The 71734-nt window shown below is 40.4% G+C and overlaps 4 protein-coding genes and 1 pseudogene across 8 annotated transcripts; 2 read left to right on the top strand and 3 right to left on the bottom strand.

Annotated features, from left to right (window-relative positions):
- Positions 1-408: 408 nt before the first annotated feature.
- On the bottom strand, positions 409-10034 carry LOC120429489 (uncharacterized). 4 transcript variants are annotated; one of them, XR_005607415.2, is made up of 4 exons: positions 9064-10033; positions 6410-6920; positions 1633-1937; positions 409-1373 (listed from the first exon to the last, which is right to left on the bottom strand). XR_005607415.2 is itself a non-coding variant. In XM_039594562.2 (2 exons), exons 1-2 carry the CDS (start codon positions 9665-9667, stop codon positions 6478-6480), a joined length of 1047 nt encoding a protein of 348 aa, XP_039450496.1. In that variant the 5' UTR covers positions 9668-10034; the 3' UTR covers positions 6011-6477. The 4 variants fall into 4 exon arrangements, 1 of the variants encoding a protein (XP_039450496.1); XR_005607417.2 differs by having other exon boundaries at positions 1801-1937; XR_005607416.2 differs by lacking the exon at positions 409-1373 and having other exon boundaries at positions 1396-1937.
- Positions 10035-17021: 6987 nt separating this feature from the next.
- LOC120429491 (uncharacterized) lies at positions 17022-19991 on the top strand (annotated as a pseudogene).
- Positions 19992-23979: 3988 nt separating this feature from the next.
- On the bottom strand, positions 23980-29124 carry LOC120429496 (glycine dehydrogenase (decarboxylating), mitochondrial). Its single transcript, XM_039594566.2, has 6 exons — positions 28729-29124; positions 28438-28516; positions 25102-26972; positions 24789-25043; positions 24261-24725; positions 23980-24144 (listed from the first exon to the last, which is right to left on the bottom strand). Exons 1-6 carry the CDS (start codon positions 28945-28947, stop codon positions 24031-24033), a joined length of 3003 nt encoding a protein of 1000 aa, XP_039450500.1. The 5' UTR covers positions 28948-29124; the 3' UTR covers positions 23980-24030.
- Positions 29125-39348: 10224 nt separating this feature from the next.
- Positions 39349-40299, top strand: LOC128092351 (uncharacterized). Its single transcript, XM_052705998.1, has one exon. It carries the CDS (start codon positions 39469-39471, stop codon positions 40297-40299), a length of 831 nt encoding a protein of 276 aa, XP_052561958.1. The 5' UTR covers positions 39349-39468.
- Positions 40300-48437: 8138 nt separating this feature from the next.
- LOC120429498 (serine-rich adhesin for platelets) lies at positions 48438-63312 on the bottom strand. 2 transcript variants are annotated; one of them, XM_039594569.2, is made up of 7 exons: positions 61266-63312; positions 59975-60165; positions 57519-57644; positions 56833-57341; positions 56572-56772; positions 55972-56514; positions 48438-55907 (listed from the first exon to the last, which is right to left on the bottom strand). In XM_039594569.2, exons 1-7 carry the CDS (start codon positions 61558-61560, stop codon positions 52097-52099), a joined length of 5676 nt encoding a protein of 1891 aa, XP_039450503.1. In that variant the 5' UTR covers positions 61561-63312; the 3' UTR covers positions 48438-52096. The 2 variants fall into 2 exon arrangements, with proteins under 2 accessions (XP_039450503.1, XP_039450504.1); XM_039594570.2 differs by having other exon boundaries at positions 62027-63312.
- Positions 63313-71734: the final 8422 nt, after the last annotated feature.

The raw sequence follows: 71734 nt of genomic DNA, 5'->3' as shown, positions 1-71734 counted from the left end.
GCATTGTTGTTGTTGTTGCTCTTCTCCGCTAGCGGGCTGAACTTGTTGTTGCTGAGCAGTTTCTCCACTTCCTGGCCATCGCCGACGTTGATCTCCTCGTTAGCCTTCCTGCGCCGAACCTTGATCACGGGACGAAATTCGCCCCCGTCCTCTCCTCCTCCTTCGGAGTCTTCCACCTCCATGCCCGTCGCCGCCTGCGTTTTGGGTTGGAACCCGTCCGGTTTCTCCCACACACTTTTCTTCATGGCCGCGTTCCAGTAGAACGGCCTTCCATCCTCGGTTCTATGCTCCGTCCACCCACTCTCCGCCGTCGCGGCCGCCGCTATGGCCGTCGGCGAAAGTTAAAAAAAAAACACCGTCAAAAACGCGCAAAAAAACACACGTCTGCTCTGGGCAAGCTGTCAAACTGGAATGATTAATGAAATATTGTAGCTTTCACTATTCAGTGAAAGTGTTGAATTATCCAACTAACGACGTGTTGCATGATGGATTTGGACATCATTTTCATCGAACCGGTCTCTAAAAAGTGTATAAATTATACTTAAGTGCTAATAATTGTTGTTAGGTTTATCAGATCATCGATGTTTTAGGCTCATTGGGAAGGTCTTTTGAATACCGTTAACCGGGGTGACTTTGATAGGATTTCAATTAGTTTTAGGAATATTTTCCAACAGGTAAGGTTTTTCTCAACATTATTATTTTTAAAACATGTACTGGGCTAGGCCAAACAATGCCCATGCATTATTATGGGAAAAAAAATTTACGACTATAGCTGGAATTCAATGATTTATTTCTGGTTTATAGATGACGGCGATGAAAAAACAAAGTAATAACGGCAAATAAAGCAATTCAAAGTCGGAAAAAAACAATTCAAAGTAGGAAAATGTGCAATTTTGCCTTCACTCGTCTTTCACGTCACTGGTCAGCTCAACTAGAACCTCGTTGAAAAGCTGTACATTGAGCTTTAGGATCAAAATAATCTCGAATGTTTCTTCGCCAAGGGAGGTGCGTTGATCAGCCAACACAAGGCGCAGCGCACTGAAGGCACGCTCAACTGAGACCTGATTGGATGGAACACTAAAAATTAGAGAGGCCACCTGGTACAGCTCGGGATGGGAGGATTTCCGCGATTGCCAGAATTCCCAAACATCAAGTGTGTGAGGCTGCTGGAGGGTAGCATCTAAGGATAAGATCTACTCGTCCAGACTGAGTTTTCCGCCAGCCTTGGAGGTGGTGGGTTGACCTCCGAACATCCCGCACAAATAAGCTTGAAATCCGTCGCGCGGATTGGGTTTCGGTTCGGCGGATTGTGGCGTTTTATCAGCGACCGACGACAGAGCAGCAATTCGCGTGGAGGTATCTCTGATGAATTTCTTTAATAAAAAATATGTTAGGGCTCTGAAAGGCATCATTCCCGATCGGACATTTTGCGGCCATGTTTGTTTTAGTAAAACATTCGAATCTAGATTTAGAATTTACCAATCAAAAAACGGGTTTATTTGTGTTGTTTATAGAAGCGTTTCACAAAAGTGTCAAACGAGCAGGTGTTCAGTGTATCAGGGTGACTTGGGTAATCAATTGATCATGCAAACGTTTCTTTTAAAGTTTTATACACATTATTAACAAACTTACCCGAAGCTCAGCCTTTTCGTCGTCTTTGAACAGAGTCGAATCAAGGTAATGGAATCTGGGGTCCAAGAACAGAGCCGCCTTGAGAGGCAGGCATTTTTTCAGCATTTGCAATCGGCTATCCAGAGCTTGGGACAGCTCTTTCGCGAGGCTGCTCTCAACCATGCTCACCTTATAAGCCGCGTCCAACCAGGCCATCACTAAGTCTGACAGACCGACGTGATGCATCTGCATGTTTTTCGTGCAGTAGTATACCGGTTCAAATGTTTCCAGGTAATCGTGAATGAAACTCCAGCTGTCCGTCAAATCTGAAATAAATATAAAAAGGTAATAATAAAATAACCATATTATTTGAAAAAAAAAAAAAGATATGTGCACATCATTCCAGTTGGCGCGGTATCCAACAGGTTGAATACCGGGTAGCAAAGTGAAATCCCGAAGTACTGAGTGCAAATTTGCTACCGCGACAGGTACCGCGGTTTGCTTGCCTTTGGGTACAAATTAGATTTGCATCGATGATTGCCCCCCGCGTTGGAGATGCACTTAGCAGTCCCTGTCGACAGGTACGTTGCTCTACGGTATTTTGCATGTTTGCTACCGCGTCAAATAGAATTATGCACAAAAATCGTATCAAGCCCGAAAAAAATAAAAAAAATATGACTAATTATCCGCAGTTGCACCGACTCCTCTTCGATTTGCGTAAATCTTTGTCCTAAGGGGAAACTTTTGGCCCTGATCACGAATCCGAGGTCCGTTTTTTGATATCTCGTGACGAATGCAAAAAATACATGTTTTTCAATAATTTGCAACCTAAAACGGTGATGACATGGAAATTTGATGTCAAAGTAATTTTAATATTAAATTGGACGCCCAACTTGAAGGTGTAGTCAAAATTCAAAAAAAAAACTTATTTTAATCGAAAAATCACAAAACAAGTTTTAAAAACTCAGTTATTTTCCGTTACTCACCTTTATTTTTTTGGAACATGTAATTTAAAGGGAAATTTAATGTACCTAGAAGGGTAATGTTTTCATTTAGAACAGATTTTTTTCATTTTAAAATTTCGTGTTTTTTTTCTATCTTAGCAGGGTTATTATTAGGAGTGCAACATTGTTCTACAAAGTTGTGGTGCAGTTACCAAAAAAATGATACATAAACAGAAGAGGTTTGCTTGTAAACATCACAACATCACGAAAAAAAAATTGATAAAGTTAGTCGTCGTTGAGCATGGCCGTTAATGGTCACCCGCGAAAGACACGGACGACAGAACAAAGAAGAACGCAAAAAGTACCTTTTTTACAACTTTTTGCCTTCCTCAATGAGGAAAGGCTATAAAATCACTCGAAAAATGAACTTCTTTATTTGACCTCGTAGACCCACCTTCAAGTATACCTATCGACTCAGAATCAAATTCTGAACAAATGTCTGTGCGTGTGTCTGGATGTGAGTCCGTGCACCAAAAAATATGCACACGATTATCTCCGAACTGGCTGGATCGATTTGGACCGTTTTGGTCTCATTCGATTCGTCTTGGGGTCCCACAAGACCCTACACGGAAACTAATATCATGATTTATTCTATATGGCAATTGCACATAACTTTATTTTGAACTAGCGTAATAAAATATATAGATGGTCGATTTAAACATTATATGTTCCACATATAATTCAGATAACAAATCATCATAGATTTTATATGCGCGTTGCACATAACTGAGTTTGTTTCCTACTTATTAAACGATATTATTCTCGCAAATAAACTTTGTGAGCACCGCTTATAAGTTGTATGTTCACGATAGTATGGATTTTTGCAGTATGCTTTTACACATACAACTTATATGCAATGCTCACAAAATTTATGAGTGCACGCTCGGCATGCTCGAAGGTGTGCATAACCACTCATAAATACAACATGGCGAAGAATTGAACAAAATCGGTTTGCTCGTGGTTTTGCTGCAAAATAATTTTTAATTTTCTTTAAGAAAGAGAAGTTTTCAATAGTAAAAAAGGTGTAGGTAAGTTATTTATACATTTAACCATCCAGCAAAAGGTTGTAGACATTTAGGTATTGTTTCGAACGGTGAGATTTTATAATCCTTTTTTCTTCCAGCTCAAACGCCCATTTCCGGCGTCGAAAAGCGCCGATCGTGGTCCCACAAATGCATTCACCTGGACAGAAAATTCTGCGAGCAGCGATATCCCAACTACGGCGACCGTGACATGGAAAACCGCGCCCGGTACAGGAGTCCTCCGCTGTCGAGGGGAGATCGCGGGTAGGTCGAGGAATGCTAGCGGGACGAAAAGGCAAAGAGAGTGGTGTGCAAGCCACAGGTAGATCTGGAAGATGAGAAGGGCAGACGAAGTGGACGCCGCGAACCTGCTACGCGCAATCATCCTCCGTTTCGGTCCACTCTTACGCTTCCGGCTCGACTGCGAGCGTTAATCGGGCCGTAGCCAACACAGCTCGAAATCGACCAAGAAAATCAACATACATTCCGTTACGCCAACCTGGGAGTCAGCTCGTCAACCCCCTGATACACCCACGCCGAGGAGGTCCATGTAACGCAAACAAGCTACCAGAAGAGATTACTTGGCCGAATTTGGACCGACGTCTGAACCCACGCCAGTTGCAGCAGCTACTTTGAATGATTTGTGCTTTAGAATCTGCTCGGAAGTATGTCACAGCCGACGCCTACGCCAGCGCCGGCGGCCAAAGACATTCTATCGGACCTGAGCAGACTTCAAAGGTGAGTTTTGGTGTAGATGTTGAATCCCCTTCAAAGGGTTCACTTTAGTGCGGATGAGAAACGTGCTTGTGTTATTTCAGCTGGTGCCGAGTTGACCCGATTAACACAGCATCAGTTGCTGCAGGAAACGCCAAAGATTCGTTCCGGGGAGAAGTTGGCCCTGATTCAAAAAGGACTGATTGCTTGCTGAAGTGCTTGCCGGGACCGAAGACTCCGAGGGAGCTGTTTGGGGATAATCGAAAGAACGACGGAGACGTCGATTGAGACCGGTTTTCGATGGAGCCAGTTTTGCATCCACATCTTCCATCGATCTGCATGACCTCCTCCGTGAACTCCTCATTGGGCATTGGTGCTACCTCCTAACCCACCTTCCCCGTCCCGGACCACATTCGGCCTTCTCGTTGAACTCAGAAAGTGCACCCTGGCGGCGAGGCGCATTTTAGCAACGAATCAATGCCACCAAGATCTGGCCACGTACCAACGGCCTGCCAAAAGAGGTTACCGCTATCGAACGGGATTGCTTGTAAAAGTATTTAGAATGTAAATAAAAAACACACACACTCAAATAAAAAACCCTCCCCAAAAACAAAAACACTTACAAATAAAAAAAACGTAAATTACCTAGTAGCATCATAAAAACATAGTAATAAATATTGAAAGAAAATTTAAACTGAAATTTAACATTAGCAATATCAAACAAAAATAAAGCGCGTTTCTATTAAAAATCAAATGAAAAACATATTAAAAACTATGAATTTTCAACATACATATTATAAATGGGTGCATATTAAAATCTGTGAGCATTGCATATACTGTTCATGTGCTTTGAACATACATTTTATATATTTAGCATTTTTTAAATTCGTGTCCATGTATATGCAATGCTGATAGAGTTTATATGCAGGGCTCACACCGTTTATGTACAGAAGCATTTTGCAAAAATCTATATGCAAAGCTAATAGCAACAATCATGATATTTATTTCAGTGTAGTTAATATTATGAAGTTTAGAAAAGTACTTCAAAAATTATGCTAAAAAAACGATTTGGCTATAGTTTGAAATATTATAAAAAAGGGTGGTTTTTGTAAGAAAACCCGTCATGCTATATATTGTTAGAAAGGTATTTGAAAGACCTTTCCAACGCGTTCAAAAGATTGAAGATCTGACCCCATCAAAAGTTATGAGCATTTAAGTGTTATTTATACACTTTTTTGAGGCCGAATCTCAAATATTTTGATGAAAAAGTTGTCCGGATCTATCATGCAACCCATCGTTGGATAGGTAATCAAAAGACCTTTCCAACAAGCCCAGATTGAAGATTTGACAACCCTATCAAAAGTTATAAGTACTTAAGTGTTTTTAATAAACTTTTTTTGAGGTCGGATCTCAGATATTTTGATAAAAATATGCGAGGAAGGCACCAACCACCTTAAGGTGGATTAAGTAACGTTTTTTTTCCGTAAAATCGCGATAACTGATTATGGTTATTAGCAAACCCCTTGAAGATTTTTTTTGTTTTAAATGAAAAATGATCCTTCTGAGGTAATGTAGATTCGAAAAGTACATTCAATTTCCCTTTAAAAGACGTGTTCCAAAAAAATACAGTAACGGAAATTAAAATTGAGTAACGGAAAATGCCAGGGTTTTTAAAACAGGGTTTTTAAAAATTTAGTTTTTTCAAAATGTTGAGCACATCATCAAGTTGGGCGTCCAATTTTACATAAAAGTCCCTTTGACACCAAATTTCCTTCTCATCATCTTTTTAAGGCTGCAAATTATTGAAAACATGTCTTTTTTGCATGTTCAAGAATTGAAGGGGTTGTTCCGCCCCTCCGTCACGAGATATCGAAAAACGGACCTCGGATTCCTCGGATGCCTTGCGTTACGCGTTCTAGGAATAGGAAAAGGATTGCGATTTTGATGCGTGATGCGGTTTGTTAAGAAAAAGGGAGAGTTGGGGGAGGGAGGGTCGTCTAAATTCCCAAATTATACTTTACGTAATCAAAGAATTATCCCTTTCGCCGTACTACTTACCAAGTTCTTCGAATCTCGAGCCCATATCCACGTAGAAATCTTTATCCTTTGCAAAGTTTGACAGCATGTCATAGATTCCGAGGGGGGAGTGGCGGAAGTGGTCGCTGCTCGAAGTTGTGGGCGTAAACGACCTTACGGCAATGTTTCGCCACCTCCGAAATGCGCCGAATATGCTGATCATGACGCTTTGTGACGTCGTTCACTGCCAGTTGGAGTGTGTGTACTCCACATCGGACGAGATTCACCGACTCTTGAAATTCAGGCAAAACGCTTCGTAGAATTGTCCACGCGGCTTGTTCATCTGCTTCGTCGTCTTCGTTGTCGCTGGCCTCTCCGTTGAGGATTATTTCGAACTCCTTCCTCAGCTCGCGAACGGTGGCCAACATATTGGCCCCGTTATCACACGTCACACAAAAAATGCGTTCGACGCCGATCTCGTACTTGGCTAGTATTTCGAGGATTTTACTCTTCAAAAACTTGCCGGTTTGCTTCTCCCGTACCTCCACCATGCCTGTAATAAAATGGGTATTTTGTTCTTATCATTGCATCCAATTACGCAACTTGGGGATCAACCACTTTGAAGGTTTGAGATTTCCCAAAAAGTGTTCACGTGGTTTATGAATAGTCCCTTGCTTGACATTTTTCAGTTATTTTTGTTTGCTATCCAGGTTTTTCAGCGAAGATGGCGTTCGAATGTTGAACGTCCGAAATGTCAAAATCGCGCAAGAGCACCAACATTAGAAAAAAATGCGGCTGTCATGCCATGACACACTTTTTTCGTAATGTTGGTACCACTGCGTGTATTTGACATTTCGGGCGTTCACCATTCGAACGCCATTTTCGCTTAAAAAGCTGGATTGATTTCAAGTACTGTTTCAAAATTGACAAATTTACATATATATCCTGTAATCTACATAACAAATTTCTATTACCTTTATTTTTTGATTTCATTCTGAGCAAGCAAGTGTCTCCAAGAAATCTTTCCAAGATTGAATGAGACGCTTGGTTGGACAGAATGAAAACTTAAAAAATAGACCTGAACGTACACACTTAGATTTTTATGCCGAACTTCGGCAAAATTCTGCCAAAATCAGAACAACTTATCGCTCGGCAGAAATATATGCCGAATCTCGGCAAAATGGAAGTCATTCTACCGAATTCTCGGCGAAAAATGACAGTTGATATGCCGAAGTTCGGCATTTTTCTGCCGAAAAAATCAGTTGTTCTGTTTTCGGCAGAATTCTGCCGAGCTCGAAAATTAAAAATGACTGTGTACATTACAAAAAAATAAATTTTAATTATGTTTTGTCGATTGGAGAGTGTTACGGGAGCTCAATTTTATCAATAGTAAAAGATTTTACTTTTGAAAATATAATTTTGTGATAATCTTAAATATAAAAATGGCCGCAGCAAAAAATAGCATAATAGCACTGACGAACTGACATATTTTTGAGAAAATCAAGCGTTTTGATATTTTTGAGAAAATCAAGCTAAACAATGTAATTGGGCCAATGTCGAAAAGTAAACAATGAGTCTATCTTACTCGTTCCTAACGTAAACATCAACTGACGTAAGCAAGATAGACTCTTTGTTTACACTTCGACGCTATGATGCTATGGAGTACTTAACACATATGCACCCGATGTCGAGCCCTCCGAGCTATTACGGGAAGGTCTTTTTCAACACAAAAGCACTCGCGCAACGTATTTGCTGAATCAAAATAATTTTGTAACGCGACACATCCGCCGAACTCAAAGTCTTTATGTTTTCCAGCTGCCTCCCGAGCTACGATGCTATGGGGAGAAGTTTCATAAAAGTCCCGTCAGCGAGCCTTCCGAGCAACGATGCTATGGGAAGGTTTTTCTGGTTAACCCAGAAGAAAATTCACAAACGGTTGTTACATAATAAATTAAAATTTTGCTCCACTATTAACTTTCGATAAATAATTCTATATATCGTCATTCTTCGAAGCTTTGCGCCATCTGTGGGAATTTTTGAGCTTTTAATCGCAAATTCGCACTAATCACTAAAAATTACGCTCGAAACAAGAATAATCCTGCAAGGCGTGCGCGTAGTTTTTCGCATAAACCACAATTTTTATAAGTTGTTATCACTAAATATTTCAAGGTATCGCAGTGTTAGTAAAAAAAAGGCGAATTTTCCCATTTTCGTCATTTTTTTTTTGTTTTCCCGTATGGCGCTTTGCAAACCCCAGGTTTTATTTTTCAAAGATTATATCCTGTTAATGTTGATGTTGGTGTTATTTTTCAAAGTCTATGTCGCCCCCTCCTTCAAAACTGGTCCGACAAATCAGGGGGCCAACAAAAATTTAAAAAAAATCAAAATTTTAGTGAGAATAGAAGTTAAACCAACTGAAACCAATCTTAAATGTATTTTTCTGCATTGATTATCATATTTAGCATGTTTGGGCTGGATTAAAAATATTTTGAATTTTTTTTATGAAACTCCACTACAAAAACTTTTTTTTCGCAAAAAAATAAAAATTTTGTCAATTCTTACATATTTTGGAAAATAATGATTGCAAAACAACTGGACAGGTGTATAACGCATTTTAAAACACTTTTTGTATTCAAATGTTGAAACCATGGCTCGTAAATTAAATTTTTAAACTGTTTATTTTTTTTTCAACTTACCAAGCGTTCGGATAACGATGTCCCCGCCTTCTCGAGGCCGGAATTGAGCGTTGATACCAATTATGTGACGTCCATGTCGAGATGCGCCATCGATTTTTATGCAGATCAATTTTCCGCGCATCTCATCTGCCATTTTTCCGCGGATCCTTTCCGCAGCGCTGTTCAACAGACATCTCGTGTTATGTGTGGAAAAGGACTCTGCATGCATCGCGTCCGCAAGCGGCTTGAGTATATCCTGCATTGCCGGCCAGTCAATGGCCGACAGAGGCAGGTTGTTGACTGTTACAAGGCGGGCACATGCCGATGACACAATCTGCCGATTGATTGCAACCTGGATTTTCTTAGGGGGCCTTGGAGGTCTCTCCTCAGGCGCTTCCGCGTCTTCCCGGAAGAAGCCTTTTTCCTTGGCGATCTGCACATGTCGAGAGCGGAAATGCCGCACCATGTTTCCGGGCTCATACTTTTCTTGATAGTACCTACATCTTTTTACTTGGCCGCCGCCGCCGATGTTGCAGCAAGCTTTACCGTCCACAAACTCGACGTTCTCCTTGGTGAGGTCCCGGAACGACCGTTTCTTTTCCGCTGAACTTGGCGTCGCGGACATTTTTGGGCAGAAAAAGATACAAACTCAAAACCGAGCTTAAAACTAAAAAAAAAAACTACTTTCGGCTATCCGCAGCGTACACGACCAGCAACAACAGTCAGTGACATGGCTTTCTACCTGATACCTTGATAAACAGCCTTGAGTCAGTGATAGAGAAAAAGAGCGATCGAATGATAGCTGTCATTGCAAATTTGATCGAATTCCGATCAAATGTCAAACAAGCTAGTGATACTCGAATGAATTTCGGGAGAGTGTCAATTGAGCATGTGAGTGACTTTTTGTGGCGCTCATTCATTCGTGTGCGCTTGAGCGAAAGCAGAAACTCTACACCCTTACCAAAAATCATGATTTTTTGAGTTCCAAATCCCACTTTTCATACGATTTTTTGAGTTCAGGTACTACAACCATAAAAATGGTTATATGGGTTGAACTGTAAAATTCGTATGAAAAGTGGGATTTGGAACTCAAAAAATCATGATTTTTGGTAAGGGTGTGATTTTTGGTAAGGGTGTAGGTTAAAGTGCCTAATAGAAAGTGAGGACAAGGCACTCAAAATGCAATGCCACTCACAGTTGGTCACTCAAAATTTACCAAGCGTTTAAATGGAAGGTGTTCATTTTTTGACAAAACCTATGGAAGAAGTAGAGATTGTAAGCACCTTATCTGTAAGATCTTGGAGGTGCTCAATTTTTTGACAGAAAATCGCTGGGTTCACAGTTTTCCGTGTCCCCACTTTCTATTAGGCACTTTAGTGTAGGTCAGGCAGAGGTAGCGAAAATGAGAGAAGAACTCAATCAACTGTCAGAAAAAATGTCGATCCATCACAACCCCTGCTCGTCACTCTTCGTGCATCCATATTTACCTCGATATTTACTGTATTTACGTAAATTTACCGGAGTTGCTCCAAATGCGCTACGGATGAAGCATGTGCCCAACCCCGTGATGCTGAACCTGCTGGCGTCCATCGAGTACGAGGTGCCCCATCCGGTCACCGTCTACGAGGACAATCAGCCTTGCATCTCTGTCACGGCTGATCCACGCAAGCTGAAGAGGATGAAGCACATCGACGTCCAGTATCGGTTCGTGAAAGAGCTGATCGACAACGGTAAGCTGCGTCTGCAGTACCTATCAACGGACACGGAGAAAAAAGCGTTCCGAAAATCGTGAACAAATGTGCATGTTTTTGCGTAAAATATTTGTTCATGTAATCATGAACTCGTGCACGATTGTATGAACAAAAAACTACGTTTTCATGAACAGAAGTGATAAAAATCATGAACTAAAGTTCACGATTTTAAAGAAGCGTTACGTTACGTTTTTAAACATAATAATCTCATTATTGTGCAGGTTGTACAGCCATTTAAATATAGGGTTCTGTAAAATAAAAATAAAGACAAATCCCTAAGCCGCCGTCACAGTGAGTAACGGCTTCTTACCAAAATTATTAGATAAAAACTGCATTTTGCCCGCTACGGCTGTTCGATATGCTTAAAACTTTTAACATACAATCCAGAAAACTTAACATTTTTTATTAGCTCCAAACTCTTTTTTCACATTTAAAAAGTGTTCTTTAAATCGTGAACACAATCCCACGTTGTTCCCTGAAATCTTGAACAGTGTTCATGATTTCGATAACAAGCTAAGCGTTATGCTGCTGGCGTTACGATTTTTCGTGAACACCTGTTCATGATTTGCTTTTTGTTCATGGAAATTGTTCATGGTACGTTTTCGTACCGTGGAATATCACCTTGTTCCAGATTTCGTGGCACTTTGTTCATGATTTTCGGAACGCTTTTTTCTCCGTGGAGGAGCAAGTCGCCGATCTCATGACAAAGGGATTAGCGGCACCACGATTCAGGAAGCTGAGGGAGATGCTAGGGATAGCAAATTGAGGCGGGATGTTGAGTGTAGAATATAAGTGCAATTTGCCTAACCCGAATTCACCGTGTACCGGAACTGCCACACCTTACACTCCAAAACCTTGTCTCACACAAACGTCAAAATAAACATTCCAATCCGAACTACCAAAGAGCAACCACGCGTTTTATTGCTACTGCTAAGAGCAACCTTACCAGCGTGAGTATTAGGCCGGTTTTAGCGTTTTGTAACGCGTGTTAGTAACTTTGCTCCCACACCGGTCGTTGCTAAATGGGTTGCTAAACTAAAACGTAACGCGTCGGTTGGGAGCGAGTTACCAAATCTAGCAACGCGCTAGCAACGCAACTAAAACTTGGAACTGTCAAAGTTCAAAACAAAGTTTGTTCAGTTTTTATGTTCGAATGTTGTTTATGTGTTTTTTTTTCGTCTTTTGTCGGTCGAAGTGACCAAACCGCGCAAAAATTAAGAAGGAGTTGAATTGCGGCAATAGAAAATCCGGTAAGTATCGTGAAAAATGGCCTGGATTCCGGGTTTACTGGCCACGGAACCGGCTACTGAAGGATTGACTGTTCATGAGAATGGTTTTCCCAGTTTTCTGAAAACAGCATCCTTCGTCTAGCGCAGGGAACTCCTTTTTTTTTTTCATAAAATTATTTTTATTAGGTCCTTTTCGGTACTGGGACCTGGTTAGGACCGAGTCGGCTTTTGTAATTACAAAAAACTTAATAATTACAGAGGATGTTGTGTGTAAATGTTAGTGGGAGGGGAGCCGATTACCCGCGGCCTACTCGGGGTACAGGGAACTCCTTCCGGATGGTCACGGAGCTGGCAAAAAAAATCCGGCAGCATCATCTCATGCGCAGGGAACTCCTTCCGGATGATGTTTGCTGGTTTCGTAACCATCCGGAACGAGTTCCCTGCGCAAGTGGGAGGATGCTGTTTGGACTTCCGATAGCCAGAGCCGGCAAAAACATCCGGAAGGAGTTCCCTTCACATCAGGGAGGATGCTTCTTTTTTTTTTTGCTTGTTCCCACATAAGGTATTGGGGTCCTTTTCGACCCCAAACTTTAAAAAATCGTCATAAATCCAGTTTTTGACCAGTTCCGGTTCTTTTGGTCACAAATGAAAGCTTAGGACATCCCCTTTTCGAAACCGACATGGAAAACCGGATTTGGACACCGGTGGCCACGGGAATCGGCTACAACCGAAAAAAGACCTTTTTGAGACCCCAACTTTGACGACCTGTATCTCCGGTAAATTTCAACCAATCAGGATGCTCCGGGTTGCATTAGACAGGTATTTACCTATATTTTGACCACAAATATTAATATCAGGGCCAGGTGACCTACCGGTTCCGGAAATCCGGAACATCCGAAAAGTTCATGTTTTAATGTTTTACACATATCGACGGTAACATTTCAAAAGGCATCATGTACATTTTGACACTTTCTGGGTTATTGCATATTCTGAAAGTACTCCTAACAATTTGCCTCTCCACCAAAAACGAGCAAAAGTTAGTTCAGTAAAGTCTGTTTAATCATGATTTTAAATAAAGTAACATAAACAAAATCTCTGCCATCAGCAGTCCCTGTTTATATAGCCCTGTCAACCTGTCAAACATAAGACTACATGAACCTCGTGACGGAAAAAAAGCTACATGAACAAAGCGCCATGTACATTCGGCGAAGAAAAACGAATCATAACAAAGCGCCCCCCTCAATGACAGCAGGGTGATATCGACGTTGATGATTTCAAAAGGAGTTATGTTTGTTTTTCTCAAATATAATGACGGAAATAATGTTTTATTGAATATGGATGATCAAGTATCAATAAAAGCATGGTTTTTCACCGTTTGTTATCATTAGAACATCTTATTTTGCTTTTATATTAAAATGGGAATTGAAAATGGATGCTCAACATTCAAATGCGTTTTTCTCAAAACGCATGGTTAGTACATGATGCTTTTTGAAATGTTGGCGTCGATATATGTGATACAAATACTCTCACAATGGTTGAAATTGATCCATAAAACTTACTAAAAATACAATACACGATTGCCAGAACCACTCTGGAGTGTTAGTGGCCACTTCCGGGTATCCTGGAACCGGTTCCCGGGTACCCGAAGAACGGCCAACTTGACTTTTTTGGTGAAAACCCATGTTGCACTTCAAACTCCATGAAATTGAAAGATGTCCATCTTTGGTAATGCCGTTATTAGCTGAGCCATCCTGGCCAATCTGGAACCGGTTGCCGGTGGCCCCTTGGGGACACTTCCGGAATATGAGAGAAACCCTATCATCCGATATATCAAACTTCATAAAATTGAAAGATATGTCAATCTACGGTCATGCCGTTGTTCACTGACCCATTCTGGCCAATCTGGAACAGGTTACCGGTGGCCCCTTGGGGACCCTTCCGGAATATGAGAGAAATCCTATCATCCGACATATCAAACTTCATGAAATTGATAGATATGTCAATGTACGGTCTTGCCGTTGTTCGCTGACCCATTTAGGCCATTTTGGAACCGGTTCCCGGTGGCCCCTTTGGGATACTTCCGGAATATGAGAGAAACCCTATCATCTGACATATCAATCTTCATGAAATTGATAGATATGTCAATAAACATCGACATATCAAACTTTATGAAATTGAAAGATATGTCAATTTACGGTCATGCCGTTGTTCGCTGACCCACTCTGGCCATTCTGTAACCGGTTACCGGTGGCCCCTTGGGTACACTCCTGGAATATGAAAGTAACCCTACCATCCGACATATCATGAAATTGAAAGATTTGTCAATCTACGGTCTTGCCGATGTTCGCCGTTGTGACCCATTCTTGCCAATCTGGAACAGGTTACCGGTGGCCCCTAGGGGACACTCTCGGAATATGAGAGAAACCCCATTATCCGACATATCAAACTTCATGAAATTGATAGATATGCCAATCTTTGGTCATGCCGTTGATCGTTGACCAATCTTCACGGAAACTAAAATCATGATTGATTCTATATGCCAATCGCACATAACTGTATCTCAAATCAGCATAATAATTACCAACAGCTTTTATATTGAACATCATATGCTCCACATATAAATTTGAATAAATATCTTTATAGATTTTATATGCGTACTGCACATACCCGAGTTTGCATACTGTTAGCTAAAAAATATTGTTTACGCAAATACCGCTTGTGAGCATCGCATATAAGTTTTATATGCGCAATACTGTAGATTTTTGCAGTATGCTTTTTCTCATGAAACTTATATGCAAGGTTCACAACATTTATGAATGTGTGCCCAAATGTGTTCAAAATTGTTTGCGCGTTTGTGTCAGTGTGTCGGTCAGCAACAACAGCCGCGGTTCATTTTTGTAAAACTTCGCTCAAATGGTGGAAATCCAATTTTATCACGCGCACAGAGTTGATAGTTCCGGCTAGAAGGTGGTCCAAATCACCACCAGACCAGATGCAGAGTTTGTTTGGCCACATTGGTAAGATTCCGGCTGTATTCGACGATCCGTGCCGTGTCCTGTTTGGTTTTGTACCGGGTTTTCTACGGCATTTACTTTGGGAGCAACAGGTGGAGAAAACCGTTAACGGAACGCTGGTTCGGGGCCTGCAGAACAGCGAAGGGCCATGCATCCGGAGGTGGGAACCACATCGTCGGAATGGTCCTTTCGCCACTCTCGGTTACAAAGGTTCCGAATCAGGTTTGTAGATATGTGTGTGGTGTGGTGAGAACGATGCTAAATATTCTTTCTTTTACAGGTCGTAAAAACCATCGATCTAACACTGGACCAGAACGAGGACCAAAATAATCTTCCGGTGTATCCGCCGCTCACGGTCAACCTTGACCTTGACTCAACCTTGAAAGATCGAGAAGACGTGTCGAACTTTGCTCAAGCTGGACGTCAAGTTGAGCATGTGCTTAGAGAATCTGATGGACCACTTTAGGCAGCCAGCGAGGTCATGGATGGTGTGGCGAAAACCGGGCTCAAGATGCAGGGCTTGGAGATCCGCGGGAACCGGTCGGAAACAAAGAGCAACGAGGCAGCCGCTCGATGCGATCTTCTCAAAGAACCAAACGGAGGCGCCCCCGTTTCAGAAACCACCCAAAGTGCACCATGCAGTTCTGCAATCGTAACTTATTGAAATTATTTAAATAATTAAATTTATTAAAATGAAAAAATAAATAAAAAAACTAGTTTTTATAAAAAAGGAAAATAAAACGTTAGTTGAACATAAGAAGTAATCCATAATAATAAAATGCATGACTATTAAAAAACAATTGAAAATTCATTAAAAATCATGAGTGTTTCACTTACATGCTATATGCGGGTGCATATCCCCAAATAATTCAATCTGTGAGCATTGCATATACTTTTCATGTGCCGTGAGCATAAATTTTATATGCGGTAGCATATTTCTATTCCTTATCCACTTATATGCAGTGCTCACACAACTTATGTGCAGCGCATATACGGGTCAAATGGAGAGGCATTCTGCAAAAATCTATATGCGGAAGTAATAGCATACCAAGGGGTTGGAAACTCTTAGAGCTATAATTATTATGTCAACCAGTATATCAAAATATTTGTTAGTATACTTATTATTTCCTTTACATATCGCCAGTATACTTACCAATATAAGGAGAGTATCTTAATATACTAACTGTTCGAGCCTGAACCTGTCAGCTCGAAGAAAATTTTGGTTTGGTTTGGGCAGCACTGCGCTTGCTGTGATGACAACTGCCACGAAGGTGGCAACCCAGCCTGCGTCGTTGCCAACAGCGAAAAGACGCGCGCAACGACGTGTGCTCGGCAGCAAGCGAGACAGAGCTGGCAACAGCGCGTCGACGACGACGCCGTGAAGAGAGGAAGGGATCGCGCGAAACGACTAGCGCGGCAACAACGCGCCGTTGACGACGGCATGAGCGAGAGAGCGAAAGGGAGAACGAACGACGCACGACGACGATCGTGAGAGAAGATTTTGGCGCGCAACGAAGAGCAGCGAGCAGAAGTGAGCGCGTCGAGACAAGTTTGTCGCAAGCAGCCGAACCGGTCGGACGTAAAGTCACCTCGTCGCGATCGTCGGAAGAGACGCTAGTTTTTACCACTAAAATTAAGTTATGTTTAGTAAATAGATTAGTGAAGAAAAATTCTAGTGTTTTTGCTTGTTTGCGATACTTCTGACCCTCCCAGAACCGGTTCCCCAAGCCCGCCGGCAGTGAAGTGCAAGTCTACAGTCCGCTCCGAACATGGTCCGAACGACCCGGATTAATTGAACCAGAAGTGCCGGGATTTGCGGGGACAGTGAAGGACAAAAGGCGGAGGGTCGATTCTATCGCGGCAAGTGGGCACAAGGCCCACTGAGTGAAAAAAGACGCCGCGGAAAAAAGTGAAAAAAGACGCCATCTTGGCTCAAAAAAGTGCTCAGAGTGAAAAAAGGCGACGCCATTTTGGAATCGGCCAGAATGCGTCCGAAGAGCAAGTGAAAAAAGTGCTAAGCGACGCCATCTTGGATGCGTCCAGAACCTTCTGAAGCCGGAAAAAGGTTCCGGAAAGAAGGCTCAAGTGAAGTGAAGTTCCGGCCAAGAGGACACAAAGTTCCCCCAAGTACCGTGATTTCAGACTTGGCTGATTTCCGTGCTTGGTTCGGACACTGGGTCCGATCGTTGGTGTCCCTCTTGTGCCGGAAACTGCCATAAAGTGCCTGCAATAACTCCCGGGAGCGGCGCTGAGCAAGGACGCGTCGACTCCAGAGAAGAAGAAGCGGAAGTTGCAGGCAGAGTCGGAAGAAGCTTTCGGGAATTGGTCCTGTAAGTGAACACCGAGAAGAGGAGCGAAAACCTTCTGCGAACTTGGTCCGGAAGTGAAGACGCTCGAAGTGAGAAGACTTCCGCGAAAGTGGTTCCGGAAGAAACGCGAAGAACGTTCGGGAAAGTGGTTCCGGAAGTTCGACGCAAAGTGAAACCCAAGCGAACGGTTCCAGCAGCCGTTCCGAAACAGTGCCCTGCCACTGAAGCCACGGTGGCCAAAAGCTTCGCCCGAGGAAGTCACCGGAGAGGCTGGTGAACTCGGAGAAGGCGGCCACACCGAAAAAGAAGACCGGCGGCAAGTCCGGTCACTAAGTGCACTGAGTGTTCCCTTGCGGAGCGAGCAGTGTAAAGAAGCTGGCGGAGATGCAGTGGTTCAACGAAGTCGTCCACCAGCGTGAGCTGGCTCAAGGTAAGCTCGTTACAATTCTCGCAAGTTTGGAAAACAATTCGGAGCTTACTTGGGCCACGTTGAAGACGTGCCAGAAGGACGTAGAAGCCGCGTACGATGCGTACCACACAGCGTACGGTCAAATCCTCGGCATGGTCTCGGCAACCTTACGGGACGAGCAGGATGCTCTCTACGACGCCTTCGATGACTTGCACACGGAGGTCCTAACGGTCATCGAATCAGGGTTGCTTGAAGTGAGCCAGCCCACACGAAGAAGAAACGCGTACACGCTTGGTGTAACACAACGACTGGACGAGAAAACGAATCCAACAACCGCTAAGATCGTCGGATGCGCCAACGAGACGGCCATCGACGAAACCCCGAAGAGTTCCTGGAAGCAGCTGAAAGAACTGCTGGACAGTGATCAACCGGAGTTTACCATCCAGCATGGTGAACGGTCCGAGAACGCCAAGACTGAGCAGCCCAAGGTCATCGAGACGAACAAGATAGCTGACGTGGAGGACACGTCACAACCTGCCAAGGAGCCACCCGGACAAACCGTAACGGACAACCCGGGTCAGCAGCAAATGGCCATGACCGCCGGAAGAGAGCCGGCACAGACGTGCGACGTGTGCGGACTAGGCCAGCACAAGAGCTGGAAGTGTCCGCAGTTCCTAGCGATGACAGCCCCCCAGCGGCTGATCAAGACAAAGGAGAAGCAACTCTGCTTCAATTGCCTCCGGACGGGACATACCTCGGCGCAGTGTGTGTCCACCGGAGCGTGCGCGACGTGCGAGGAGCGGCACCACACCCTGCTGCACGCCGAGTACCGGAGAAATCCCAAGCAATCGACAACACAAACAAGGGTGGAGCAACCTGGTGCTTCACAACAAGCCGAAACGAGTTCAGTGACACCAGAGGCCAGCTCCTCTGGACATGGACAACTAGTGCCCGACGCGCTTTCAGCCGTCGCGGACTTTCGGAATAAACCCTGCAGCCTACACCCCTGCCGTGGTTTATTAATAGCAGCACATTTGACGAAGGACACTCTGGACAGACACAACGCGAACGAGTTGGCTGGCGTCGAGCAGATGCAGCCACGTTCCGACACATCGATGATTCCTGCTGGAGTCCAACTCGCCGTCAGAGTCAACTTGGTGGCTCTGCGCGAGACGAGCTTCAGCCAGGTCTTCGACGGCACGATTGGAAGTGGCGCAGCACACGAAGAAACGGTCCTGATTCAAGGCACGGGGTTGGAGGATCGACCCAAGCTGGAGCAGCACACCGAAGCCTGTGCACGAGAAGTTCGAACCTACAAGGATTCAAGTGAGGTGTGTGATCCAATGGATTTGAAGCAAGTTTACCTGCCGTTCCACGTGATGCTGCGAACATTCGAAGACGACGCTGGCTTTTCAAGCCGAGCGATTCCTGACCAAGGACACAAGGTTCAAGGTCCCACGACGCAGCGCTCTGCTGCACTCAGCAGCGTACTTGAGAAGACTACAAACGCATGTGGAGGAGTAACGGTGCGTACAAGGGCGGCCTCGGCGCCGCACAAGGCTGCTGCAGTTGCCACACAGCCGAGCTATGAGTGCTCGAAACATTCAGTAGCTGCAGCACCGGCAAGGAAGACTGGAGGACTCGGTCCACACGAGCGGTCGGTAAACGCCGACCCACTGAAGCGAGCGTCACCAGACGGGACAGAAGAAAGTCCATGGAGAAGCAGAACAAGATGCCGGTTTCCGACAATCGGCAAGCACCAACAATCCCTGGAGTACATTCCACAAGTCGGCCAGGCCTTTTGGCGGCCCCTGCGACTGTCAACTGCGCTGACCGGCACATTCTGTAAGAACGCAACGAAGATTAGCCCGGTTTTGGACAACAGGGTGAAAGGGGTTCGTATCGACTTGCGGGTCTCAAGAGCGCCCGGCGAAGAAATGAAAGAACACTCACCTGGTCAACTTACGGCCAAACCTGGGAGGCGAAAGAGTGAGATCTGGATTGCTTGGAGAACACTTGCAGTTTTCGCGGGTGGAGGATGTTCGAGCCTGAACCTGTCAGCTCGAAGAAAATTTTGGTTTGGTTTTGGCAGCACTGCGCTTGCTGTGATGACAACTGCCACGAAGGTGGCAACCCAGCCTGCGTCGTTGCCAACAGCGAAAAGACGCGCGCAACGACGTGTGCTCGGCAGCAAGCGAGACAGAGCTGGCAACAGCGCGTCGACGACGACGCCGTGAAGAGAGGAAGGGATCGCGCGAAACGACTAGCGCGGCAACAACGCGCCGTTGACGACGGCATGAGCGAGAGAGCGAAAGGGAGAACGAACGACGCACGACGACGATCGTGAGAGAAGATTTTGGCGCGCAACGAAGAGCAGCGAGCAGAAGTGAGCGCGTCGAGACAAGTTCATCGCAAGCAGCCGAACCGGTCGGACGTAAAGTCACCTCGTCGCGATCGTCGGAAGAGACGCTAGTTTTTATCACTAAAATTAAGTTAAGTAGCCGTAAATAGATTAGTGTAGAGAAAATCTAGTGTTGTGTTTGCGATACTTCCAACCCTCCCAAACTGGTTCCCCAAGTCCGCCGAGAAGTGAAGTGAAATACAGTCCGCTCCGAACACTAACAGTTTATTGCTTTTCGGTTAGTATACTAACAAGTATACTGGAATATCGTTAATATACTCAGTATTCTTAAGAAATATTAGAGTTTCCAGCCCCTTGTAGCATACATCATGATATTTATTTCAGTGTTGGCCAATCCTGAACCGGTTACCAGTGGCCCCTTTGGGACAATCCCGGAATATGAGAGAAATCCTATCATCTGACATATCAAACTTCATGGAATTGAAGGATGCAGGCACCTAGCTAAGGGGGTGGGCTTCGGGCAAACCCCCCCCCCCTGATTTTTTTTTGGAAGACATATGGAAGAGAGGGAAGAAGAAGAAAAAAGAAGAAAATATCATGTTCAAGTTTTGACGACATTTACTAGTTTCACTCACATTGAAACGTGTGAAATTGTTTTAATTATAAAATATTTTGAACATATTATTTGTATCCTAAAGTGGGGATCAAAATATTGATAAATCATAAGTTTTTTTTATTAACAAAAAAAAAAAATAAAAAAGATTAGCATATAAAAGCTTAAAATAAACCATAATTTTGAAAAAGTATAAAATCACAGTGGTCAACGGGCCATTTTACATGATCATTCAAAATGGGTATCTTTCAATTTCATGAAGTTTGATTTGTCGGATGATAGGATTTCTCTCATATTCTGGAAGTGTCCCCAAGAGGCCACCGGTAACCGGTTCCAGAATGGCCAGAATGGATCAGTGAACAACGGCATGACCGTAGATTGACATAACTATCAATTTCATGAAGTTTGATAGGTCGGATGATAGGATTTCTCTCATATTCCGGAAGTGTCCCCAAGGGGCCACCTGTAACCGGTTCCAGATTGGCCAGAATGGGTCAGCAAACATCGGCATGACCGTAGATTTACATATCTTTCAATTCCATAAAGTTTAATATCCAACATGACAAGGTTTCATAAAAAATAATCAAGTTGGCCATTTTTCTGGTATCCGTTTCCATGTTAACTGGCCATTTGGCCAATAAGCATCCAAAGTGGTTCTGGAAGGCGCCTTCTGTTCTAGTAGTATGTTTTTTGTATCAATAAAAAAATATAATTTAAAATGGTGAAAGCTTTTATTTTTTCTTCAAACAATGATTTCGAATCATTTTCATGAAACTGCCATACAGCAACCACCGGTAAGGTTGCCGGGTAGTAAATTGCTAACCCAATTTAGCAACGACCGGTGTGGGACCGGGTGACTAAACTAAAATAGAAGCGTTACGGGTTAATAAAATAGCAACAATTTCCGCAACGCACCGGTAATGATGCTCTAAGAGATTGATGCCACGACGGAGCATGCTCGAATGTTTGCAATGGATATCGATGAAGCAACGAATTGAGTACAACACCCTTGTTTTTGTTTTTCGTATGAATGAAAGTTTGTCGCGCCCGTGTGGATCAATCGGACCGCGCACTGGACTCACAATCTAGAGGTTGCTGGTTCGAATCCCGCGGCGGGCGCTCTAAAATTCTAAGTGTAAATATGGGTATCCGGCGCCGTCGCTCCGTGCCGTACTCAAACACTTAGGAGCCCAGGGCGGCGAAGTCCTTGTAGTTAAAAGGAAGACACTAGTGGTTGGTACTAGCAATGGTGGCCGACAGCTATAAAGTCAACTTCGTTTTTTTCATGATTGAAAGGATGGAACCACAATACTTGACGGAAGCCATGTTATGCGGAATGGATATCCATAAGCATGACACTAGAGGAGCTGACGATCTCAGGTTGCAAAATTTGAAAAGGCATGCACGCAGAACTCGCTATTCTACAAATGATTTAAGTTTTATAACAAGCTTCCAGAGGCTGCAAAGATTTCGAGTAATATAAACGAGTTTAAACGGAGCTGCAAGGAGTTTGTACGGCAACGGCCGTTGGAGTAGAGTGACCGTCGGCCATCTTTATTATCGGTACGCATTCGCATGGAATCACGAATCTGGGCGCGGTTTAACCTTGGGTTTAACCCTATGTGCTCAATGCGTGTGGAATAACAAATGGTTCCAATACCCTAAATGGATGAATAATTGCTGCAATTTATCTTCTCTTTATATCCAGGTTTTTAAGCGAAGATGGCGTTCGAATGTTGAACGTCCGAAATGTCAAAATCGCGCAGTAGCACCAACAAAAGAAAAAAATGCGGCTGTCATGCCATGGCACACTTTTTTCGTAATGTTGGTACCACTGCGTGATTTTGACATTTCGGGCGTTCACCATTCGAACGCCATTTTCGCTTAAAAAGCTGGATAAAAAACGGTTTTGTTCGAACGCGAATCAATTCAACACGGAACGTCGGATCGAGGTGCTCTTTGTTGCGTTGGGTTCGTATAAGTTCAAGGAAGGTTCTTACGCCAAAAAGTTACAACTTTTGCCACTCTGGAACCGATTCCGGAAAATCTGTAGATTATATGGGAAAAGTCAAATTTTGATCACAGGAGGCTGAATAAGCAAACAAGCTAAAAACGTCAACAAACGAAAAAAGGCAGAACGAAGTTTGTCGGGTAAGGCTTGTTTATTAAAAAAAAGGACGAGGACGAGAAAAGTGAGATATGGATGGGCATACACGGAAGCAGTGATGTCACGGTTCGCTCACTCGAATCGTGGTTCAAACGATACGTCATGACGCTCAAGTGTGGTTCGCTCATGATTGCGAACCAAGCACGAGCGAACCACGATCCGAACGCCTGCCGTGGTTCGCATGAACCCTTGCTCTCTAATCGCGAATGAGAGTGAGAGGGGGCATCAATGAGCGGTTCGCAAGAAGAGCTAAAAACATCACTCAGCGAACAACATTTCATGTTTTTGACAACAGAAGGCTACGGCAGGCGGTGACTATGAAGGGCTACAGAGCATGGCTGCAATAACTCAGTGAGATGATCTGGGTCTTCCAATGACTCTCTGGATTTATTATTGTCCGTTTCTCTCGAAGGTACACGCCGCGCGGCATTTCAGAATGTGCCGCAGACACTGTTGCCAGCGATTTTCTGCACTTTTGGTGCAATAACAAACATTCCTGGCAACAATGTCATGCAATTCGAAGAAGAAGATCAACAAAAACAAAACGTACAGTATGGGATTTGACAGCGCGCATTTGCCGAAAGTGCGGCGCGTCGTTTTGAGGCTGGAATGCCGCGTGTCTTTTTTGGGAATACGCGCAATATCGGTGGGTTCACCGCCGTAACAAGCAAGAGGTCTGCGGTTTATGACTGCAGGTCATACCCGCACAGCTCCATTGAGTACACTGCAAATAAAGTAGTAATCCAGCTGCATGTAAAAGGCCTGAGTGTAAAATAGATTTTGCATTATTTTATGAAATTCTGTGTAATATTACATCCTGAAATATGTAGCCTATCAGTATGGGAATCCTACTTGACCGAAATGTCAAGCTCACATATACGTTTATCCTTTCCATTTTTCATCGGTCTGATGGCCGAGCGGGCTAAGGCGCCAGTCTTTACTGTTGGTGCTGGGTTTGAGTCCCGTCGGTTGCAACTTTTTTTTTGTGTTTACAAAAATGGTACATGCAGCGTGTAATATTAAGTGTCTTTTTTGACGAAGGTGATGTGCAAGTAAAAAATTGTTTTGATTAAAAAGAAGGCGTACAAGTGACATTTGTAATATTCCTATCATGTTACATTGTTAGGACTTGAATTATTCGTAGTCAGGAACCATTGGCGGACACGTGCACACAAGATGCTTGTCACCGTACAGGTCGTCGATTCTGCCAACCGTTGGCCACACTTTAGTTTCCGGCTTCACGAATGGCTAGATGGTAGAAGGAAGAAAATAATAACGATTATTGAGATGCCAAATGAGCAAAATGTAGCTCAATATCCTAACTGTTTTGATGCTTTGACAGTTGTTAATTAACAAGATCTTACCGCAGGGAATGCTCCTAGTTCTCGGGGGTATGGTCGGTTCCAGTCGGATGAAATACTTTGCTTCTGGGTGTGAGGAGCCATCTTGAGCGGATTTACTCGAATGTCCAGGCGGCCCTCCTCGATGTCTTGAATTTCTCCGCGAATGGAAATCATGGCCTCGCAGAATCGATCAAGTTCCTCCTTGTCCTCCGATTCTGTCGGTTCGACCATAAGCGTGCCCGCCACCGGCCAAGACATTGTGGGCGCGTGAAAACCGTAATCCATCAGCCGTTTGGCAATATCTACAGCCTCAATGTTTGCGGTTTTTTTAAAGTCACGCACATCCATGATGAACTCGTGCGCCACCAATCCGGTGTTAGGATCAGTGTACAGAGTTTTGTAGTGGTCCTCCAACCGTTTGGACATGTAATTTGCGTTCAGGATCGCCACTTGAGTTGCGCGGCGTAATCCACGACCACCCATTAACTGTAGGATTTTAAAAAAATGATTCATTTGAAACATAGAACATGGTTTTACTTTTAACATTACCTTGATGTATGCCCACGAAATTGGCAAGATTGACGAGCTACCGTACGGTCCAGCGCTGACGACACCGAAGCTTTGGTTTTCGATTCCGGCCAATGGATCAACAACCGGGTGAGTCGGTAAAAAGGGAATTAAATGTCTCTTGACGCCAATAGGGCCCATCCCTGGGCCACCACCACCGTGTGGAATGCAGAACGTTTTATGCAAGTTCAAGTGAGACACATCGCTGCCAAAGTCTCCTGGACGACACAGTCCGACCTGATGAAAGTGAACGAGGATATTTATAAAAGCTCTAATGTATACCGTTATAACATACCTGAGCGTTCATGTTAGCTCCATCCAGGTATACCTGACCTCCGTGTTCGTGGATGAGCTTACACACATCCACCACGTTGTCTTCAAAGATTCCATTCGTTGAGGGATAGGTAATCATAAGGCAGGACAAATTGGCAGAATGCTGCTCAACCTTCTCCTTCAGATGGGCAATGTCAATTGTACCGGTGGCACTGTTAACGCGGATTGCTTCCACTCGCATGCCAGCCATCTGTGCCGAGGCAGGATTTGTCCCGTGGGCAGACATGGGAATCAGGCAAATGGTTCTATTGTGCTCACCACGTGACTCATGGTAGCTGCGGATCGCTCTAAGTCCAGCGTATTCTCCCTGGGCTCCACTGTTAGGTTGGAAGGAAATCTTATCGTATCCGGTGATTTCGCACAAATCCTTTTCCAACTCCTCGAACATTTGTTTATAGCCCTTGGCCTGTTCGATTGGTACAAATGGATGAATTTCGTTAAAATGACGGAACGAGCATGGAATCATCTCGGTAGTTGAGTTCAACTTCATGGTACACGAGCCCAACGGGATCATTGAATGTACCAAAGATATATCCTTGTTTTCCAACTGCTTCATGTAACGAACCATTCTTGCTTCACTGTGATGCTTGTTGAAAATCGGATGCGTCAAGAACGGGGAAGTACGCTTGAATTGAGATTTGTGAACGGACATTGATGTAGCAATGGGATCAGCCACGGTCGTTTCAATGTCCGGGCAGTTAAACACCCACAGCAAATCTGCGATATCGGAAGTCTTGACAGTCTCATCCATCGACACTCCGATCGATCCATCCTCGAAATAGCGCAAATTAATCTTCTTCGCTTCAGCTCTGGCTTTAACTTCCGTCGTGCTCATGCCATGGGGAACTACATGCAACGTATCGAAGAACATCTTGTTGAGCTGATCGTGACCAGCTTTTCTTAATCCAGCATTCAGAGTCAGCGCACAGTTGTGAATGCGATTCGAAATTCCCTTCAAACCCTCGGGACCATGGTAAATTGCATACATGGCTGCCATATTGGCAAGAAGCGCCTGAGCAGTACAGATGTTGCTGGTAGCTTTGTCTCGTCTGATATGCTGCTCCCTGGTTTGGAGGGCCAAACGATAAGCGTCCTGACCATCCATGTCCCTCGTAACACCAATCATTCTGCCTGGAATCAATCTCGTCAGCTTTTGTCTGCAGGCGAAGAAGGCAGCATGAGGGCCTCCGTAACCCAACGGCACGCCAAGTCTTTGGGCGGATCCAATCGCAATGTCCGCTCCGAATTCCGCTGGAGGGCGCAACAGTGTCAACGCGAGCAAATCCGTCGCAACCACCACCAAGGTTCCATTTTTTTTACAGTCTGCTGAAACTTGCTCGAAGTTTTGCAAATCTCCGTAAGTATCCGGGTACTGGAGTAAGATGCCAGATATTTCATGATCGCCGAAATCAATTTCCTTAACCGATCCGACCAATACCTCGATTCCAAAAGCTTCCAGACGGGTTCGCACCACTGCGACGGTTTGTGGATGCAACTTACGTGAAATGAAAATCTTCTTACGCTTATTGTGACGATGACACAAACTCATAGCTTCGGCGGCGGCCGTACCTTCGTCCAGCAATGAAGCGTTGGCTATTTCAAGACCAGTCAGCTCTGTAACTAGTGTTTGAAAGTTCAGCAACGACTCCAGACGGCCTTGGCTAATCTCCGGTTGATAAGGAGTGTATTGTGTGGTCCAGCCGGGATTCTCGAAAATATTACGCAAAATCGGATGAGGTACCAAGCAATTGTGGTAGCCCATACCGATGTAGGATCTCCATACTTCATTTTTGTTAGCAATGGCTCGAATCCGTTCAATCAACTCATGTTCGTCTGTGAATGAGAGCAAAGATAAATGATAAATGAAGACGCACAATGCAAATTTCTTTTAGCGAACTTAGTTAAAGCATAGATCTGCCTGTATTACCTCGATCCCCTACTAACTGCGTTACGTTACCCCTCCCCAATCCTATTAACGCTAATTCTCGAATACGAAACGAAATTCTCGAATACATCCGATCTAATCTGATGCATGCAAACGTAGTATATTTGTTGAAAAACTTTCTATAGGTAGTAGACATTAGAGATAGGGCCTTGGAAGCAAAATTGCACATTTCATTTTCAATCGGCTGTTTCCAATGAACCTTGCGGGCTTGTCTCTCTGCGGGGAGGCAATGAGAAAATATTATGCTGATTTGAAAGGAATATAGTAAATACTGTAAATACGTAATCATCACTGAGTGGTGATTCCGATTCTTTCATGAGTGAGCATGTGGGATCGTTTACAGAAGAGGTTATCAGTAGTCAATTCGTTGTTTTTTCACTCGTTCAATGTCTGAATATGTTGCTGTTTTACGCATTTGGATTTCTTTTGCTTTTTTTTGCTCAGAATGAGCAATCCTTGGTTTTGGGCTTTAAAATGGATTTAGACTAATCATAAAGCATGGTTCTTTTAAAAGTCGTTTGAATTAATTTTATTTTTCAACATATCTTAAAATGTATATTTATTGGCCTCCCTTACAAACGAATTTTCAAACGGTGCACAACGTACCATAACATTTGAACACTTTGTTCATGGTTCTAAATTTCATGAACGCTTGTTAGCGATTTTGTGGACTCTTTTTTCTTCGTGTACACAAGCGCGACTTTCGAAAGGTTAAGTTTAAATAATATAAATTTTGAATTTAAATGTTATTATTTAGACTAAATGTTTTTCGTCAACCAAGTACTAACACAACATTGAGGGTAAATTTTTCCAAACTTTTCAGATCATTTTACTAAAGTGGATCATTCTGGACCCTGTCCTGTGTATCCAAAATATTTTTAAAATATACTAAACTTGTAAAAATAACTTTAACGCAGGAATTTTAAATCCATTCAGCGCATAAATTTTGCAAAATATTTTATGAAACCTCTTTTCTTTTGTTTTCTTGGTTTAGAGGCTATATTTTAATATAAATTAGTTCAAATAATTACTTAGGCTAATGAAAATATAGTTTTTAATTTGTATTTCCTTTAACTCAGTTGACTGCAATTTATTTCCGGTGAAATTTCGATTTTGGGGCCAACTACAAATCATGTGGACACTAGGAAGAATGAAGGATGTGGACACACACATGAAGGAGAGGTTGGTGTGTCCACGTGGTTAGTGGATGGTCCAATTACATATTTTTGCAAAAACTTATTTTATTAAGTTTTTTCTCGGTGCTAAGATCTGGTTAGGACCGAGTTGCCTTTCGTAATTACAGGTTTACATAAGACTAAAGGTTATGGTCCCATTACATTGATAAATACTTACTCAGCGGGTCTTCAATGTTCAAAATTCTCTGGAACTTAATGGCAGTTGGGACAGCTTTTTCTGATAGCTCATCCAATGACTGAAAATCAGAAAAATAGGTTTATTTTCCTTAAAATTTCACCACTGCACATCATTTTTCATAATTTCCGCTCGATCAGCTTAATTATTGTTGATTCACGTAGAGTTCAAGTGTGAACAAAATCACTGATATTGTGGCCAACCAAAATTTTCTGTACGATCGTCAGCGTTATCACTCAAAGCTGATTACAGTTTGTCAGCTTTTTTAATTACCTTAAAACCAATTGAATTTAGCATGGTAACAACGTCCGTTTTGCGGGGCCCAATGTGGCGCGAGGCAAAATCCGGCTTGTTCGGAAATATTTCCTCCACGGTGGCAAGACATCGCTGGAACTGTTTGTTACTCAGCACTTGTATTTTCAGCCACGGATCAAGAAGTGTTTGTCCAGAGACAACACTCCTACACGATTTAGAAAGTATGGCGCGATGCATTTCAGTTGCACAAAATCGATACTAAATCTTTAAAACAATCTATAGGTTCAAAAACACATATTCAGCAGCATCCACACGAATGATCAAGAATCTACCAAGCGTTGATCCCTTTACACGTCGTCAATCGCTTCAGCTGAAAAACACTCGCTCCCCTCGACTATTTGCACAGGACTAAACCGATCGCTCGATCCTCGGTCTAGTTTTAACTCTGGGGCTTATCAACAACACACGAATATGAATAGCTTCGACCCAAGGTACCCTATTTGTGATAGGTATGGCTGTATTTTAATTATGTGTTGGTGCCTTATAAGGTACTCTATTTGTTACAGGTATAAATTTTTTATTATTTACACATACTAGCGTATTTAATTTTGCAGCCCAAAACCAGTTAGGCGATGCAAATATTTTTTTAAAGTTGATGTTTCCTTCAACGTCGGCCTGAATAATCAGGGGGCAAAACATTTTTTCCGAAAAACTTAAATTTTTTTATGAAAATTAAAGCTTAATCATCCGAAAACCAGTTAAAATGCATTTTCCTGCGTTTATAATCATTTTTAGCATGTTTGAACTCCTTTGAAGACATTTTAAATTTTCATGAAATACCAATGTACAGTAGGGTTTTTCAGCCAAACAAAAAAGTTCTCAGATTACGGCAAACCGAGGTTCCCTTGGTAGAGGATATCCATAGGGACTCTCATGCCAAATATCAGCCCATTTGGTTGAGAATTGGCCTGTCCCCAGCGGTTTAAAGTTTACATGGAAATTACTACACTCAAACCCCGATGGTTTGACACCAACTGTTGTCAAACGAACGGGGTCACTTTTTAGTTTGACACCCCTTTTAGACTGAGTTCACACACACTACCAAACGTTTGTTTTGATAGTGTGCGTGAGCGCCGTGTGAAAAGTGACAGTTCGTCACTTTTTAGTTTGACTTTGACCAACCAACGGGGTACAAACTAAAAAAGTGTCAAACGAAAAAGTGACCAACCACCGGGGGTTGAATGTATGGGATTTCTGTGCTTTTTGTTCAATCGTTCCTACAGGTCTGGGGACAACATGGATAATAATGCAGTCGATGCCTCTTCACTTGTTCACCGTCTGATATGGGGCATCGTGGTTTTCACCTAGCCGTCATCTTCTATATATCTATACAGCAATTCCCCACGAAAACAGCATGATTCAAAAAAAAAGTTTTCCGATCGGGCTCAAAATTTTTCTGGGGGATCCTTGGCCGAAAAAATTAGACCCGTATTTTTTTGTTTGGCCATTAGGGTGACCTACGCCGTGTTAGGGTGGTCCGAAAAAATGCAATTTTCGTCGATTTTCGCAAAAACCACTTTTTTCAAAAAATCATATCTCCGCGCCATTTCATCCGATTTTAGCTGTCTTAGACGCATTTTTGTAATTAAAAGACGCAACTTTTGGTACCATAACATGTATAGGTCATCGCTGAAATTTTAAAGTTATCGCAGTTTTTGTGAAAAAAGTCGTTTTTTCCCGTTTTTGTCATTTTCCCATTTTTGCGCGTGGCGCGTCGAAAAACCCAGTTTTTATTTTCAAAAAATCGTATCTCAAAGTAGCGAAAACATAACTTCACTATTTTTTGATGTTATGTGGAATTTTCCGAGGAATCCGATAAAAATATTTTCAGACATAGGCTCTTTGGTCCCGAGACCTTCAAAACAGCATTTTAAGTTTTCATACGACCTTTTCAAATGTTAAGCTAGATTTTTGAAACTTCTTACTATTTTTCCCAAATAGCCAAACTAATAACCTTTCTTTTGCGTCTAAGACAGCTAAAATCGGATGAAATGGCGCGGAGATATGATTTTTTGAAAAAAAAGTGGTTTTTGCGAAAATCGACGAAAATTGCCATTTTACGGACCACCCTAACACGGCGTAGGTCACCCTAATGGCCAAACAAAAAAATACGGGTCTAATTATTTCGGCCAAGGATCTCCCAGAAAAATTTTGAGCCCGATCGGAGAACTTTTTTTTGAATCATGCTGTTTTCGTGGGGAATTGCTGTATATATATCTTCTATCTATATTAGGGTGGGTACGTTTTTCAAAAAGTTCTCCGATCAAGTTTTAGTATGGTTCCCCTTGTAGGGCATGCCCATAGGGACTTTCATGCCAAATATCAGCTCATTTGGTTGTAAATTGGCTGCGCGCATCAGGGTTAAAGTTTACATGTGAATTACTATGGGAAATTGGAACTTTTTATTCAAAAGCTCCTACAGGTCTGGGAAAATCACGCGCCAACTTCTGGTATGGTCAGGCTTAAGGGGAATGGTCTGGAGAACAATTTTCCCAAAGAGAGCATATGGATTCGTTGTACCTAGAGCTGGCGCATCGGCAAACAATCCGATGTCTTCGGAATCAACGGTTTTCCCTCAAAAAGCATCAAATTTTCCTCAGCATGCTATGAAAGCTTGATGCATACCGCGACGCCATATGTCAGACAGCAACCACGTGGTTGAAATATTATCAACAAAACACAAATATGCTATGCAAGATTCTGAATTCGACTAAATAATATCAGGATTGCTCGAAATGATCATTTTCTAGTTAAAAGAAGGTTTGCAATTGAATATTCCAGCCGATTTTCACCTACGTGGTAGCTGCCTGACATATGGCGTCGCGGTATGCATCAAGCTTTCATAGCATGCTAAGGAAAATGTGATGCTTTTTCAGGAAAAACCGTTGATTCCGAAGACATCGGATTGTTTGCCGATGCGCCAGCTCTAGGTACAACGAATCCATATGCTCTCTTTGGGAAAAGTGTTCTCCAGACCATTCCCCTTAGGCCTGACCATACCAGAAGTTGGCGCGTGATTTTCCCAGACCTGTAGGAGCTTTTGAATAAAAAGTTCCAATTTCCCATAGTAATTCACATGTAAACTTTAACCCTGATGCGCGCAGCCAATTTACACCCAAATGAGCTGATATTTGGCATGAAAGTCTCTATGGGCATGGCCTACAAGGGGAACCATACTAAAACTTGATCGAAGAACTTTTTGAAAAACGTACCCACCCTAATCTATATATATATAAAATTTCGACGGTTTTGTTCGAACGCGAATCAATTCAACACGGAACGTCGGATCGAGGTGCTCTTTGTTGCGTTGGGTTCGTATAAGTCCAAGGAAGGTTCTTACGCCAAAAAGTTACAACTTTGGCCACTCTGAAACCGATTCCGGAAAATCAGCAGATTGTATGGGAAAAGTTACGCAAAATAAAATTTTGATCACAGGAGGCTGAATAAGCAAAAAAGTTAAAAACGTCAACAAACGAAAAAAGGCAGAACGAAGTTTGACGGGTAAGGCTTGTATATATATAAAATTTCGATGGTTTTTTTCGAACGCGAATCAGTTCAATACGGAGCGTCGGATCGAGGTGCTCTTTGTTCGTATAAGCCCAAGGAAGGTTCTTACGCTAACTAATTGATACTTTGGCTACCTACTCTGGAACCGGTTCCAGAGCATCGGAAATTGTATGGAGAAAGTTACGTTGTTTCGTTGTTCCTCGTTACATCAAATTTGATGCTCTAGTTATGTGCATCGAATAAGGCGTAATGTTAGTTTTTTTTGTGACGTACCGTAATCTGGGGTGAATCGGGACTACAGTCTGAATAGGGACAGCAGTTTTTAGAGCACTTAAAGCTTTTAAATTTGGAAATGGATGTACACATTTTGTTGGCCTGAGTATGCAAATACTGAAGGGTATGTGTACAATCGGTTGATAGAACTCTATCGTCGCGGCGATATCGGTACTTTTTTACCTGAAGTTTGATTTTAAACTGTCTCAAAACGTTCGGTCGCGATAGAACTCCAGTGCTGTGATCGTCTGATCGTGGAGGCCTGCAGCTGCACCACCAATTGGTGTATTTTTTCTCGAAAACAATTTGCGATTGGCCACGTTTTCTTTGCGAGCCCTTCAGAATTGTGCAAAGTGAAGATCGCCTATTCTATTCAACTGCGAACGCTGTTGACAGATGAATATAAACAGACCTGTGACACGCTCTTCCAGTCTGAACAAGTTGAGTACTCTCGCTCTCAAGAACAACATCAACAAACGTAGTCGAAGGGAAATCGACGAAATGGGTGATGACGTCTCTTCGCTTGGCGATCTGTGGGCCAAAATTCAAGGGTTGTTCGAGGATACCAACTCACGCATCGATTCCTGCAAGTCGGACCTGGAAATCCGTATCACCAGCGTGGAAGCTAAGTTGTTGGAGCTAAAAACTGACTGCAGTGTCAGCGTAAAACAAGTTTCCGAACGGCTCGACGAAACCCGCAATGATCTGTATGCTGTGTCAAATCAACTGGACCGCCTGGAACGTGCCCATGACCTGATCCTCAACGGTGTACCATTCAGCCAGAACGAAGATCTGCAGGTGCTGTTTCGAATGATTGCTGCCAAACTTGCGTACAACCCCGCAAACACGCCTATTGTGAGCCTCAAACGACTGTCCAAACAAGCCATAACCGTTGGAACTTCCCCGCCGATCTTGTGCCAGTTTGCTATCAGGAACGAGAGGATCGAGCTGTATGGCCGCTACCTACGAAGTCGGAACCTGACACTGCGAGACGTAGGCTTTGAAAGTAACAACAGGATCTTCTTAAATGAAAACTTGACACTCCAGGCCCGTGAAGTACGCTCTGAAGCCCTCAAGTTGAAGAAGCAACACACTACGAAAAAAACGTGTAATTTTGGGTCAAATTAGATGCACATAACTGGAGCATCAAATTAGACGTAAATCTGGGTCAAATTAAACGTAATGTTACACGACTCAATCAATATCGATGGCCGTGTAAAATTACATTAATCGTAATTTTGGTGGCAAAATATTCTAATTGGAATCATACCATTCTTATTGGACGACAAAAAACATGTTTATATTTTTAAATCAATACGTTTTTATTGCATCACTTCATAATTAATCACTAAATTTTCACTCATGGTCCAAAATTGTCTTCCTTGTAGCTTTTCTACGATTTTCACCGAAGTTGCTCCACTATCCTCACAGCCTTTGTTGTTCCACGAGCAATCTTCCGGCATGCAAATTATTCCGTGTTTGCCATCCCACTGAAGATGGCCGGTTCGGTTCACTCCGGGAACATCCCATCGCAACATTTTCAGTAAGCATCCTGCCAGCTACATCGAAGCGGCTTGAACCGTATTTTGCCTCACGTTCCATGATGTCCGCTACCTAAACAAAAACAAAACGGAACATGACAAACATTATTTGCGATCACATCGCCTTAAGAAAGATTAAACATACCTTTATCGGAAATGTGATTGTTTTTATCCAAAACTTTAGCAGATTCCGATCAGTAAGGAGGAAAAAATGAACAAAATCTGGACAAACATTATTTTCTCAGCGACGTTAAACCTGGCTGACGTTTTGACGTTTACTCATTCTGACAAACGTGTAGCCACAGAGAACAGATGTATATCATTGAACAAACAGCATTGAAAAACGTGTGTAAAAATTCAAACCAAAATACGTTGAAAAGAGCTAGGGTGTGCACCATCCGCCTAGATAGCGCCACTTCCAAAATCATGATGGCCTACAGTAGCAGAACGTTGGACCATCTAATCAGTGCATAAAACATTCCGTACGAACGACATCAGACCAATGTCTGACTGCCCTTCATCAGAGGGTTGCAATTTTACGCGCCAAAGAAGGTAAACAAAACGAAATCGGACATAACATATGTAAAGGAACTATTTCAAGTTGTCGCTTGAAAAATCATTTTTGAATGAATTTTCTGTTATGTTTTCGTTACTATTAATGCATTTTTGTATTATTTTTAGTCAACTGGAATTATACTGAAGTGAATGTTATATTTAAACGAGGTTAATTTTTATTTTTTTTCGAAATTATTGAGCCTTTTTCATTGTTAAGCCAAGTGTTCTCAGCCGCGACGGTGGCGTCGCCAAGCGTATCCTGCACACTCTAATTTCTTTGATGCAAGATTGTATGCAACGCATTTTTTCAAGTTTACACGGTTTACACACAAGTTAGAGCCAAGATGTACATCTGTTCTCTGTGGTGTAGCGGCCAAGGTGCGTGAAATCGGGTGTTATTTGATGTAACATTACATTAAATTTGACGCTCCAATTATGTGCATCACATAAGTCGTAAAATTAGACTATTTTTGATGTAATGTTCGGTTTCGCGCGATGAAATAGAATACCAATGGGAATTCCATCGATTTACGTCAAAATAATCCCAATTTTACATTGAAAATACGTTTACATGATTTAATAATAGGTGTAATCAAAGATTACGTCGAATGTAATATTCCAATTTTTTTAGTGTGAAGGACATCTTCATCAGGTCTACTCCCGTGATGGCATCGTTTGCGTCCGTTCTGCTGCTGGTGCCGATCCTGTTGGCGTATTTTCGACGGGGCAATTGTTGGCGAGCTGCAAGAAACCCCTTTCCTAAAAGTTTTTCTCCTTCCTTCCCAGTTTTTCCCTTGATTCCCATCCACAGCTATCCATGATTCCTTCCCCTCCTGAAAGTCAAAAACCCTAAAGTTAACAATCTTCCTTTTCCTTCAAGTTATTCTTTCTCGTAAGCCCCCATCCTTTGACTCCGTTCCCTGAGTTATCCTGTGATTCCCTTTTCCGTCCTGAAAGTTATTGCTGTTGTTGGGTGCCGTTGGAGTTGCTGCTGCTGATCTGGGTGCTGTTATGGGTGCTGCGCTGTTGCTGCTGCCCCTTGGAGACGAGCCTGGTTTCACCTGAACCGCGTTGGTGCCGCTGCTGATTAAGTCTGAAGGTGATGGTGTACTGATAATATTTTTTGTATTTTTAAACATTTCTTTGACCGTTAACATCGATTTGCTGATTTACTCTAGTACTGGGTGAACTGCGACGATTGTAGGAGTTTGATTTGGAATCTTATAGAATGTTAAGTAGATTTAAGTGTTGCCTCTCATCCCTAGATATTAGTTTAAATGAATTGGGTCCTATAGTATGCTCTGTCTTAAAACTACCTCCACTTATTTTTGATTATGGATAATTCCCGAATTAGAAGTGTCTCTGCAAACATTCCCCGTATTGTTTTAAATGCTATGCTGAATCAAGATCATCTAAACCTTTGCCACATTAACGTTCAAAGCATTTGTGCTAGGAATTTCTCAAAATTTTATGAACTTAAATCGGTCTTATTAAACAGTAAACTCGATATTATATGTATGACTGAATCATGGCTGAGTGATAAGATTACTGATCAAATGATTGCAATTGAGGGTTATAAAATTATAAGAAATGATCGAAACAGACATGGTGGTGGCATTTGTGTTTACTATCGTGAAACTTTGTCCTGTCGTATTGTAAATAAATCCATCTACGATGCTGATTATGGCCGACAAATTACAGAATTTCTTCTACTTGATTTTCGTCATGCTAATGAAAACTTTTTGCTTGCGGTATATTATAATCCCCCTAATCTTAACTGTGCAGATATTTTAAAAAGCCATTTTGAAAATTTTAGCGTTAAATACAATTCTACGTATTTTATAGGTGATTTCAATACCAACCCATTATATAATTCATATCGTTTGCAACACCTTCGAGAAATTGTATCTAATTTTTGTTATTCTTTCATCAACTCCGAGCCAACTTATTTCTACAGTTCAGGTTGTTCTTTACTTGATCTTTTCATCACTGGTTCTTAAAAATGATCAGATCTCTTTACCTGGTGTTTCTCATCATGATATGATCATTTTTTTTCTTTAAATTACTCTTTATCTAAAACCTCTGACAGTACCGTACATTTTCGAAATTACGAAAGAATTAATTTTGCTGAACTCCAAAATGCGTTTTATGACTTTGCCTGGGGTGACTTTTATAGTATTGACAATCCTAATGTTCTTTTAGATTTTTTTATGAGAAACTTAACATATCTTCATGATCGGTTTGTTCCATTAAAGTCAATGCGTATAAAACATGAAAATTGTTGGTTCAATTCTGATATTGAAAGAGCCATGTTGAACAGAGATCTTGCCTATCGAACTTGGAAATCCTCTAAACTTGATAGTGATAAAGTGAATTATAAAATTCTTAGAAATCGTACCAATTTTTTGATAAGAAAAGCAAAATCAACTCATGATAGAAAGAAATTCAACACAAATCTTCCAAGCAAACAACTATGGAATAACGTTAAAAAACTAGGACTCAAAGATGATAATCGTTGTAGTAATAGTATTGATATCTCTAGTGAGCAAATTAATGACTATTTCGTTTCTAATTTTACCATGGATGATTCAACGATACCCACTTTTGCAGCCTGTCCAAATGGTTTTACCTTCAAACCTTTTCTTGATTATGAAATTATTAATTCGGTTTTTTCAATAAAATCCAACGCTTTTGGCCTAGACGGTGTTCCGATCAAATTTATACAAATTATGCTTCCACTAATTTTACCGCTGATTAAACACCTCTTTCATAGCATCATTAAGACCTCTATCTATCCCCAGGGCTGGAAAACCGTTAAAGTGATACCTATTAAGAAAAAAGGTAATTCCTCTGCAATTGCTAACCTTCGACCAATTAGTATATTGAGTGCACTCTCAAAAGTTTTTGAGAAACTTATTAACACTCAAATTTCTTCATTCATCAACGATTTGAACCTACTGCATCCGTATCAATCTGGTTTTCGCAAAAATCATAGCACAGAAACAGCCTTGCTGAAAGTCCATGACGATATCGCTTTAACTTTAGATAAAAAAGGAATTGCAATTCTGTTATTAATAGACTTTGCTAAGGCGTTCGATCGGGTATCACATCGAAAACTTGTAAACAAACTTCGTTCTGATTTTCTCTTTTCTGAGTCAGCTGCAAAACTTATTGAATCTTACCTTATACATCGCAGTCAAGCTGTCTTTTGTAATGGGATATTATCAACTTTTCAAAATATTGGATCTGGTGTTCCTCAAGGTTCCATTTTAGGACCGTTACTTTTTTCTCTTTTTATCAATAATTTACCCTTAGTTTTAGAACATTGCTCTATCCATTTGTTTGCTGATGATGTTCAGATTTATTTTTGTTCTGATTCCGTTTTTGATTTGTCTGTTATTAGAAATAAAATAAACAAAGATCTCTTAAATATTTACAAGTGGTCTCAACACAACCTTTTGCCAATTAATCAGTCCAAAACTAAAGCAATAATTTTTAGCAAATTGCGATCTTCTATTGTTTGTCCTGCTTTACTTTTTGGAAACGAACAGGTCGAATTTGTAAATAGAGTTAACAATTTAGGTGTTATCTTTACATCTGATTTAGATTGGGATGCCCACATAAACAGTCAATGTGGTAAAATCTTTGGAGTGCTAAAACGCCTTAACTTAGTTACTAGACATTTTGACTCTGCCACGAAAACAAGGCTTTTTAAGTCCTTAATATTTCCTCATTTCATTTATGGAGATTTTGTATATACTAATGCTTCCGCCGCAGCTATCAACAAACTTCGTATCGCACTTAATGCATGCATCAGATATGTCTACAATTTGTCTCGTTATTCCAGGGTTACCCACTTGCAAAAATCACTAATTGGTTGTCCTTTTGCCCAGTTCTATCGATTCAGATCATGTTGTACAATACAGAAAATAATATTCACTAAAAAACCTAATTATTTGTTATCTAAATTAAGACCTTTTCGACAAACGCGCACATTAAACTACTTGTTACCTCATTTTAATTCTTCTTATTATAGTCAGTCAATGTTTGCAAGAGGCATTGTCTTCTGGAATTCATTACCAGTATCTACCAAATCGTGTACCACTATTGTGAGTTTTAATCAGAGTTTATTAGAAGAACTCAATCGTTTAGACTAATTAGTTAGGGAATGAGAGCAACACAAAATTAGCAAGAAGCTTAAACAAAAACCACCTCACTCAGTTTGAAACATTGTAACATTTTAAAAGACATGAAGTCTTACGTTACTTAATTGAATAAATAAATAAATATGTTCTAACCGAAACCAATCAGAAAAATCAAAATATTGTGCTCCAACATGGTTAAAACTGCTGTCCCAATTCGCCCCATGTGTCCCGATTGACCCCAGTTTACGGTAGGTATTTTTATGTTTTGCAAGATGTCAAGCTAAATCAATGGGAATTTGATGAATTTCAGTCAAAATAAACCGAGATTTACATCAATATTACAATTACACGATCAGATTTTGCGTTAGATGAACGATTGCGTTAAATGTAAATTTCCAAATTTTTAACTGTGTAGTTTGACCACATGCCGTCAACTCCGTCAAATTTCAGGCATCAAAACACTAGCGCCAAAGGACCTAATAAAAATAATTTTATGAAAAAAAAAAAAAAAACACTAGCGCCACTCCGAAGCGAATGGGAAAATATTCAAACAATAAGCTTTAAAGCGATGGTGGACAGTCAGTCGTCAGCTCTAGCCGCGAGCGGTCGTCTCTCGAGCTAGTTATCGCACTCGCGCGCGTTTTCTGACGGTGATTTGTTTTCCTTCGCCGACGGCCATGGCGGCGGCCGCGAAGGCGGAAAGTGAGTGGACGGAACAAAGGACCAAGGAGGGGAAGTTGTTTTACTGGAACAGCGTTACCAAGGAGAGTGTGTGGGAGAAAGCGGACGGGTTTCAGGCGGAGAAGCAGCCGGCAACGGACAAGAAGGTGGAGAAGTCTTCGGAACCGGGTCAACCAACCCCGCGCGTTCGCAAGTACCATGACCATCCAGGAGGACAGTGGGTCGTTTTCTTCCGGCCGAAGTCCAAGCCCCTGAACCTGATGCGGATTGCGGCGGACTTGGAAAAGCACTACTCGGGCGTGACAGAAGTGACGAAGCTCCACCGGAACATGCTACGAGTTGCTCTCGACAACGCGAAGGAGGCGAACGGAATTGTTTGTGACCCGAAATTCTGCGTCGAATACCGAGTTTGGATCCCAGCGCGTTCGGTGGAGATCTACGGTGTGGTCAGTGAAGATCATCTTACGGTGCAACAAGTGTTGAAGGGAGTTGGCCTCTTCAAAAGAAAGAACCTTCCGACGGTCCAGGTCATTGAGGTGAGGCAGATGGGCATTTCTGATGGCGAGGGGGAGAACAAGAAGTTTGTTCCAACAAACTCGTACCGAGTAACTTTTGCTGGCACAGCACTGCCCGACTATCTGAAAATCGGCAACGTGCACCGCCTGCCAGTTCGCTTGTACTACCCGAAAGTTATGAGCTGCAGCAACTGTCAAAAGCTGGGGCACACCAAGGCTTTTTGCAACAACAAAACGATTTGCGCCACATTTAAAGATTTTCGAGCACAGGTTCAATGCTCAAACGTATTGCTTTGCAATGTTATTCGATGATTTTTAATTAAATGAATTACTTAAAAGATAACAATATTTTGCTTTTTTTTTTGCCAAAAACAGATTTGTAAAATATTATTATGCCCTCAAATTAAACTCATTTTCGTTTTTGTGATTTGCCCGAAAATCTTCAAAATTTGGGCCAATTATGAGCAAAATCGGTCAACATTTACCCATTGATACTCGGAGGTGAAGTTTGTATGGGAAAATTCGAAAAAATATGTATGGAAACCTAATTTTCTTACGGTTTGGTCTGCAGGGTGCGCTACTTCTATCCAAATATTCTCAAAAGTGAGATTCTCATTGGAAATTTAATGCTCTACAACTTTGTAGAACATACCAAAGCTGTTAAACTCGACCCTGAATAGTTATTAGCGATTTAAAAAGTCATTTTTGTATGAAAAACGTTTTTTTCACCAACTTTAGGCTCGGGTATCAATGGGTTAATCTCAACCAATTTCGCTCAAAATTTACACAGATGCTTAAAATAACCCAAAAAACCGTTTTCCGCTTGTGGAGCAGCGGGTCATTTTTTCTGGGCACCCTAGTGTACGGGCATTGAAAAGCTCGACAACTTAGATGTCAGCCCACCAGATGGCTCTGCGGTTTTGATGATTGAGCGTTGTTCCCATATTTTGGGAGTTGTCTATCTTTTTAAATTAGGTATAGGCCCCCAAAACCAAAGCTAAAAACTCTATTCGCCACCTACATTCGAGTAGGAGAACTTTGGTGCAAGGTTTTTTTTTGTTCACAACTTATTTTTATTAGGTCCTTTTAGGTGCTGTGACCAGGTTAGGACCGAGGATCAAAAGTACAAAAAATAATAAAAAAAATAATAAAAAAAGTCTTAGATTATCATTTTCTTGTGCCATGTGTCAGCAAGTGTGCGATCACGTCAATCTGTTCCTCGGGTGTCTTGCACTGCCTTAAGCGACCTCTGTATTCTCTGTAAATGGACCACAGCTCCGACTCGCTGTACAGCTTCGGTTCGCCTTGATCCGCCTTCGGGGTTGCACCGGCGCCGGCGTCAGTATTATCTGGACTTCTTCCTGCGGGACGAGGATGTTTTTCTTCCGTCCCGACGGACGGCACCGCTCCAGGTAGCGGAGGAAAATCCGCCGCGGTGAACACAGCTCCTGCCGGAGTCTGTTTGTCTTTCTTCCATGCTAGCGGCTTCGGCTTGGACGCCTGCTGTCTCGACTGGATGAACTGCGCACGTTTGAGACAGCTGCGGTCCAGACCCTCGTGGGATCCAGAACAGTTGACACACTTCTTGGCTTGCGTTTCTTCTGCTTTGCACTTTTCTGTGCTGTGGGGACCCCCACAACTGCTGCACCTAGGCTTGAGATGGCAGTTACTGGTTCCGTGACCGAACTGCAAGCAGTTCTTGCACTGGGTCACGTGCGGTTCTTTGTTCCGGTAGGCCACCCACCGGACGACGACTGGTCCCACTTTCTTTACCTTGCTACTCAACTCCTTCAGACTGGTGTGCCCCTTGGGAAAGAGCACGATGAAAGGCGTCTCATCGATGGCGGGAAGCTGCTGCTTCCGCCTGATAGCGTGTACTGTCAAGACGTCCAGCTGATGTTCCGTCTTGAGCAGCTCCTTGACGTAATCCGGTTCCACGTTCGGGAGACCTCGCATTACTACCCGGTGCGGTCTCGCACTGCGCTTTCCGTGCGTGTAGAACTGCACCTTGTTCTTCTTCAGGTGGGTTTGCACCGTGTCGAAGTCGTCGCTCGAGAAGCACGTAATTTTGGTGCCGTACCGCGTCAATTTGTGTTCCGGCTGGACATCACATGACGACATCACCTTCGCAAGGCTGGCGAAGCTCGTGTCTTTCACCACCAGCGGCGGCTGCTTCTTCTCCCCGGCCGACTTGCCGGGTGCTGGAACCACGGGGGTGGTTTTTTCTGCTGCTGGGTTCGCATTGTTGTTGTTGTTGCTCTTCTCCGCTAGCGGGCTGAACTTGTTGTTGCTGAGCAGTTTCTCCACTTCCTGGCCATCACCGACGTTGATCTCCTCCTTAGCCTTCCTGCGCCGAACCTTGACCACGGGACGAAATTCGCCCCCGTCCTCTCCTCCTCCTTCGGAGTCTTCCACCTCCATGCCCGTCACCGCCTGCTTTTTGGGTTGGAACCCGTCCGGTTTCTCCCACACACTTTTCTTCATGGCCGCGTTCCAGTAGAACGGCCTTCCATCCTCAGTTCTATGCTCCGTCCACTCACTCTCCGCCGTCGCGGCCGCCGCCATGGCCGTCGGCGAAAGTAAAAAAAAAAACACCGTCAAAAACGCGCTCAAAATACACACGTCTGCTCTGAGCAAGCTGTCAAACTAGAATCATTTGGTGCAAGGTTACGTTTACGTTTTTGCGCGATAAGTGCAAAGGGGAGTGAAAACTATTTTAAGGTTTTTTAAAAGAAAATTGATCTCTTGGAATAAAATAAAGTTAACAGGAGGTAAGAAATAAAAAGTTTTATCGACTGACTTTTTGATTTTTTTGCTAAGTTGCCTTTTTCATTGAAAATTCTGAGATCCGGATTGAAAACGCGAGAATGAGGTTAGATTGCTAATTTTGAAAATCATTCCAATTACCATTTTTCAAGCAGAGCTTTGCTTTTAAGGTAGAAGTGACTCTAAAAAATATTTGTCCACTTGAATAATCTACATTCCTAATGTATTAATAAGGTTTTGGTTGATTAAAACATTCCCTTATTTTGAATCAGAAAATGAACAGGTTAAATCAGCTATCACAAAAATATTTTCGTTTATATCAATTCTAGATTAAATTTTCAAAACAACCTATCCCTCATAGGTTTCCTATGCAGATAGGGCCTTTTGAAAATTTAATCGAGAATTTAGCTTTTTATTTCTTACCTGAAAATGGTATGATTTGCTATTAATGTCGATTTTATGATGAAATAAAACATTTTCAAATTTCAAACCAATTTACTCGCTTCAAGTTATAATGAAAACATCACCCCAATTTTCAGCGCCCTCTAGTGGGGGGTAATTTTGACGTTTGATTGCCTATCTTTGCTTTGACCAATCAACGGGGTACAAACTAAAAAAGTGTCAAACAAAAAAGTGACCAACCAACGGGGGTTGAGTGTATGTCAGTCCGAAAACCTTTAGGGGTTGCTTTGCTCAATAGAGTAATCTACGTGCGTATGTATTGCGTGTACGTACATGAAAATAAAGTGAGGTTAAATTTTGTCAGATAGCAAAATCAAATGGTGCGCTAGTGTGTGTACGCGAAACGTCATAAAGCTCTATTGTCGATGACAAGCAGGACTACGATGACAGGCACCAAGTTCTGCGACTGCGTTCGACGGATAATCATGTTCCAAGCTAAACCCAGAGAGAAAAGCCCGAAGAAAAGGCATTTAATTTTTTGGCTTATTTAATTCAAAATACCGTCGATCTTTAAAACATTTCATAAAATAACGATAATGGCTTTGTAAAACTTTTTTTTTTCGGATGATGTTTTTCCAATAGATGCGAACCTTTCATTTTACATACTTATATATTTTAGTTCATTTGTTTCAATGACTTAACTATACACGTTTGATTGGTAAAACTTAATAAATGATAAACATTCCACGACCTTGCGATGACCACGTTCCGAAATTACGATGTATACCTAACAGAGAAACGAGAGGATTTTGGACATTGCAAATATCTCAACACTTCTGATGGTTTGTAAAGAAAGGTTGGATTATAGGATTTTTGTTCAGTATAGTTCAATTTGTACACAATGCAACAAAGAGATCTTACACGGAGAAAAAAGAGTTCCCAAAATCGTGAACAAGCGTTCATGAAAATGAGAACCTTTTGAAAAACGTACCATGAAATTTGAATACTTTGTTCGTGGTTCCCATTTTCATGAACGCTTGTTCACGATTTTGGGAACTCTTTTTTCTCCGTGTAGCAGGGAAACATACTGAGAATTGTCCAAAACCCTCTCGCTTTAGTGAGTCTACATAAATTGCTATTGGGTGTTACAAAGTTTGTTTCTTTTTTAGCTATAATATTTATTGAAAATATTAAAAAAACAGTCGAAATTTGTTCTATACATATTTGTTAGTTGTTGAACATTCTAATTCTTAAATGTTTTAACGCAGCTTTGAAATGTTGCAGTTGCCTAAAATTGTGAATCTTGAACTAACTTATTTACAAATTCGTTTATCCACTTACCAAAGTGGAGATCATAACAATCATATCAATTCAATGGAAATATAAAAGTAACTGATGAAACTATGCTCAGTACTGTCTTGTTAATTTTTTTTTATATTTTGTAAGGTCGTTCCCAATATTTTTTTTAGGTATATGTCCTTCGGCTCTGACCAAAGTCGAGGGGGGGGGGGCGGGGGGGGGGCAAAAAAGATATAAAAAATGAAATAACAGGCCTAGGTTTCAACATTTCGATCAAAAAAGTATTTTAAAATGCATTTTACACGCGGCCAGTTGCTTTAGGGAGCGTTCTTTTATTACGTAACGCAAAACATCGGTTTATTAGACCCCCTCAAATTTAAAAAAATGTATGGAGCGTAACACGGCCTACGACCTCCCTTCACCCCAACTGTGTTACGTAATAAAAGAACGCTCCCTTTCCAATAATTAGTTTTCAAAATATCGAGGTATCGACGATTTTTTTTGCGAAAAAAAACTTTTCGTCGGACTGTACATTGGTACTTCATGAAAATTTAAAATGTTTTCAAAGGAGTTCAAACAGGTTAAAAATGACATAAACTTTGAAAAATATTTGCAACGGCCTAAGTTATTTCCATAAACTGATCATTAGGGTGTAATATCAAAATCGATTTTCCAGCACAGCAATTTTTCAGTTCCTTTTGGGGTCCTAAACAACTCCCCAAAGTTTGGGAACGATTGGTTTAGTCCTCACTTTGCGCAAAGCGATTCAATTTTCCATATAAATTTGTATGGGAAAAACCATTTTTTTGGATTTTGATATTTATAAAATCCACGTTTCACGCTGTACTAAAACCGGATTCATATTCGGATGCTCTGGAAGGTGCTCTACAACTTTCCCGAAGAGAGTATGGTGCTAGCTTGTCCCTGAAAGAAGATACAGCGTCCTCAAAACTCGTCTAAAACGTGTTTTTCGAGCAAAAAACACGTTTTAGACGAGTTTTGAACACGCTGTATCTTTTTTTAAGAGCAAGTTAGCACCATACTCTCTTCGGGAAAGTTGTAGAGCACCTTCCAGAGCATCTGAATATGAATCCGGTTTTAGTACAGCGTGAAACGTGGATTTTATAAATATCGAAATCCAAAAAAAATGTTTTTCCCATACAAATTTATATGGAAAATTGAATCGCTTTGCGCAAAGTGAGGACTAAACCAATCGTTCCCAAACTTTGGGGAGTTGTTTAGGACCCCAAAAGGAACTGAAAAATTGCTGTGCTCGCTAAATTTGGACAACTTAATTTTTTTCCATACAACCATATTACACCCTACTGATCATCCTTCGGAGTTTTTTCAGCGTGAATTGTGTAATCCAATTCCTGTTTGCAATGATATAGTAACTTTTCAGTTTTGATGTAAATTTTGTCAAATATGAATGGTAGTTTATGCTCATCCAAAATTGTTGATTTTAAAATTATGATTGATTTTTGTTTTGTTTTAAAGGTGCACAGTAACCAAGGAATTGGAAGTTCTTATTCCAAAATGATCAAACTTACGGACCCAATCCTGCAACAACCTGATTGTAAAAATAGTGAAACTTGAATAAAAAAAATCATATCGATAGTTTCTGTAGTTTTGAAGATAATAAAATGATTGTTACCAAAACTCGTTGTGCAAAAGCTTTGGTTGATGTGTACCGTTAACAGAGCTAAGCATATTTTTTTTGTTGGAATTTGTGTTGAGAATAATTTTGAATTTAATGATCTTTTAAAAAATATATAGGTAAAAACAACGGGTTTAATAAAAAAAACTCTATGACGTCAGCTCAACTATCGTTGGATTGCAAAAAAATCGCTTTTTTTGCTTTTCAAGAAAAAAAAGTTTGTGGAATGTTTAGATCGTATTTTGCGATGCAACAAACATTATTTCTTAATTCATGTTGCCTCAACCTGACCTACGTCGAGCCTTTGAGCAGTTTTTTTTAAATTATGGTTCAAAGCAAGGGATGAAGCGTTCAAGCCGAGTTTCAGACCCGCTTTTGTTTTTTGGCACAAAAGGCTTTTTTTGTTTTGCGAATTCCGTTGGATTGCAATAAATGCTAAAGAAAGCCTTTTTGAAATGTCTAGCTAAAATATTGGAAAACACTCAACGAAGACAGGAATCTTGTGTTTATCAAGAGTATTTTTTTTTTGCAAAAATGTTGAAATAACTAAAAAAAAACGGAATCAACGAAACACCTTATAATGTGGCCCTCTTAAACCTTGCGGTTTCGTCAACGGATCCACAGACGTGTATCGTTCTTTTTGCGACAAGACTCCGCCTCCCGGGTCTCCTAAGTGTGAAGGTATGGCACGGGGAGAGGGCACCAAATACCTATATTAACACTTAGAAATTTTGCGAAATAACTAAATGTGTACTCTTTAGACTGTATTTTCATATAAAACGTTTATTAAACTGTTTTTTTATGTCATGTTAAAAAAACGTGCCGAACGTATTGAAGTTAAAAGCGTTTACTCCATAGAAAGAGAGATACAATGTAAAAACAAATTGTCCGTACAGCCCTGTAGGGTAGCCTAATCCAATGTAAAAGTACCTTAAATCTTAGTAAAGTTCTAAGGTTTATTTATCAATCGATGCGGAAGAATGTATTTTTTAAGGCCCTAACATTAATTTGACCAACTTTTGAACTCACAAAATTACAAAAATATGTTCTAATCTAATCTAATCTAATCAGACCCTAACTTAGCCTGGAGAGTGCCTTAGGTTAAATGACGCCTAACACTCTTCTTGTCATTTTTTTAATATCTGGTGTGCGTTGGGAGCACCATGCTAAGGAGGTTTGGTACTCCGAGTCCCTCTGGGATGGGACATTGTATAGGGACGTGGCGTTACATCGCCCTGCCATCTATCGCCCAGCAAAATTAAGTCGATTAAGTAGTCGGTTTTGATGGAGAAAAAGTGGAAAACGTGGTCTAAAAACAGCGACGCCATCCCCCTATGGTTCATCATTTCAAATTCCGGTGTTCTTAACTTTCTCGTTGGGAACAGATGGCATCGAACCCAGAACCATTCGCTTGTAAAGCGAACACCGTAACCAGTCAGCCACGACCGCTCCCTCACAAAATTACAAAAATATGTTACTAAAAAAGTTCAAAAATTAAGAAAAAAAGATTGTCCATACACCGCAACTTTATTTAATGTTCGATAGATTGTTGATAATGTTTTCATAAAAATTCGGTTAATTGGGTTTTATTGTCTAAAACACAATAAGTGATTTTGAACTTCTGATAATTTCCCTTAGTAAGTTTTTATGAAAAAATTAAAACATTTCACTTATTTATGTAAAACTTTACAAAACTATCGTATTTCAAAAATCCCTTTTTCAAACTGTCAAAAAAACACCTTACAACTTTTTTTAGCAAAATATGTCCATAAACAGTTGTTCGAATATGTTTTATTGTTTGAGAACTTTTCTCAGAAACCCATACATTTCCACATTACGAATTACCCGACGGTTTTCATGTTCCGATTAGCACTTTTAAAGTCCCATGTCATTTTTAACTTAAGCTTTGTTAAGTTCAATTCGACGTATACTTTTAGAAAAACACATAAATCACATGAGTTTGGAAACTCAGCCGAAAAATCAAGCGGCAAAACAATTTATTTTTCAAAAATCCTCAAATTTCCAATGAAACTTTTAGTGCAATCAGCTGAAAACAAATGAAAATGCATTTCCCTGCATATCATAATTTTTAACATGTTGGAGTTAGTTTATAATATTTAGAGTTTTAGTGAATTTTCAATGTACAGCAAAAACTTAGATGGGTAATTCTCTACCAACTCACACGAAATCGGGAAAAGTTGCCCCGACCCCTCTTCGATTTGCGTGAAACTTTGTCCTAAGGGGTAACTTTTGTCCCTGATCACGAATCCGAGGTCCGTTTTTTGATATCTCGTGACGGAGGGGCGGTACGACCCCTTCCATTTTTGAACATGCGAAAAAAGAGGTGTTTTTAAATAATTTGCAGCCTGAAACGGTGATGAGATAGAAATTTGGTGTCAAAGGGACTTTTATGTAAAATTAGACGCCCGATTTGATGGCGTACTCAGAATTCCGAAAAAACGTATTTTTCATCGAAAAAAACACTAAAAAAGTTTTAAAATTCTCCCATTTTCCGTTACTCGACTGTAAAAAATATTGGAACATGTCATTTTATGGGAAATTTAATGTACTTTTCGAATCTACATTGTCCCAGAAGGGTCATTTTTTCATTTAGAACATAATTTATCATTTTAAAATTTCGTGTTTTTTCTAACTTTGCAGGGTTATTTTTTAGAGTGTAACTATGTTCTACAAAGTTGTAGAGCAGACAATTACAAAAAATATGTAGACATAAGGGGTTTGCTTATAAACATCACGAGTTATCGCAATTTTACGAAAAAAAGTTTTGAAAAAGTTACTTTTTGCGTTTCTCTTTGTTTCGTCGTCCGTATCTGTCGCGGGTGACCATGAACGGCCATGATCGATAACGACCAACTTTTTCAAAACTTTTTTTTCGTAAAATCGCGATATATATATTATTTCTATATATCATTTTTGTAATTGTCTGCTCTACAACTTTGTAGAACATAGTTACACTCTAAAAAATAACCCTGCAAAGTTAGAAAAAACACGAAATTTTAAAATGAAAAATTTGGTTCGAAATGAAAAAATGACCCTTCTGGGACAATGTAGATTCGAAAAGTACATTAAATTTCCCATAAAATGACATGTTCCAATATTTTTTACAGTCGAGTAACGGAAAATGGGAGAATTTTAAAACTTTTTTAGTGTTTTTTTCGATGAAAAATACGTTTTTTCGGAATTCTGAGTACGCCATCAAATCGGGCGTCTAATTTTACATAAAAGTCCCTTTGACACCAAATTTCTATCTCATCACCGTTTCAGGCTGCAAATTATTTAAAAACACCTCTTTTTTCGCATGTTCAAAAATGGAAGGGGTCGTACCGCCCCTCCGTCACGAGATATCAAAAAACGGACCTCGGATTCGTGATCAGGGACAAAAGTTACCCCTTAGGACAAAGTTTCACGCAAATCGAAGAGGGGTCGGGGCAACTGCTGTGTGAGTTGGCGGAGAATTACCCAGATGTTTTTTTTTTTATTTCAAATGTTTAAATTCTTGTTGTAATTTATTTTTATTTTTTTTTATTCTCCCCCTCCCGGGCAGACGGTAATAACAAAAATTTTGCCATTTCAATAACAAATACTGTTAAAATAACAAAAAGTGTTATGGAATCTTCTTAAAAAATCTATTTTTGCATAAGAGTTTAATAACAGTTTATGTTATCATAACAATATTTGTTATTGGTCTCATATTGGTTGAAAGCCAACACAACTTTTTAATATCATTTTTTGTTATGGAAGAGTACCTCCAACTGTTATTGGGATGATCGGATTAGTTGTTAAAATAACAAAAAATAATTACAAAGATTTGTTCGAAGAAAAGCTAAAAATGTTATTAATCTGTTATTACAATAACAATCCAATATAAAAAAATTGATAACGATGCATAACAAATCTTGTTATAAATAACATTAAATGTTATTGGCTTAGTATTTTCAAATATCAAAAAATGTTATTCCCAAGTTATTTCCGTCTCCTCGGGCTCCCTTGTTTAAGATAGGCCTAAGTATTGTACTTTTTTTAATAAAATAATTTTGTATATTTGAGTTTAATATTTTGTCAAATCAATGTCAGAGACTTAAAGAGGTTTCCCGCGTCGAACTTTACTATAAGATTTTAGGTATTTTTACAACGTACGAAGTTACCGTACAGGGCTGTACGGATTTTTTTTGATACGCTGCTAATACATATTATTAGATAATTTCTGACAGATCGATAAATGAAAGCGATGGTCGAGATCTATTTTCATCAAATTATAAAACCGTCGTCAGTTTAAAAAAACACAATTTAGACAAACATTTACATCTGTAGTTCTATCTCTATAAACGAGTTAAAGAATTAAATTCATAGAGCCAATTAATCTTGAGATCAGAAAATCATTTTTTTTACATCCTCATAGAACAAGGATTCGAGCAAATTTGTATTTAAGTGTGAGTCCACGAACAAGGCCTTTGTATGGGATGTCGTTTGGACCTCACCATTCTGCCTGAAATTTTCAGGGGTAAATGTTTGTACTGTAAACTGGGGCGACCTTGATAACCCGAGGTGACTTTGATAGGTCTTTCAAATGCCCGTCAAATAAATATCTAAACATTTTTGAGAATTTTGAGTATGTAAGCATTAAGGGATAGCTTATTATCGAACAAATATGCAAAAATGTGACTGTTACATTGGATGTATCAAAATTAGTGGCCAAATCAAATTTCTATCAATGTCACCCCGGGTTATCAAAGTCACCCCAGTTTACGGTACATATAAAACTAGCATCTGGCCAAAATATGAGCACTCTAGGTCAACGGGAAGCGGGGCAAATCGGGCCACAATGTTTGAAGGATAAAAAACGTCAAAAATGTTTAAAACGCTGTAACTTACGCAAAATTCATTAGCATTTCAAAACTCAAAATGCATCCGAAAGGGCTTAAAAAATGCGGAGTTTCTAAAGGGAGATATTGGCATTTTAGTGAAAAAAACAACTCAATTTTTAAATTCAAATAAAAAAGTGTTGCATCCAGATATCAACTCGATTCGACCTGAAGCATGTAGGGGTTATCTGGGACTACCATCTACGACTGAGAAAGCTTTGGGTAAGGTAGTTTAATATATAAAATAAACATTTTTTCTTTTAGTAAATTTTTTGGTTGTAAATAGAAACATGCATAAAAATGTTCATTTTTCTCCATTTTAACCCTTTAAAAATTTGGGCAGATTGGTGAGGTCGATGCGAGATGGGCATGCTTTGCTCGTGGACTCGCTCTTAAGTTATCTATCCCTGACAAAGCTTCTTACTCATTTCCTTAAAAAGCTTTTGGAAACTGGCATGCCGGTCTACTGATATTGAAATATTATACATTTTTTGGATGAAAGCTTTTAGTTTTTTTTCAGTGACCATCGTTTTGATTATTGCGATCAGTGTTTTGTAAAAAAATAGCTTTTGGTTATTTCATTTGGATGAGATGAGAGGATTATTAAAGGATTCGGTGAAACACTTGCCCACGTTGTTGCAGATATTTTCAATATAATCAAAATATATGATATATGATAAATATATGAAATAAAGTGATCAAATCATCAGTCTATTGCCGTCTATTTTAGTTAATGTTGTCGCTTTGATTCAAGTAGAGTTTATTTAAAAGTTGTATTTTTTTTAGTCTGAAGGTGTATGCTTTATTATTTTAAAAATCCATCTCTGGAAAATGCGGCAACACGAGCAAGTAATCTGATAAATGAGAGTTTGGATTGATTAACACAAAAAAAATCGAGGGGGGTTTAGAGCATCCTTACGATCAATGTTTGTTATGTTATGAACTCGTTTCCCAGTATTCAGTTTTTTTCCTCCTTCTGGATTTTTTTTTAGTAAAAGCACAAGCAACTTAAATACAACTCATGTACGGTTCGTAAATATTAAAAAGTTAGATTTATATCACAGAGGAATCGTTTAGTTTTACACTGTTTCCTGACTAATAGTTAGACGTTCTTGTTTGGTGATGAACTGAAACTCAAGTTAAGTGTAGCATCCTGCTTGAAATCTAAACTGCGGAATTTGCTGGGTGATGTGGCGAGCGTTGAACTAGAAACAGGAAAGCTGGCCGCAATGGCTGAAATGTTCTTATAATCGAACCGCATTAGGATGTTTTCGCAACTCTTGATGTGTGAAAACTCGACGCCTTCGTGACCCGACGACTGAAGACGCAGTAGGCCGCTGTGGTGCTGGTGTTGGGGAGCAGAGTTTCCATAGCTGCTGGGATTGACCAGAACTTGAGCAGCATGAAAGGGTGGTGAGTTCTCGGCAGATCGGGACGTCCTCCCGGATGCGATTGGCGTCGCAGGTTTTAACGATTCCAGATACGACTTGTTGATGATGGGTGAAGATGGTGACTTGTCAAACTTGATCATCTGTGGTTCCTTCTGAAGAAGGTATCGATCGTGGGAAGTGCTCTTGAACGATGTTGGCCGAATGCTTTCAACAGGTTCAGGACTTTTCTTCGCCGGGGTTACGATTCTCGGCGAAAGCGGAGGTGATGTACTGTAGTATGAGTGGAAAGTGTACGTTTTCGGAGACTCTCTGTCGGCAGAGCGTGCATCCGATGAGTAGTCACTGCTGTGGTCTTTAGTACGAAGAACTAAGTTTGTTCTCTCTGTGTGATCTTTTTCCTTTCTATGACGAGGGGAGTATTCTCTGCGCTTGCGAGGTCTGCTTGGCCTATTGTTCGATGCCGGCCTACAACGATTTTCATGTGGTGAACTTGAGTAGTCGTGTACCATTACCAGCGGTGGATCCGTGCTGCCCTTATCGAATTGCTTCAACGATTTTTCCAAATTATCAATAGTGTCATTGATTCTATTGGAATGAATTTCCGAGTTGTGGTCACAAAAACCATCAATGGCCTTAATAGAGCTTTCGATCGAGGACAGTGTGGCGGATAAGTTTGCATTGGACTGCTTGAGATAGTCAATTGTTTTGATAGTGGTAATGTAGTCGTCACCCAGTTTAAGTTTTCCATCCTCGATACGTTTGATGATTTCATCCGTTTTGGAACATTTAACTTCTGCTGGCATTTTGATTGTTTTCAGAATTTCCGCCTGAGCATGCTTTATAATAACGGCCTCTTCTGCATCTGCGATGGAAATGTCGTCAAGCTTGATACTGTCCGACGATCGGCTGGATAAATCTGGTGAATCCGCTTTGATTTGCAAAAGCTCGTCAATCTCGTGGCGACTTTTTCTCTTCTCTGCGTTACTCTCTGCAGCAGCTTTGAATCGCGCTAACTGCTCGTCTGTCTTTTTGATAATTTCCTCGGTTTTTGATGATATTCGTGGCATATTTTCCGAAGTTTCGTTCGGTATTTGGGTTTCCTCCAGTTTTAAATCAATCAAAGATAGTCTTTTTTCTAATTTTTCTAAAATCTGTCTATCATGAGCACGAAATCTCGCCAGTTGTTCTTCGGTTTTCTTAATTAATTCGTCTGTTTTCGATCCAGTATCGCTAGCTTCAAATTTGAATTTATCTGCCGTGTGCTCGGGTGAATTTTTAATACTTACTCTCGATACTGGAGAGCTCAAAGTTTCTTGTTCTTGTGTGTTTGCCTGTGGTGACGTAGACTTTGATGTTTCAAGTGTGTATTTACCCACGTAAGCTTCTTTTGCAGGACTCGCTTGTTTTTCCTCGATTGATGCGACTACCGCTTGTTCCTTCTCCTCATTTGGAATGATTATTTCACGGAAATTGTCCTTTCTTACGTAGTAGGTAGGTTCGGGATCTTTGAAACGCGCGAGTTGCTCTTCCGTGCGTTTGATAACGAGATCCGTTTTGGAAATGTTCATTTCCGATTCATCAGCTTCTTTGGGAATCTCACAATCAGCTAGAACTGGCTCTATTTCCGCTACGGCTTGCTCCTCTGATTCCTTGCGCAAAACAATGTCAGATGTCTCTGTTATCGAAGAAGGTTCGTTATCTAATGCGGTGGTAGCCAAGTTTTCCTCCGATGTCCTGTACGAGTGAGACCATGTTACTCTAGATAAGTTATCAAGGGGGACTACTCTTTGCGTTGTTATGTCTGGTATTGGGTTTTGATTAATTTTCATATCAGCGTCATTCTTTGATTCAGTTTGATTAATCTTGGGTGTTGTATCAGGCGATTCCACTTTAATAGGTTGCTGACTTTTCGTCAAAGGTTTTGGTTTATCATTTGAGCTTTCGTAGGAGTGTGACCAAGTTACGGTTGACGAAGCTCCAAATCGCTCATCGTTCTCAACTAGTGAGATCGTCGTTCTTGGTGAACATATAGTTTTAGTACTACTTGTTCCTTCATGAGACTCAATTCTGCTATTGTTTATTTTCTCTATTAAATCATTTACTTCTTGTGACAGATTCAAGTTGATCGGTTCATCGACACAAAGCCGATCAACTTTTTTTGCTTCTTCCGTGAGGTCTTCATCAAATCGGTTAGCTTTCCTTATTATACGCCCTAGTATCAGAGAATTTTCCTTTATAATTTCGGACATCTTGTTGCTCTTGTAAACATTTATATCAGCAGATACCAAGCCTTCGGATGCGGAACGCTTTGACAAATCTTCTGTAGGAAGATTGTCTTCCTTAATGGGATCGTCCATCGAGAAAGATTTTTCCTTAAGAAATTTAATGCGGCTTGCCAGATATATTTCACTTTCATCACATTCTTGAGGCGACGGGGTTGGTATATTAGCGATTTGATACTTTTGAGATGTTTTGGTTTGAATGATTGGCGATTTTTCTGAGTGAACAGTTGTTGATGGTTCTGCATTTGGCGGCGGTATCAATGGTGAATCGTGCTGCAAGCTTGTTCGTACCGGTAGCTCTAATATAAACGATGAGGACATGGATGAACGATTAGAAACATTCGTGAAGCTATAGTTTTCGAGCTTCGATGTATTGTCACTACGATCAAGTAGACTTTCAGTAGTATTTACTAGTGATTCACTAACTTTTCGTTCCTTGATTACATTCAAATCTAGTTTGTTAGGCCGCTCAGCTGCGTTTATTCGTTCAAAAAGTTGGTTTGTTACTCCGTCCTCGTTGACATTGAACAGCGCGTGGTCTTTTGCGTCGGTGATTGGAGCGTCACATGTAACTGTACTGTCACTGGGAATGTTGTTCAAGTAATCCGAATAGTCCATAATTGACGAAGGTGTTCTCAGCGGGCTGATGGTGGACATGCTCACGTAGTGTCCGATATCAGGAATTGGCGATAGCTGGCTTGTACTTGTAATGGCAATCGACAATGACTTGTCGTCGACAGGACTTGCCAGTTCCAACTGTGATGGTTTAATTTTCACACTAATCGGCGGTGGTTCTTTGATCTCTACAATCGGACTATCTGCAATTTCTAAAGCATGTTTACTGTCAGCAGAGCTGCTTTGCGTGTCCGTATGGCTTTCTTCTGCAATGTCCGGTAGGGTGGCCGACTGGACATGCTGTTGCTGTACGTTTACTAGCACCGGGAATTCAAAGCTCAGAGTGTCCTCGGTTGTCACTACCAGCTGTTCGTCATCGGGAACTTCCTTTATACTGTCGGGTGTAAGCCTTCGCTTCATTGGCGATGCTTCTAGCGATGAGGCGCTTAGAAGCTGATTGTCATCGTCGCACAATGATGTGCTGGTACTGGAATCGGCATCGGACTCCTCACTGTAGGATGAAGATTCGCTTGGCCTTTTAGCTCCAATAGACGAAGAACCAGTTTCCGAGATGTTGCTGATGGCTGAGGATGCACTTGAAGACTTTATCAATTTTGGAGATTCTCTGTAAATAAGTTGAAGGTTTTTAGTCTATTCGTATAAACTATTTAACTACTTAAACTACATACGGTTTGACAATATCCGAGTCATCTTTGATGGTTGGCTTTTTCCCGTCCTTTTGCATCTCCCTCCACTTTAAGCTTCCTCGACGTTGTTTTTCATCCATGTCTTTCCAGTGTAGGGTTTCAGCTGGCTTTGGGGACTTGGGAGCTCCCGATTTTCCCTGTTTGCTCGACTTGGGAGCCCTTATCGGAGGCACAGCACCTTGCGGCGGCCCAAGACGTTTCCCTTTGTTGCTTAGGATTGCATTTTTACCCACTAACAGTTGATTAACTTGCAGTGAATTGCTCTGTGGATTAGCTGGAGGCTGTCTTGCTACGGCTGCCGTCAGGATGATATGTGCCTGTCGTTGTCGTTCTCTAAGTTTATCGTACTGTTTTTTTAAAAGGGAAATGTCTAGGTTCATTTTTTCTTTTCCATCGCCGGCATTTCGAAGGTTAGTGGGCAATCCTAGCGAGGCTCGTCGCCCAGATCGAAGTCCCCAAGCAGTTGCAGTTACAGCCAATCGTGAATCCTCATCGGACTCTCCTTCCTCGTCCGAGTAGAATATCCTAAAATGGGTTACGTAGGTAAGTAAAGGTAAAAATTGGCATAATGATCACAATTACTTTAAGCTCGATGACTCTTTCAGCTTGGTAATGTTGTGCAAATGTTTCTCGCGCATTTTGTGGAGATCATGAATTGCACCAATATCAACAATTCGCTGAATAAGACTATTACAATCGATGAGGTTTCCATTGACAAGTTCGGCAGACAATGCTCCCATTTTACAGTAAAAGTCATCAGCCGTTTTCGTCACCAAAATACGGCTACAACAAAATCAAAAATTAGTTTGGTTTCTTTGAAATAGAGTTATGCTTTAGCCATACCCCTCTAAAAGGCCCCAGATCGCCAATGCCGTACGAAGAAGAACATCACTACCTTCAATTAGTATCAGATCCCATATGCGCAATACAAATGGAATAGGCAGACAAGTGCAGAACAAAGTGAGGAACCATTGCATTGTGAAAACGTTCGTTAAAGGTGGCTCAAATGCCCCCTCCGGTCCTTGTAGCTTTTGGAGGTGGCGGGCTAGCTTGGGAAGTTTTGTTCCTAAAAGTTCCCGAAAAACGGCCATGTCTGTCTGCAGCCCACCTAACGATCCACAAAAATAGCCCCGTGGCAGTAGTCCTTCTATTAATAAAATCATCACTTTGATTGAGTCTGCTTCATTTTTGTCCATTACTTGTAGGATAAGGGCGCCCAGCATGTTAAATCCTTGACAGTATCCAACTTCAGGATTGAATCGTGAATATCCCAGTAAAACCCGTTTCAGCTTTGCTTGATTAATGGTTCCGGATGGTCCGGAGCATAGGCTCGACCCCGTACGATGTAAATCCTGGTAAATTAAAAGGTTTGATTGCGAAAATTATGTTTCAAACAATTCAGTACCGTCATCAGGGGTGACATTGGGTTTGAGGTGAGGTTGGGTCATACAAATTTCAGCATTTTTGTATGACCCAATCTCACCCCCCAGACCCAATGTCACCCCTGATGACGGTAGCGAAAACATTACCTTTACAATCTGAATCCCAAGCTCTTCATCGTCTTCGTCCCATTGCTCGCTGAGATATTTTTCACCTTCTTCGTCCCAGTTGATTCCCTTCGTTTGCAGGTATCGGTCCGACAGTGCTAGCCAAAGCTGAATGATTTAAAAAAATGCGTTATGAGTTTCTCACAGGGATAGGGGAGTTTGGGGTAATATGGACAGTGGGGGTAATTTGGACACCCCTTTAAAATCATGTTTTCTTCGGATATAAAGTGAAAACGGCAATTTAATTTAGGTTAAGTAGTTTTGGTATAATGTGTAAAAGTTTCCAAAGGCCGGTTGGCACTGCCTTAAATTCTAATATTTGAAGGTTAGGAAATAAGGTTTTGCAGGGGTTATATGGCAAAAAAGTGGACAATTTTTGTTTAAGGGGGTTGCTTGGACGATGCCTGAGATATGTACGTATAAAAATTGTGCATTTTATCCATTTTTATCATCAAAAATCGCAATTTATGATAGAATATGCTATGGGGGTAATTTGGACATGGCTTGTGGGGTAATTTGGACATACCTGAAAGTCTACCTGTCAGGCAACAAAAAAGTAACTTTCATGGTTGGATGAGTTTTTAAAGGGATTTAGATAAATTTAGAGGGATTTAATATGTCAAAACAGTTAGAAATGAATGTGAGCAATGAGAACTTTCCCAAAACCTCTATTTTTTAATTTAGCTAAATGTATTCCAATATTCGAATTGATGAAAATCTGATTACTGTACATTTCTCGGGTGAGTTTTCAAAAAGCCGTAAGAGCCACTATGATCTCCGGCACTTATTTTCGTTTTTCTCTTAATTGAAACAATATTTCTTTTGTTTTAAGTTAAGAACATTTGAAGGACTACACGTAAACAATCTCAAGCATTTTTAAAATTGGTTATTCGTAAGTAGGTCTAATATCGATGTAAAAAGGGCTTTGTTTACCAATTGCTCTTACGTTTTTCTGAAAACTAATCCGAGATTTGGCGTTCAACAAGACTCTAATGTTGATTGCTTTTAATTAATTTCTTTGACATTTCTAATTTCTATGCTGGTTTACAATAATATTTAAATTTGAAGGGCTACAGAATGTAAAATTTAAAAAAAATGATATTTTCAGGCTAATAAATTCTATATAAAGATTGATTTATATAAACATAAACGATACCTTAATCACTAAAAACAAGTATAGTGTGCCTGATCCAGAATCAATGTTTAAATCATTTCAGTATTAATGATTAAATTATGTATACTACACTGAACTATTTGTTATCTTCCTATTGAATTATAGTTCTATCACAAAATCATTATTTAAACCTTTGATGAAATATTGTGAGCAACACTTCAAAATATAAAGCAATTACAAAACCAGGTTGAAGGATAAAAAGCATGCTCAAAAAATCAAATGCTAAACTTATTCTTCAACATGTGTCCAAATTACCCCACAAAAGGTGTTCATATTACCCCACAAGGTATGTCCATATTACCCCACAAGGCATGTCCAAATTACCCCACAAGGCATGTCCAAATTACCCCATAGGGGTGTTCATATTACCCCCACACAAAAATGTGGGGGTAATTTGGACACCTTTTAATTTTTGCGATAAAAATGGGTTTTTCATCAAAATTTATCGAAATGAATGACATTTTTCCATCAAATATGGTCTCTATTATCCTCTGGTGTCATCCACATTCCTTTAAAATATCCATACAGCCCGTAACTGAGCAATTTCCTTAGGGTGTCCAAATTACCCCACAGTCCCCTACATAATATAACATATTTTGTGGTGATACGAAATTGATTTTTTGGCTTTCAAGGGTTTGTTTTCTAGTGTATACTGTGCTCGAACAGATCTGGACCATGGACTTAACGATGCTAACATAAAACGCAAAAATGTGTTCAAAAACTATGTTAACATTAAACCACTTTTTGTGGATATAGCTAATTCTTTTTAAACTTCCAAGTCCGAGGACCAATTTCTGTTGCAACCAATAACGCTCACATGCGCCCAACATAGCAAGTCCCTTGAACGCCCTGGAAAAAAGTGTATTTCGTATCACTGCAAATTGATGTCAGAAGATAACGCGCTGCAATTCAATGTGATCACCCACCAAATTTGTAGTTGATCTATTAGCTCATTAAAATGTGCGTATACTGCGATTGGAACCGTAGCACTTTGGTTAATAGTCTGACTCTTTACGAGAACTCGCTGGTAATGGAGAGGCAAAACGCTAACTGTGTTCTTCGCCGTTGAACACACTTTTTATATCCCTCTGGTAGTGAAACAGGGGGGAAGGACTAACGTGTGAGCTGCCGGACTGCAAGGATGGCGAGATGATTTCATCTTCCATTTTCAGTAGTGCTGAAAATTAATGTCAAAAGCTTTCTCATCATTGAATTGCAGTAGCGTTTGGTTTAGATGTAGGTATGTCAAATCAATAGTCGATACCTTCCGGCGAAACTCGGCCGGCATTCCACCGGGCAATCGAGCGACCATCTTCATAGCATGAAGCCATTGTTTGAAATCGGCGTGAGTATCCGGGATTCCCATCCTTTTCAGATTTTGATCCGAAGTTGACGTTGATGGGGGAGGTGGTGGAGGAGGTGGCGGTGATATGGTGAATGTTGTGTGTTCCGAATCTGCCAATTCAATTTAAAAATATCGATATTTGTTTATAAAGAATATGTTAGTTGAAATTTGGAATCATGCAACATTTAGGGAAGTCAAAAAGAGAATAACAATTGAGGATATCGAATCAAGAAATAAACCCAAACTTTTTTCATTTTGGAGAGAGTACTAACGTTTAAAAACGAACTTTTGTTCCTTTTATCAAATTCAATACATTGTAAGAATACGTCTAAAGGTATTTTTTTTACTGAAAATTTTCATCCACATGTTATATTCGTTGTAAATTAAACAATAAAATAAAATGAATTCATTTAGCCAAATGCTTACCATGAACTTTTAACAATTCACAAGTGCCTAATTGTAAAAATGGATAATAATAAAACTAATACTATGGTTTATATACTAAATTCGCTTGAAGTTTGTCACCTTTAAATGAAAATATATTGCTCATTTCAAGAATAAATAATTTTGGCGTTTCAACTGAGCTAACTCTTCCAAATACTAATGCAGTTTTCCAATTTATTAAAAAAGAAACTGTTTTGAAAAATCAACGAAGGGAAATTTAAATTTTAAATTCAGTTTATTTTTTTTATAATCATGATTCGTTTCATTTAGAATAGTCACAGAGCAAACAAAATTCTTATATCGATTTTTAAATTTGATTTTAAGTTAAGTTTTAAGAGTCTTTAAGAGATATTTGTATCAAAATATTGTTTTCCCAATCGTTAAAGATTTACAGGTGGTCCTTAACCTTTAGCGGTTTGGCTTAATTTGGATAAGATTCCTGATTTCGACTGTACAGTTTAAGTGATTAAGTATTTTTTCATGCAACCCAATTGTTCGAATTTAGACAAGTTTTTTAATAATCAAAAGGTGATGACAAATCTTGCAAATTTAATTCTATCTAGTGAGATAAATATTACGGGTATTTTTTAAAAGTTCACGGAAGATTTTTTTATGACATCAAATAATCGTAGATGTTTAGAGTGTTAATTATATGAATTATAAGTTTATGGTATTACCCTATGCTATGAAACCAATTTATTATAATGTAAGATTTAACAATTGAAAAGTAACACAGCTTAAAGTCATCCTGAAATATCGAACCAACCTAGATAAATTGACGGTTCCTGATTTCCGTTTAAAGTGTTGGTGTTGCCGCCTATTGCTAAGTTTTTGATTGAATTGAACAACGAGCTCATTTCGAAAAAGTATTTCTCAGACAAAGACAGATGTTGATATAACGGCGAATACCAGAAGTCCGATTTTCGTTTTAAAATGTTATGTTGTAATCTTAAGTGGACTGACAAATCCGACTTGGACACTGCTGAGTTTATTTTTGCGGTACTGATAATACTAAAACCTTCTCCTCTGGGGCACCGTGGCAATTTTCCTTCATAACGCATTACGTTTGATTTTCGCTACAAACGCATTACTTCTAAGTTTTTGTTTGAAATAAAATATTGTATGAAGTTAATGCAAGAAATGTTTGCAAATAATTGAATCGATTTTGATGTTTCAAAATAAGTTAATAAAGCATTTATTTGTACAATATAGATGACTTGAAACTAGTATGCAAAAAATAATATAAAAAATTGGATATATAATATACAAATATATACAAAAATGCGCGGTTTGAGGCCAGCCATGGACTACGTGAACACTTTGTGAGGTAAGAAATAAAAAGTAATTTAAAAAGTATAATCAAAGAGAGGTGATTTGGGTGATATTTCAAAGTTTTCAGGTGGTTTGTGGATAGCCTCTTCTTAGTTTGACAGAATAATAATAATAAGACAATTTTACCAATGGTACAGTAAGCAAGCAAACATAAAATATGACATAAAATAGCTGTTATATGGAAATGGATACTACCGCTCATTTTGATCTTAATTTTACGAATTAATGATTGTCTGTGATATTGATTGCGGATAAGCTCAGCCTAATGATGAATGAGTTTTATCTGGAGTTATTTTTCTGCCAATTGGTCATATATACGGGAGCAGTTTTCGATGACTCGTAGACAAATGTATTTTCATTGATGCCACGGCCATTCTTTTATCATCTGATACACCGAATATTTGTCACCACTGGATATTCCACAGGATTCATATTTAGTGGACGGATAATGAGATGTGCGAGACACTTTTAAGCTTCTTCAGCATCACTTTTTTCACTCTTTTTAGCAACATTTAAACTCTAAACTGACATTCACTTGGTACTGTTTTTTTTAACTACATGAAATCTTGACACACTTTTCTATTACGCTCCTATACACATATACATTAAACCATTTTGTACAGGTTCAATAACTTCACTGTAATATAGGTGTTTTCCCCGATATAAGTCACTTTTTTTCATTACAAATTCTACATGCTACGTTTTTTTTTTGTATTTCATACATTTAGACTGGCTTTTGTATTTAATATTGCACAATGCATGGTGAATACTGTTTCCGCATTGTTGAAACGTTGATTTGACAGCTAATTTCCCTTTTCATTCAACTTCGATGTGTGTATCCTCAAACGCTATATGAAAACATCTGTAACACTCCAGACAAAAAGGTGTTCACTTTACCACCAGCCTGTTCAATATTACGGGATCGATAATTGATACTCAAGTTGTAATTTTGTTTTTACAAACTTATAACTTCTAATTTTGTTCGATTTTATCACTCCCAGTAACACTATAGTAAAAGTTCAAATTATCTAAAAATACGCCTTTATTTCTACGAAGCACATTAATTGAATCACCAAAATGAAAATTCACTGAAGGATGCAATGCTCGTCACCTTGCATCGATTTTAATAGCAGGATAGGAACTATATCCGATGGCTCGTTTTGTGCTACTCCTATTTAACATTTTTGCAATATGATGATTTGCACGACAACCACTTAATTTTTTTTTGTCTAAAATATGAGGTGATGTTGATACTTGACTAAGAAGCAAAATGTGTCAAAATAAAAATGCCATCAGTGCACTCCAGATTTAATTTTTGTTGAAACAATAAAGGCTGATCCTGTACAATTTTTAAGCACATTTTACTAAATATCAAGAGATCACTACTTTGGTTTATGAATCCAGCTTTTTCACGTAATATGGCACATTTTACATTCTGTAATTCACAAGAAAATGTAGCACAACATAAACCATAACTATTTTCTGTATTGAATTGTTCACCTGTATTTGCACTCAGCAATAAGTATTTTCATACCAAGCAATTGAGCATGCGCCACTTTTGATAACATGTATATTACAAAGAAATACCCATGCCAGATACGGCTGAGTTCCAACAGATAGAGCTAGTGGAAAAGCACTAGACAAAAATACTTATTATATTTCTTTTCAAATGTTCAAACATTAACATTAATATGTTAAAATTCCACAGAAATTTTTTGTTTATGAATTAAATTTTTATATATATATATATTACATTTTAACGGCAACAACATAAAATGTTCAAAAAATTAATTTACGAGCCATGATATCAACATTTGAATGAAAAAAAAACAACATTTGAATGAAAAAAAAAGTAAATGTATTATACACCTGTCCAGTTGTTTTGAAATCATTAGTTTCCAAAATATCTAAGTATTGACAAAATTTTTTTTTTTTGCGATAATTAAAGTTTTGTGCTGTACATTGGAATTTCATAACAATTCAATATATGTTAAATCCAGCCCAAACATGCTAGATGATTATCAATGCAGAAAAATGCTTTTCAGATTGTTTTTAGTTGATTTGACTTCTATTTTCATTAAAGTTCATTAAAGGGACCGTAGTGTAGGGGCAAGCGTGGATGCCTCTCACCCAGTCGGCCTGGGTTTGATCTCAGAAGGTGGCAAATTTTGAGACGAGATTTGTCTGATCACGCCTTCCGTCGGAAGGGAAGTAAATGTTGGTCCCGGTCTAACCTAGAGGTTAGGTCGTTAGCTCAATCCAGGTGTAGGAGTCGTCTCCCTGGGTCCTGCCTCGGTGGAGTCGCTGGTAGGCAGTTGGACTCACAATCCAAATGTCGTCAGTTCGAATTCCGGGGTGGATGGAAGCTTAGGTGTAAAAAGAGGTTTGCAATTGCCTCAAAAATCAAGCCTTCGGACACCTAGTTTCGAGTAGGAATATCGCAATCGAGAACGCCAAGGCAATGCTGTTGAGCGAATAATTTGATTTTTGATTTTTTTCATTAATGTCTTTCGAAAAAAAAAAGTTTGCCCAATAATTTTTCGGACCAATTTAAACCTCGAAAAATATTTGCAACGGCCTAAATATAAACAAACCATGCGAAGATAAGATAACAAATATCAGATAACATAATATTAATGCAAAAACACTTTAACAACAAAGTCACAAGCTCGAGAAAAGGTGGGAATTTCCATACAAGTGTCTTCTTTCTCGAACTTGTGAGTTTAGGTGTTAAAAAGTAACATGCACAAATAAAAACGTTTAATTTAGTAACCTGAAAGGTTACACGACTTAAGTTGACTTTATAGCTGTCGGCCACTATTGAAAGTAACAACCACTAGTGTCTTCCATTAGGGGAGAGTGGGGAGACTTGATCCCCGGGGACGCCTGTATCTCGTCAGCATGTGGGTAAAACAATTGGGTACTAAAGCCCTATGTCAATTTTTATGTACAACGGTAAAAAACACGATTAAAAACCATTTCTGATCACTTTTTTTCATTTTAATGCAAAAATTTTTTTTGACAAGACAACATTTTTTCGATGGATAAACTATGGTCCCCTTGGAACGAGCTGTCAAGTAGGAGCTTTTCTGTCAAGAAGGACCGTGAGGTCAATTTTTCAAAATTGATTTAAAAATCCATTTTAAACTCTTTGTGGTCGTACAAAGGGTTGTACTTAGAAAAATAAGCTTTGTCGCTGTAAACAATAATATCAGCAATCTAAGCTTCATTTTAGGACCCAATTAGCTTTGTTCTAGAAAGTTATGCGAAATTAACTAAAACTCATTGTAGAAAACAAAGAAAAAAATTAAAAAATGTTTGGATTGAGTTACACACATTTTTCTAAAACGAGCTTCAAAAAACTTCCAAGAGATCTTTTTTTCTTTTTTTGATATGCATAGAAAACTAAAAAAATATTCAAAAAAATATTTTTTATATGTGAATTTTTTGATAAACTTATCAACTCCAAAACCCTTACGCATTTGATGTTAAATTTATCGTCATACTATTTTTACAATCAATTGTTTAAAAAAGTGCGTTTAGGGAGACTTGATCCCTGCATTTTTACAGTCACTGGAATCAGCCTCAAGATTAATTAATTGGGCTGGGTTTTCATACATAGTTTCCTTTAATATAGTTGTACATAACTTACTGCAGTTTGAACCTTTTTTCAAAAGTTTTGTGAACAAAAATTTCCATCTGTTGTAAACATGCTTAATTTTGGTCTAAAAAATAATATTTTAAGTTTTTAAATATTTTACATACTAAACTTGTTATATTTTGAACACAAACGTACAGGTTTTATGTGAAATTACTGTAACTTATAGAAAATTAAAAGTTTGGATGAATAAGAAACATTTTGCTTAAGATTTCTTCAAAGTGTTGAAAGGGGGATCAAGTTACCCCTAATATTTTTAAAATGCCGGTTTAAAATATTTTTTTAAAACGCTTGGCATGATTCGAAGAGTTCATCTGATGAAATACCCTTATTAGCCAAACATAGATGAATGTTTAACCTTCCCTTGGTATTAAAAAAAAATCACACATAAGGTATTGGGGTCCTTTTCGACCCCAAACTTTAAAAAATCGTCAAAAATCCAGTTTTTGACCGATTCCGGTTCTTTTGGTCACAAATGAAAGCTTAGGACGTCCCCTTTCCGAAACCGACCTGGAAAACTGGATTTGGTCACTGTGGCCACCGGGAATCGGCTACAACCGAAAAAGGACCTTTTTGAGACCCCAACTTTGACGACCTGTATCTCCGGCAAATTTCAACCAATCAGGATGCTCTGGGTTGCATTCGACAGGTATTTACCTGTACTTTGACCACAAATATTAATATCAGGGCCAGGTGACCTACCGGTTCCGGAAATCCGGAACATCCGAAAAGTTCATATTTTACTGTTTTTCACATATAAGCGATACCAATATTCTCATGATAGTTGAAATTGATCCATAAAACTTACTAAAAACACAATACACGACTGCCAGAACCACTCTGGAGTGTTAGTGGCCACTTCCGGGTAACCTGGAACCGGTTCCCGGGTACCCGATGAACGGCCAACTTGACTTTTTTGGTGAAAACCCATCATGTTGCACATCAAACTCCATGAAATTGAAAGATATGTCCATCTTTGGTAATGTCGTTGTTCGCTGAGCCATCCTGGCCAATCTGGAACCGGTTACCGGTGGCCCCTTGGGGACACTTCCGGAATATGAGAGAAACACTATCATCCGACATATCATACTTCATGGAATTGAAAGATATGTCAATCTACGGTCATGCCGTTGTTCGCCGACCCATTCTGGCCAATCTGGAGCCGGTTACCGGTGGCCCCTTGGGGACACTTCCGGAATATGAGAGAAACCCTATCATCCGACATATCAAACTTCATGAAAATAAAAGATATGTCAATCTACGGTCATGCCATTGATCGCTTATCCATTCTGGCAATTCTGGAACTGGTTCCCGGTGGCCCCTTGGGGACATTCCCGGAATATGAGATAAACCCTATCATCCGATATATCAAAATTCATGAAATTGAAAGATATGTCAATTTACGGTCATGCCGTTGCTCGCTGACCCATTCTGGCCATCATAGAACCGGTTACCGGTGGCCCCTTGGGGACACTTCCGGAATATGAGAGAAATCCTATCATCTGACATATCAAACTTCATGAAATTGAAAGATATGTCAATCTAAGGTCATGCTGTTGTTTGCTGACCCATCCTGGCCAATTTGGAACCGGTTACCGGTGACCCCTTGCCCCTTGGGGACACTTCCGGAATATGAGAGAACCCCTATCATCCGACATATCAAACTTCATGGAATTGAAAGATATGTCAATCTACGGTCATGCCGTTGTTCCCTGATCCATTCTGGCCATTCTGGAACTGATTCCCGGTGCCCTTTGGGGACATTCCCGGAATATGAGAGAAACCCTATCATTCGACACATCAAACTTCATGAAATTGAAAGATATGTCAAGTTACGGTCATGCCGTTGCTCGCTGACCCATTCTGGCCATCATAGAACCGGTTACCGGTAGCCCCTTGGGGACACTTCCGGAATATGAGAGAAACCCTATCATCCGACATATCAAAATTCATGGAATTGAAATATATGTCAATCTACGGTCATGCCGTTGTTCCCTGATCCATTCTGGCCATTCTGGAACTGGTTCCCGGTGCCCTTTGGGGACATTCCCGGAATATGAGAGAAACCCTATCATTCGACACATCAAACTTCATGAAATTGAAAGATATGTCAAGTTACGGTCATGCCGTTGCTCGCTGACCCATTCTGGCCATCATAGAACCGGTTACCGGTGGCCCCTTGGGGACACTTCCGGAATATGAGAGAAATCCTATCATCTGACATATCAAACTTCATGAAATTGAAAGATATGTCAATCTACGGTCATGCTGTTGTTTGCTGAGCCATCCTGGCCAATTTGGAACCGGTTACCAGTGGCCTCTTGGGGACACTTCTGGAATATGAAAGTAACCCTACCATCTAACATATCAAACTTCATGAAATTGAAAACTACGTCAATCTACGGTCATGCAATTGTTCGCTGACCTTTGGTTGACATATCCATGAATTTCATGAAGTTTGATTCGTCGGATAATTGGGTTTCTTTTTTTATTATTCCGGGAGTGTCCCCAAGGGGCCACCGGTAACCAGTTCCAGAATTGCCAGAATGCATAAGCGAAGAATGGCATGACCGGTAGATTGACACATTTTTCAATTTCATGAAGTTTGATATGTTGGATGATGGGGTTTATCTCATATTTCGGAAGTGTCCCTAAGGGGCCACCGGTAGCCGGTTCCAGAATGGCCAGAATGGGTCAGCGAACAACGGCGTGACCGTAACTTGACATATCTATCAATTTCATAAAGTTTGATATGTCGGATGATAGGGTTTCTCCCATATTCCGGGATTGCCCCCAAGGGGCCACCGGTAACCGGTTCTATGATGGCCAGAATGGATCAGCGAACAACAGCATGACCGTAAATTGACATATCAAACTTCATGAAATTGAAAGATATGTCAAGTTACGGTCATGCCGTTGTTCGCTGACCCATTCTGGCCCACCGGTAACCGGTTCCAGATTGGCCAGAATGGATCAGCGAGCAACGGCATGACCGTAACTTGACATATCTTTCAATTTCATGAAGTTTGATATGTCGGATGATAGGGTTTCTCTCATATTCCGGAAGTGTCTCCAAGGGGCCACTGGTAACCAGTTCCAGATTGGCCAGAATGGACCAGGGAACAACGGCATGACCGTATATTGACATATCTTTCAATTTCATGAAGTTTGATATGTCAAATGATAGGGTTTCTCTCATATTCCGGGAATGTCCCCAAAGGGCACCGGGAACCAGATCCAGAATGGCCAGAATGGACCAGGGAACAACGGCATGACCGTAGATTGACATATCTTTCAATTTCATGAAGTTTGATATGTCGGATGATAGGGTTTCTCTCATATTCCGGAAGTGTCTCCAAGGGGCCACCGGTAACCGGTTCCAGATTGGCCAGGATGGCTCAGCGAACAACGGCATTACCAAAGATGGACATATCTTTCAATTTCATGGAGTTTGATGTGCAACATGATGGGTTTTCACCAAAAAAGTCAAGTTGGCCGTTCATCGGGTACCCGGGAACCGGTTCCAGGTTACCCGGAAGTGGCCACTAACACTCCAGAGTGGTTCTGGCAGTCGTGTATTGTGTTTTTAGTAAGTTTTATGGATCAATTTCAACTATCATGAGAATATTGGTATCGCTTATATGTGAAAAACAGTAAAATATGAACTTTTCGGATGTTCCGGATTTCCGGAACCGGTAGGTCACCTGGCCCTGATATTAATGGTCAAAGTACAGGTAAATACCTGTCGAATGCAACCCAGAGCATCCTGATTGGTTGAAATTTGCCGGAGATACAGGTCGTCAAAGTTGGGGTCTCAAAAAGGTCCTTTTTCGGTTGTAGCCGATTCCCGGTGGCCACAGTGACCAAATCCAGTTTTCCAGGTCGGTTTCGGAAAGGGGACGTCCTAAGCTTTCATTTGTGACCAAAAGAACCGGAATCGGTCAAAAACTGGATTTTTGACGATTTTTTAAAGTTTGGGGTCGAAAAGGACCCCAATACCTTTAAAGTAACTTTTTTTATGGACGCTCCCCTAGGGGTCGTCCAAGGTTTGTTTGTTTTGTGAAATGTGTATTTATACTATAAATTTAATGTCAGAAAATTTCAAGGCTTTAGCATGTATATAGCAAAAGTTATGGCAAATTTAATTTTCAAAAAGGCCGAAAAGGACCCCAATACCGTAGGAAGGTTAAGCTTTCAATTCATACAAAAAGTTTAAAGTTTTGTGAGAAATTGACAGAGTTATGTGCGATACAAAAAAAGGGGATCAAGTCTCCCCACTCTCCCCTACTCTTCAAGGACGAAAACCTAAACAAAGTTCATGCCATCCGGATCCAGGATCAGCTGTAAAACTGTTTTACAGTCCTGGCTCGATTAACTGAAGGCCTTGGAAAAATTCAATTCGGATAATCGAATCAAGAAACGTTGTCCTGTATTTGATTGTTAAGCTTGAATATGATCGTATACATGCTATAAAGTGATTAAGAATATTTAATTTGACTAAAATATGATCGCAGGCCTTGAATTTTTGTTAAAAGTAAGAAAAAAAATATAGGTATAGGGTTTGCTTTTGGCTCCGACTCCAAATCAAGCTTCGTTCTCCAATCGTTTCTCGAGAAATATTCATTCGAAAAATCTGCAAAAAATCATGGACGATCGATTTTTGTCGCCTCGTCGACAATTTGTCAAGTTGAGTTCACATGCAGACGCGAGCATTGCTGGCGCGTATAGAGGTTTGATACTAGATTACCCCCTTTTAGTGCAAGTTGCTTTATCGATTGCTCGTTCATCACACATCGCCTATCATGATTATCTATGCTTAGCTTCAGTGAACGCAAACTAGACGCAAGCAGCTATCCGTTCTGAAGCCCCATGCTCATTCTTTTGCCTTTCTTTTTTGTTTTGCTCATTCTGAATTTTGGTCCATCGTATCGGCTCGTCGGCAATGAACCCAGCATATGAGTCAAGGTGGTTCATTCGGTACGTTTGCGTTTGTCGTAGTGAAGTCTCACCGAGCGCTCAGTCGCAGTATGCTACTACATAATTTTCTGGCTTGCTTATTGAAAGCTCACAGTTTTGCCTAACGCCTAAATGTCAGTTTAGTGAATTCCAGTAGGCGTTTCAAAGCTTTCAAAAACATTTATGCGGCTTTACCGTTACATCGTTTACAACACGGCAAATTCTCGGGTGCCAGTCATTTTGTAACCACTTTAACGCTCTGGAGCAAGACGGAATTACCGTAAACTGGGGTGACTTTGATAGCCCGGGGTGACTTTGATAGGTTTTTCAAATGCCCGTCAAATTAATATCTAAACATTTTTGAGAATTTTGAGTATGTAAGCATTAAGGGATAGTTTATTATCGAACATATAGCAAAAATGTGACTGTTACATTGGATGTATCAAAATTAGTGGCCAAATCAAATTTCTATCAATGTCACCCCGGGCTATCAAAGTCACCCCAGTTTACGGTATTTTGTTTGCTCGTTAATTCTTGATATTTTGAAAAGTGCAAAAAACACTCAGAGAATACGGACAATTTTACGATAGGCAGAAAACATTACTAACATCGCAAATTGTGAGCTAATTCTCTGCCTCACAAATAATTTGTTCTGATTTTAAAAATCGAAAATGCAGCTTACACCCGGCCATGGCAAATGAGGCAAAAACCAGTGCTTTTCAGTTTTATGAAAAAATCATGTTGAGTTTTGAATTGATTAATGAATGGACCATTCTTTATTTTGCTCTTTCTTTGAAAAAAAAAAATCAACTGCCGTTATCTTCCTTTGTAAGAAAGGCTCTATCTCACCCCAGGTGGGATTAAATCGGGGTTTTTCATGATTTGTTCGTCCGAAGTGCTACACAAACCTTCGGATAATCGAACTTTGGATAATCGAAACTTCGGATAATCGAGTCTAGACTGTAATGCATTTTTGAACTTTGCACCATGTAAGTTGAACACAATTCTCCTGCTGTGCTCTTGTGTGACGGACGTGTGGCAGCCGCGCGATCGCGGCCTTGTTTACGTTTGGAGGTGTCGTGTTTTGCGGGTCAAAAGTGCCGATTATGGTCGTCGTGGTGCTTTCGGTGGACTTTCCGCCCCAACATTCCGAGGAATGGAGGCGAATGAGCGCAAAAGGAAGAAAGAGGACGATAGCAATGTGGAGCAGAATCTGCTCAACAACAACAAGTTCAGCCCGCTAGCGGAAAACAACAACAATGCCAGCCCAGCAGGAGGAGGGGACGTCC

This window comes from Culex pipiens, chromosome 1 (genome assembly GCF_016801865.2).
Source record: "Culex pipiens pallens isolate TS chromosome 1, TS_CPP_V2, whole genome shotgun sequence".
NCBI classification, from domain to species: domain Eukaryota; kingdom Metazoa; phylum Arthropoda; class Insecta; order Diptera; family Culicidae; genus Culex; species Culex pipiens.
The sequence above is the reverse complement of the archived record's forward strand: the minus strand, read 5'-3'. Positions and strand labels throughout refer to the sequence as shown.

Excerpts from the sequence above, each read along its gene's own strand:
- LOC120429489 (XM_039594562.2), bottom strand. The coding sequence starts at position 9,667 with ATGTCCGCGACGCCAAGTTCAGCGGAAAAGAAACGGTCGTTCCGGGAC. Across the intron at positions 6,921-9,063 it reads CATCGTTATCCGAACGCTTG|GCATGGTGGAGGTACGGGAG; the intron begins GTAAGTTGAAAA and ends ATTTTATTACAG.
- LOC120429496 (XM_039594566.2), bottom strand. The coding sequence starts at position 28,947 with ATGCATCGCGCCATACTTTCTAAATCGTGTAGGAGTGTTGTCTCTGGA. Across the intron at positions 25,044-25,101 it reads GAGCTAACATGAACGCTCAG|GTCGGACTGTGTCGTCCAGG; the intron begins GTATGTTATAAC and ends CACTTTCATCAG. Across the intron at positions 24,726-24,788 it reads TTTCGTGGGCATACATCAAG|TTAATGGGTGGTCGTGGATT; the intron begins GTAATGTTAAAA and ends AAAATCCTACAG.
- LOC128092351 (XM_052705998.1), top strand. The coding sequence starts at position 39,469 with ATGGCGGCGGCCGCGAAGGCGGAAAGTGAGTGGACGGAACAAAGGACC.
- LOC120429498 (XM_039594569.2), bottom strand. The coding sequence starts at position 61,560 with ATGCGTTATGAAGGAAAATTGCCACGGTGCCCCAGAGGAGAAGGTTTT. Across the intron at positions 57,645-59,974 it reads CGGCCGAGTTTCGCCGGAAG|CTTTGGCTAGCACTGTCGGA; the intron begins GTATCGACTATT and ends TAAATCATTCAG. Across the intron at positions 56,515-56,571 it reads AAAGAGTCATCGAGCTTAAA|GATATTCTACTCGGACGAGG; the intron begins GTAATTGTGATC and ends AACCCATTTTAG.